Source organism: Cryptomeria japonica, chromosome 1 (genome assembly GCF_030272615.1).
Source record: "Cryptomeria japonica chromosome 1, Sugi_1.0, whole genome shotgun sequence".
Classification (NCBI taxonomy): Eukaryota; Viridiplantae; Streptophyta; class Pinopsida; order Cupressales; family Cupressaceae; genus Cryptomeria; species Cryptomeria japonica.
In genome coordinates, this window is record NC_081405.1 from 701,130,282 (window position 1) to 701,202,370 (window position 72,089).

Below are 72,089 nucleotides of genomic sequence, written 5' to 3' on the forward strand. Positions count from 1 at the left end.
CACGATTGAAAAGGACAACGATCAATGACAAATCAATCACAAAATTGACGAGATTGACAAGAGGACAAGGATCGATGACGAATCGATCGCAAAATGACGAGATTGACAAGAGGACAAAACCCTAATTCTATCATCGATTAGGATTGACGATGTCCAAAATGAAATCGAATTGACGATGTCAAAATATGCCAAATGAGCATGCACATTGATGCGCCAGGATAAGATCGACCAAAATCATGACTGAAGATTGTTATCGACCAGACCAAATTCGAAAGCGAGACAGATGAAGAATGTAGAAGAGAGACTCGATGCTTGCAAATGATAAAGATCAAGTGCGCAACATAGAAGAAATGTTAATGCGATGCAAAAAAACCCTAAAATAAGGTAATGTGCAAATGTTAAAATATGACTCCGCAAGCGTTGACCATTTTTAGACGTCTACACTATCATTCCTATCATGCTTATCAAACTTATCATGTATATCATACTTAGCCATTCTCTTCGGGCATCTAGAAGCAAAATGTCCTATCTTGTTACAAGAGAAACATTTCAAAGGCAAATTTTCATCATACTTACTGGCTCCTTTAGGCAATCAATGCTTCAAGTTCACCCAGCTCCCTTTCTTTCTATTCCATCTCTCTCCTTTCTCTTTCATATCTAGATATTTTGCACTCATCAAGATCATATTTTTGCTTACCGGATACAGATGCAGATGCTTTGAATGTTATCTCATACTTTCCATGTGATTCTCCAAATTCACTCAGCTCAAATGCATCAATCTTTCCAACCAACATATCTCTTGTCACAGTAGTCACACTCCAGATCTCATCAGTAGCAGCAACCTTATGTTTATAGGCAGAGGAAAAGATCTCAGCACCTTAGCAACAATTTCATCTTCCTCAATGGTTCCATTGGCACATATGATACCTAGGACAAGGTCATTCACCTTATCCATAAAAGAGTGTATGTTATCATTATCTCCCATCTTCAATGTCTCATACTTTCCTTTCAAACTCTGCAACTTAGCAACCTTCACTTGTTTATCACCTTCATACAACACCTCAAGCTTCACCTAGATCTCATGTGTAGTTTGAAGTCCCATTACCTTTGTCATCTTTCCTTCACTCTCATATTATGTTATGCTTCCTTAACCTCGTCAGGAGTAGGTCCATTCTGAGGAACAACATAGACATTCTTTGTAATCTTCCAATAATCTTCACCAAGACATTTCAAGTGCACTTCCATTTGGTCCTTCCAGATAGAATAGTTACTTCCATCAAATCTCAGACTATCCTTCTTAAAGATTACACCTTGAGTTGCCATCTTGGATCTTCTCAAGCGATTAAGCTTCTACTGGAGGATCTAGCTCTGATACCAATTGTTAGCAGCATCCAAGAAGGAAGACTGGGAGGGAGGGTGAATCAATCTTCATCGGAATAACAAACTTTATCACAAAACACAGATCTGACAAACTGCAGTAATAAAACATATTAGCAAATTAAAAGCACAACACACAACACCAAAACTTTTACGTGGAAAACCCGATTAAGGGAAAAACCATAGTGGGAACCTACCCACAGTAAGATGATACTCTACAGCAGTATATGAAAATGTTACAATGGGGAATGCACATGCATTCAGGGACACTGCCTAGAGCTCACTACTCAAATATAATGGCCTAGAAGGCTACAACCCTTAGGGAAGTCTCACTGACTTACAATAATATTTGGACTACAATTTGGAAGAAGTGAACTAAAAGAATAGCATCGCCAAATGCCTGATTACAGTTCTGGTTAAGCACAAATATTTGTCCTACAACACCAATCTCAACACCAAAGGATAAATCACTTGTTCGCACACAAACCTCTCTCTGACAATGCAGACACAACATCGACACCTAAATTACATGACTATATCACCTATCTATACAATTCATCAACCTTGATAACAAGGTCGACTAAACAATTGTTGATTTAAGTTTGAAATGGTCGCTCCCGCTCCTGCTCTCTCCAACGGTCGGGTTTCCACCGCTCCTCATGACCATCTTTGGCTCCCATCGATGCCTCCTGCCTCCCCTCCTGTTGACACACTTGCCGCTATTTCAGCTCCTTCCACTTCTCTGGTTGCCCCTACGCCTGGGCAATCTCTGATTGGTGGGGCTTTGGTTGGGTCCTCAGACTTGTTTCCTCCTATCGATGCCTTCAGCCTTCATGGCTTTGTTCTCCCTCCTCCTGTGCATTGTTTGGTTGCTGATGGAGGCTCTCTTTTGTCTTCACCCACGCCCTCTGCATGGTGGTTTTGTGTTGGGCCCCCCACAGCTGGTGTCTCTGACCCAGTTTTGGATTTGGATGCCTTTGCTGATGCTGGTGGTGATGCTCGGGGTGAAATTGCTCTACCCAGGCCCTTTGCTGGAATGCGTAGATTTGCCCATGTGGCTAAATATACTGCCCAGCCTTCTAGGGGGGTTCATCCTCTTCCTTATGCCAAGACCTCTCTTGTTGTGGTATGTGGCCATGAGGTTATGGAGAATGTTGACTTCTATCAATGCAGCGCTCTGGTCTACAGATTTACTGGGTTTTGGCCTTCCCTCCCGAACCTTCATCATTGGGTGAGTGATTCTTGGAAGCCCCATATTTCTTATGGCATTGAGCTTTTCCCTTGTGCTAAGGGGTTTTTTGTTGCTTCCTTTGCCTCTACTCATGGTCATGATTTGATTTTGGGTAAGCTATGGACTTGGGGGGATCACTCCCTCTCCATTAAGCCCTGGACTCCTTCCTTCAACCCCCTTACAGAATCTATCTCTGTTTGTCTGGTTTGGGTCTGCATCCTCAATCTCCCCCTCCATTTCTGGGAACCTTCTTGTTTTGAGGCCATCGATAACTCCATTGGCAACTTCTTGAAGGTTCATGATGCCACATTCTCCATGGGTCATTCTACCTTTGCTCGCCTATTGATTGATGTTAACATATTGTTGGCCCTCCCTAGGGATGTGGTTCTTATGGTTGGGGACAAACGTTGGACTCAACCGCTGGATTATGAGGGCCTCTCGTTTCATTGTCGATGGTGTTTCTCAATGGGTCACCTTACTTCTGACTATTCTCTCTCCCGTCGCAAAGGTGTTGCTACTTTGTGGAAGGATGCTACAGAAGACCACTTGACGATTAATTCTTCAGATTCTATTTCGGTGGATTCATTTCAAGATGAGGTGCCCCTTACTGCTGATGAAGCCTTGGTTGATGTTACTGTTGTTGCGGTCCCTTCTGCCCCCTTGGTTCCTACACCTTTTTCTCCTGCTTCTCACCTTCACTCTGCTCCTGATGATTCTTCTCTTGCTGCTGCTTCGCTGCAACAACCTGTTGCCGCTCTGCAACAATAGTCTGGTAGTGACTCTGCAGGGTCTTCCCCGCTTGTTTCTTCTTTGAAAGTTCCTAATGATAGTGTTTCCTTGATGGTTGTTTGTCGTAGGCAGAAAGGAAAATCTAACCCCCTTTCCCAAGCCCTCCTTTGTCAAGATTCGGGGTTTTCTCCCCCCTCTTGATTTGGGTTGGGTTGTTGATGGTTTGACAGGTTGGTTTGGCCTGTCCGACTTTGTCCCTTTGGGGTTTTCACCCTTGCTTGGTCTTTTAATTTGATAGCCTTTGGCTTTGTAAAGGGTCAGCGCTTTTCTTAATGTTGATTTTTAATCAAAAACAAGGTCGGCTAAACCCCCAACCCTCAATTACAAAATTACATCACACAATACAAAGATCGACCACCGAACCAATACAATGGTTTTCATAGCATAACATGGTCCTAATTCAAATTTCCAAATGCACAACTCCACCGAAAATCTTTCCAAGATCAACCGCAACACGCTACATCACCAGAAATACTACATAACACACAAATCATCACTAGTTGATGCAAACCACAAAAAACTTGCACAACGATCAATGTGGATCGCCAAAACAAATAGTACATGACTAGGAAACACTAGCAAGCACGTTAGAATCATCTGGAATAGTTGCACCAACACCACTTTTCAAATCTTCATCGGTCAACGTTTGAAAGCTCAAGAAAATAACCAATCAACAATTGTCATGAAGAAAGATAACTTGTGGAGCACCAAATCATGAACCATCTGAAATGAAGATACACAAGATCATCCAAAATAATATCCCAAAATCTCAACACAAGATCTGATCACACCGGAATATACCGGAGGATATATCGAACTTTGCAAAACATTGATCAGCAAACCAACACTACAAACTGGATCAGAAAATCTTTCCAAACTACAATCACCAGAGCAAATCACAAGAATATGTTGACATAAATGATAACAACATATCCTAGAAGTAGCAATGACCAACAATATCCAACAATAACAGTATTTCATTCATTGTTTTCCTTATTTAATCTCCATGCCACCTTAGTCGCTAGCACTATGTTAAACAATTTTAGTTTTTTGATGCCAAACCTACTCTATTGTTTTGGTAGGCAAACTTGATCCTATATAACCAAAATAATCCTTCTTTATGTATAAATATCATCCACGAGCATCTCTTTTCAATTCTTTCTAAAGTTGTATAAATTAGTGAACATATTCTAAAAAGATATTTTATATAAATTGGTACTCTACAAATTAAATTTTACTATCTACAACTTGCATTCTTTGCTGAGAAGGTGGCATTTCTAGCAATCAAGCTTTCTCTAAATTTTGTCAAATAATTGGGCATGACAGGTTTTTGGTATTCTTCTAAGGAACAAGGGCATGCTAAGATAGATCAAATATAGCTTGTATTTCTAACATTTAAAGAGATTGGTCATCTTGGTTTCCTAGCTAGGGAGTATTAACAAAGAATAAGTGGCTTTTGGCTAGATTCTTTTTTAAACAAAAAATTTCCATAGACTTGTAAAATAATTAACTTCCTTGATATTCACAACTAAAGCTTTAACCAGTAAGATAATATCATCAATCTTTTTTGATGAGTCATAGAAGACTCCAAGGAGGTCTTTAAACCCTTTAGTTCCCATAAAATAATATTCTACTCAAGGATTATATGAGAAGGATGAATAAAATTAGAGATAAGTGCTCTCGTTGCCTCAACCGATGGCTACACCTTGAAAACCTATTATGGAACACCAGTGATAATAATAGATATCGGGGAGAAGATATGCAATTTGATATTAAACTTCTTATTTTTATCAAAATATATATATTTAAAAATCTTAATTAATCTAGGATGGACCATGAGACCTAGCCATAAACCTTATGCATGTATAGCTTGATAATAAAACTTATCGTTCTACGTTTGTCCATAGAGTGGATGACCTCATGTATGGTGATGATAGACTTCAAAATTTATCTCCAATCAACAAAAACACTTGGCTACAAAGGAATGAACCTTAGGAGGATTGTTTCTAATCTAATTACAAGGATTTTAGAAAATATGTACATAAAATTACAAAGGTTTATAGGTACAAAGTCTCATGGTAAATAACACTAGAAATATGTTATTAAGCTCAATTAGATGTGACCTAAATGTATAAATTACTATATAGAATTCATACGGCCTTTGGCAATAATATCTTGGAAGACCTAAAAGTAAATAGGAAATGTCATTCACTCCTAGCACTTTACATCCTTCAAAAGAGTTTACCACAAAATTGATTTCTTCCTCAATTGCTAGGATAATCAACATTTCATTCTCTTTACTAACACTAAGTGGGAATCAATTCCACCAACTACTCGGCCAAACCCAAATCAATAGATTTGTCATTCATGGAGATATTTTAGAAGTAAGCAATTGTAAGATTTCCAAAATATTCCTCTTTAAAAGTTAAGTTGTCATTATTATCAAGTGTTTCCCTTATTTCATTGGCAAGCAGTGCTTCATAGTGATGAGTTGAAATAAATTTATATTCCTATCATCATCTTTTAACCATATAAAATGTGATTTCTACCACCAAAAATCTTCTTCTTTCATGATACTTGAATCCAGTACTTGCACAAAATATTTTTTCCTTCTAGAACGATTATTCATTTATTTCATTACTAAATATACATTAGGTGATTTTTCCTTTTATTAGATTAGGCTAATAATAGCTCAATTTGTCTCATTCATTATGATTGTGACATTTGGCATTGACTAATTTAATCTTTCTTTAAGGTTTGTGTCTCGGATTTCATTCATCCTTTTATAAGGATTCAATGTATTCATTTGTAACATAATCCTTTTGTACATCAATAAACAATTGTCATTTTGTTGCTAATCTTTATTGCTTGATCTTTCTTTGTGACAAGTTTTGTGCTTGCAAATGATTCTAGGGCTTGTTGGGTTGAATCCATAAATCCAACATGCTAGTTATTGTGCAAAGTAAAAGGATGTTATAGGTTTGTACAAGGAGATTTATCTTTTATTGAGTGATTATTCACTTTTTTAGCATGTGGTGTTTTACCTTTGGCCATGAATCAATTGATTTACACTAGTTGTGTTTTTCTACTTATAACAACCAATTTTGTTTGGTTTCCTAGGTGATTGTTTTTCCTTCATAGTAATTACTCATTTTTCTTCGTTGCATGTGTGTTGGACTCATTTCTTATTGATGCATATTTTTCATTCTTTGTAGGTAAATACAATAGTTCATATCTCTAGGCAAGTCAATTTCCTCAACCCTAACATGTGTGTGATCCTTCTTGCTAGGAAACAAATATCTATAGTTTACCATGACAGTAGTAGAGTTGAAATAATGATTGGAGAGGATAGGGTAATTTTAGACACATTGATAGGCCAATGTAGAGCTTTGATAAGAAATGTAGAGAAATTAAATCACTTGGAAAATAAGACCCTTTGATATATGATTTGTAAAACCATATGAGGAGGAGATGAGGTTGGTTAATTAATCTAACCATATTAGTGGTTTGCAAATTATTGGATCCATGTGAAGGAAACCTATTAGTATTAGCTAGGGCTAATATGTTTGCTATAGTAAGAGCTATCCATGGCTCTTTTTTGTTGAACCTAGCTAATAGATTGTTAAATATGTAGGGAAGGCCAAGGTGGGTGGGTAGTGTAATACCCTAAAATGGTCATCTAAACCATGAGCCCCTAATCTCGACAACGTCACCAAGGTCCTAACCAAAGGCAATTAAATCAATCTTGAGCACACAATTAATTTCTAAAATCATCAAATGTCACATGGTAAATTAATCAACCAATATTAATTAAATATTTATTTAATTAATTGATCATTCCAAGTAAATCATTTTAAATAATTATCTTATTTATTTTAATTAAATATCTTCTGCATATTTAATTAAATAAATCAATTTTCCATTAAATCATCAAAAAGAGGAATTAATTTGAAAAATAAATAAAAATTGCCATAAATCTTCAAAAAAGGAAACAAATCAAGAAAGAGGAATTAGAAATTATGAGCACAACTCTTCAAAAAAGGAAATAAATCAAGAAAGGAAGTAATTGACCAAAAAGAATTAAAAATTTGAGAAAAGAAATCAATTGGAGATAATCTTGAAAAAAACAAATTAAAAATTGATAAATAATCTCAAAGAAAGCAATTAAAACAATTAAATATTAAAATTGAATGAAATAGAGAAAAAATTAGTTTTTTCTTGATTTAATCTTAATTTTAGTTCAATTTCCTTTAAAACTGAGAAAAGCATCCAATCACATCAATTCACCTGGATTGTGCTTCCTCTTGGAAAATCTTGACCGCTCATCATCATTTGATCTTAGCCGTTGGTTTCTTTTTGAATTTTCTATAAATTCAGGCTCATCTCTCATTCAAAAAGATCCTGGAGAATATATTGTTATTATGCTGATTTTGCTCTAGGTTCATTGAGGATATTGCATACATATTTAGATCATTTATCTAATTATTGCTTAAATCTTGTTAGATTAAATCTTGCATCCATCTAGCATTAATATCATGCTCATATAGATTAAATCCTTTGTCTTGGTGTCGTCTAGTCACTGGTATTGCTTATAATCTGAGAGCAATCTTATACTCGCATCTTTTAGAAGGCAATGGGTCGATTTGTTATGGTTTTCATATTCATGCTTATATCTGTCTAATCATACATGTAATGACTTAATTGAAGTGTTGTGTATTTCAGATACAGATATAGGTCCACTTTTCACACACACAGGTAGAACTTAGAGCTTTATTAAAAGTAGGTAGAATAGATATAGTATGACTAGGTCCATACCACAAGTGGCAAAGTTGACAAAACTATGCAAATTTGATTAGTTGATAGAGAGTCAACAATATGATGCTAATTGGTTATCTAAGACTAGTCGGTAGAGTGAGTTCTAACAAAAGATAAAACATGTTGCAAGTGTGATAAAGCATCCCTTCAATCATCCTATGTCAACGCATGTTGTATGCTAAGTCATTGGGACTAACAATTAATTTTAAACTATTGCATCTGGATAGAAAATCATGTATTGGAGGTATTGTCCTTCATTTTCTACTACCACAAGTAGGATTGTAAATCATGAACCAGTTTAGAATAATTTGCAAATGTATGAATGACACATTGAGGCGTTATGAACATTGTGTATTGGAGGTATCAAGAGAATAGCTCACTCTTCATAGAGATACTTTTGTTTAGTTGAAGGTTTCTTCAAATTAAACATGTATTACACACTCTTGTATATATGATACAAATTATTAACCATACTTAAGATATTTTTGCTTATGTATTTTATGCATATATTATACATATATTAAATATATACAATGATAATCAAAAAAATCTTACTTTAAAATCCATAAATAATATACTAAAATGTAACATAAATACTTCACATTTTTAAATTACACATAAAAAACTAGTGCATCACTTAACCCAAAAATACTATTTTAATAAAATAAAGTCTCAATCCTTGAAAGTTTATGCGAAGCTTTCTATTGTTGGTTATGCCATCTCATTCATTGATATCTAATTGATATGCACTAAATATGTTTTAGATTTAATATCAAATGAAAGGGCATTTAAGGTTGATAAACAAGCCTTAATCTCAAGAGCTAAAAACTCCAATGTTTTACCAAGTCTTTTTAATGAGTACCATTATAATATATTCACAAACATGATGTGCACTTTTCCACATCACAATATTATTAAATATGAAGTATGAACCACATTTTTGGCTAAACTATTTTTAAAATATTATTCAACCACTTTGAAACCTAAAAGTGTTTTTGAACATTTTTTTAAATAAAAAAATGCCATGAAAATGAATTTCCTTACAATAAATCCATGTTTTCAACATGAATAGAGATTATTATTCACCTAGTTTGATTGACTTTAATATAATTCTCCCACTATTCTTGAGCAACCACAAATGTAGTCACACAATGATATCACTTACTTTTGGCAAAGATGTGCAACAAGCTAAAGAGCACCTTCATAAAGGTTAGAAGACTAAACTCTTCTACAATCACATAAACTTAGTCAAAAAAATAATTTAAAAATAGTTGCAATTTTTTAGAGAAGAATCATAAGTTTGTAGATTTGAAACTTTGTTATAGGCTCTTCATTATATTATATAATAAAGTTAATAAGATCAGTACGTTTGTAACATTTATCATATAATTTATTACTCATGGATAAGATGGATATTAAATTTAACATACTCATCATTAAGGAGTTCAAATTATCAATACATTTGTAGTTGTGCTTACCTCATCACACCTTGCCTATTATCAAGTTGTTTTGTACAAATTATCTCATGAACATCTTAGTATTGTATCTCATGTATCAATCATGTAGATCCCATTTTTATTATTGCTCATATTGGTGGAATAGTATCGTTGTGTTGCTTCTCTCTTGATTGTGAAGGTTATATGGTTTGCACATTGTTGTTCTTCGTCACTACACCAAAAAATTTAACATTAAAATGCTTTGATTTTCTTTATGGTGAAAATATACTTCTATCTACATTACTATATTTTCTTCAAAGGAAAAAAAGGCATGCAATAAAACACCTCATAAATTAATCTTAGAGGAGAGTATTGTGCAAAATTTATTGTGCAAAATTTAAGATCTTTAAATTTTGAATAAGATCACATAAAATATAAACAAATCATACCACAACAGAAGTGTATGTGGAGAAAAGCCCTTTTGGGAGGAAAATCTCACACTCCAAAGTGGCCCAATATATTATTCAATAAATTAAAAATAGTTACAAGATCCTTTATAGGAGTATCATCAATCAAAGATCTAGAGTAATTATGGTTGTATAACAATAGTTACAAACTCGCTACTAAATACCTCTATCTTAATAATCATATAATTAGGAGTAGTGCATGAAATTATTAAAATGGTAATTAAAAAATCATAAGCTAAAACCACCCAAAAAAGTGGTGCCCATATTACCTAGGTAAAAAACCAACTCTCAAATCCCTGGATGAGTTCACAAGATAAAATAGCATATTCATTCCTCTCATAAGCACATCATAAAGCACTCACCAAATTAGGTGTTCCATTTGGATTCATTTTCTCCACTCAAAGATGTCTTATGATGTGTTATAAAATGCACCATAAATTGGTCAAAAAGTGTAATTGCCTCTTATAGCTCTATTCTATGCACTATATGTTTTTACATTTTCATTACAAGAGGCCATAAATTTTCATCCATAGATCATTGGGGCCCTTTTTAAAGTGTAGAGAGTCCTAAACCAAGCATAGAGGATATTATTGTGAAAATTTAAATATATTTACAATTACATAAAGGAGAAACACATATAAAGCATAAACAAAATCATGCCACAACATAGGTGTACATGGTAAAAACCCTTTCAAGATGAAGAAAAAAAACCTCCAAAATAGTCAAAGGCATTATGCAATAAACTAAATATAACTACAATACTCTTGAAGAGTAATATTTTACAAGAGTATCACCAACTATAGATCTAGAGGAGTTTCAGTAGTATAACAATATCTACAAACTCACTACTCAATGCCTTCATATTAAGCATCCTATAAATAGAAAATGTAGATCATGAAAAATCAAATAGTAATTACAAAATCATGATTTAAATTCACCCAAAAAAGTGGTGCATAAATAACTAGTTAGAAAATCAACACCCAAATTTTAGGATGAGTTCACAAGCAAAAAATAACATATATTCCTTCCACCTATCATAACTACATAATAAACCACTCCTCAAATCATAGATTCTATTTTGTGTTCATTATATCCACTTAGAAATGCATTATGATGTGTCTTAACACACATTATAAGTTGGTCAACAAGTGTAACTCCCTCTTACAACTCTTTTCTATATCCTATGTTGCTTTACATTTTTTATGTAGGAGGTCATAACTTTTGATCCAAGAGGTCATTGAGGCTCTTTTTTAAAATTTGAGAAGTTGAAATATCTATGTAATGGGCATCCCTAGAATTGATGTTAAGCAACTCAAAATATATAAAAAAAAAATTAATTTTATAGCCTAAAATTTGAGTTTTAATGTTTCATAGTCTAAAAATTACATTCTAGCAAAGGTTGAGACACCTTTCCTAACATTTCCTACATGGAAAATATGTCCATACTAAAAATCTGTGAAAGAAAATAAATAAGGATATATCCAAACTCTAGTCAAGGTAAACCATATTTGACATGATAAATCAAAAATATTGGATCTACTGTAAGCAAAAAATAGAGGGATAAACCAATAGGGGTGTAGGGTTTGTTGATACATATAGAGGATAAAACACACCCTACATTAGGTTGACAATTTAATTACTTCAATCAATTTTGTAGTTAATCTAGATATAGAAACTAAGTTTAGAAAAGTGCTGAAATAAGTACTAAAATCAACAACAAATGATAAGTACTAAATGTATTAGCTTTATGTGTGATGTGTACATGCATTGTATAGCTCCTCTTAGAATTATGCTATCAAATATGTAAGGCTTTCACATATGGGAATGTGGATTGGCTTTCACAACAAATGATAAGTACTACATGAGTGACTCTAAACCTTTATAGGGCTCTAAAAAATTTGTTCGTTTTCTTCGAAAATTTGTTCATCTATATGTATCTAGACTACACAGTGCTTAAAAGCACCAACAAGACATACTATTAATTAGGGGAACACATGACTTGTCTCAATCGCAAGTCATATATAGTGATTTGTGGGTGTTAGAACAATATTGAATATTGGTATAGATGCTTGATTATATGTGTTTTGGTTATTATAAATACTTGATTGTATGAGTTCTAATGATGTGATGTCATGAACATGTTTTGTGTAATGGTCTAAGAATCTGTCATTTTATTCAACACAATAGCTTTCAAATTTGAATATTCCTTAAGTTGGATGTTGATTTCTAGATGAATTCAAGTTCACTTGGATGCATGATTAAATTTAATAGAAAAGAGGGGTCAAGTTTTTCCTGCCAACTTGACTTAAGATTATAATAAAAAAATATTTCATATAGTAATTTTCAACTGTTGTAATTATTTTTTTCGACAAATATGGTCTACATAGAACCTACATCTATATTGTCTTAAAATAACACCTAAAAAGTCTAATCACTTGAAAAAAATTTGGTGATTTTCAAATTATCTTTATATATATATTTTTTTATTTTTAAAAAATTGACATATAATTTCATATAGACTTGCTCTTTATCATTGATTATTTGAAAAAAAAAAATCTATATGAATTACTTTTATAACCAACTACTTACAAATTCATTTCACCTACCCACCCACCAAAATTTATGTATACCCAACTTAAATACAATAATAAAATATGCTTTACTTGTGAAAATGGAGACTCTACATCAAATTAAAATATTATGTTCATCTTATTAAACAACACAATGGCATCATATTCTTATAATTTCTTTTGTATAAAAGTAATATTATATCAAATGAGCCTTGACCATGAATATCTAACACAAGGTCATCCACATATTTGCACTTAATGAAAGAAACCTCAAAGAAAAAAACCACCTAGTAAGTTTACTTTTTTACTTTGCATTGTGTATAAAGAGAAGTTAGATTTTTAGTATAAATATTATAATTTGAAATCCATCAAAGTGGCTTTAAAAGTATACCCCTCAATCTAGAAATGCAAACTATCTTTCACAATCAAGGCATAAAATATTGTGTCTTAGTTTTCTACTTTTACAAGTGATAGTGAAACATTTTGCTTTGGCTTAAATTTTATGCATATTTTACATCACAAATCCAAAATGATTACATTGAAGTCATCATCAAAGCCCCTAGAAGATTACTTGATAGAAAAGACAAAGATCTAGTCACAAGCCTTGGCCCAAAACGAGTTTAAACCCAACTTGTAGAAAAAGTAGTAATTAAGCTTAAACTTAAAAAAAAATAATGCTATTCTTTTTGGTAATGAGATCCAATCATGCAACCATGCCGGCAAAAAATATTAAGAAATTAGGTCACTCATTAACCTAATTTTCTAAAAGCAGGTGATGGGTGTCATATTGGAGATAATATCTAATAAAAAAATCATTCTTGTGAAGGCTATGCATGTGAAGGCTATGCATGTGGGATGAAGATTATAAGGTCTACTGTAATTATTAAAGAATTTATCCTATGACCCATTTGTTTTGATTTAGCTCTTACCTATTGCATGCTTTAATAAACTATTTTATTTTATTTTGTATTGATTAAGTCAGCATTATAGATTATATGCAGCAGTTCAAAACAGTAAGTTCATAGATTTGAGATAAGGAGAAAATCTGAGGAGGATCTAGAGAAGGGAGACAATGAATTAATAGATTAAAATAAGTTTAATAAAATTGTAAAATATTAGTTATTTTAAATCTGTTTTAGATATTTTTTTAAATATTAGAATTATTTATTTGAAGAAGTTTTTGATTGCATAAATATAATTTATAAAAAAGTGTTGAAAAGTAAAAAGTAAAGTAATTTATTAGAATATAGAATAACTAAACATTTGGTGTATTTATAAGAATTTTTGTAAGATTAATGTGATTCAATATTTGTCTACATAAATCATGTTTCTTTTTCTTTTGGATCTATTGAATTACAGCTTTATAATACATTCTTATTATCAATATAACTTCTTCTATTTAAACATTTTTTTATGATTTTTTTTTCAAATTTGATAAAAATAGCATTTAGAAAACTTTACTAATATATTGTATAATAAATTCAAAGGACATTAAATTATATGGTTTGAACAATAGAGTAATAAGTTTTATTAGTGAATTTGATTCATAAGACTTTTAAAGTTGTCACCATCAAATTACTTAGAACATATAAATTCTTCAACTTTAATCTCTCTTTTCTTACATATGAAATGATATTGACAAGGTAGACAATGAAAAAAGTTGATAAAAAAAAGTTGTCAATTAACTTGATAGTATTATCCATTAACTTGATAAAAAAAAGTTGTCAATGTCAATGTACTTAGAAGTTAAAAAAAAAAAACAATGAAAAAAGAGATTGGTAGTATTATCCATTAACTTGATAAAAAAAAGTTGTCAATGTCAATTTACTTAGAAGTAAAATAAAAATAAAAAAATAAAAAAAGTTATCAATATCAATTTACTTTGAATAAATATCAAAATAAATTCACTTGATAAAAAAAAATTGTCTATATCCATTTACTTAGAAAATATAAATACTTTTTTAACATCAATTTCTCTCTCATATACATGAAATGATATTGACAAGATAGACAATGCAAAAAGATATTGATACTATTGTCCATTAACAATAAACATCGAATATAATATATAGATGCAAAAAGATATTGATACTATTGTCCATTAACAATAAACATCGAATATAATATATATCTGCTATGGATTCCTTTCTTCTCTATTATGCTAGATTAAGAATATGATTTTACAATATATTAATAAATACCAGTGTTATTTAAAGATGCAAGGAAGGGGATTAAGAAAAGAAGCTATTTTGAAATATAGTTTTAAAATCAGTATATGATATCATATTGAACTTGAGGTAAAATAGGAGAGGGGGCCAAGCAAGCAATACACTCATCTCCAATCAATCATTTATAATGTTAGTACATTATGTCATACTTCCATTAACATAAAAATTATAGTATATTAAACTCTATAAATTATTAGAACAAAACCTTCCAACCAATATAAAAAAATTAAAAAACTCTTTTTTAAAAGATGTCAAGATTCAAATAAATAAATATATATAGGGGTATGAATGCAAAGTCCCCTTTCATAAGCCACAGTTGCACTTGGTCCCTCTATGTGAACCCCAAAATATTTTTAAAAAGCCTGAGCCAATTAAATCAGCCATGCTTACAAGCGCACCACCTTAATGCTAGACCACAGTCTACAAACTGTGTTGTTTTTTAAAATGCTAAGAATTCCATTAGCCAAATATCTGGATTCTTTCACCTTGTGAAAGATAAAAGCCCGTCGGTAATGTGTCTCCTATAAAAAAATAGAATCCGCTCGTCAAACCTATGCTGAGGGGTAGGCCATGTTTAAATCCTTGAAAAGATATTTCCAAATGCCATATATGCAGAATGGTCAGCTGCTTCTCCTCCAATATATCTCTATTACTCACACTAACAAGATCTATAGAAACCCATAAATGGCTTCTTGGTTGGTCCTAATGAGAGCCTGGAATCTAGGCCCTCTGTCATCTCCTCCAATATATCTCTTTTACTCACACTAACAGATATGTAGAAACCCATCTATGGCTTCCTATTTAGTTTTATATGAAAGCCTGGAATCTAGACTCTCTGTCATTAATTTGTATTGTACATAGTCCATTGATTTCCTGCAGTGATTAAGTGGGTAGTATAGAGAGAATACAGTGTCTGGCTTATCAAGAAGCCAGGTATTTCAGGATTGAATGAAGTTGGTCTTACATGGTAGAAGAGGATGCAGGTTTCCATGGTTTATTCTGCAGTCACTAAACCAGGGGATCGGGAGAAGGAAGATAATAATATAGAATGCCATGACAAAGATGGAAATCGAATGGGATGTATACCAACAAGCTCTTTGGAACTTGAAGGCCCATTCACCTATGATTCCATAATGGTCTCCCATGAAACAAAAAAATCTGTATATAGTGTTCTATCATCAAATGCTTCATGTGACTGGAGAAGCCATTCAATGTCAAGCTTTCCGTCAGAATTGAGCTTATGCTCAACTCCCTCCCTCAGATTCCTAGACACGGGATCACAAAATTATGAAAGGAATACTCATGGATGCATTTCAGCTATCAAGGGCTATGGTGGTGGTGTGGGCATATTTTCCTTGGCTTTAAAATGTTGTAATGTTCTCTATAGTGGATCCTATGGCATTCAAGCGTGGCATCATGATGCACAGAACCCTGCAAAACAAAGATGCACCTTCGGTTCTGGAGCTGTGAAGGCCATCAGTTTTGCTGGTGATAAACTATTGAGTGCACATGAGGACCATAAAATCAGAATCTGGAAATTGTCTGAGGATCGCCATCCTAAACTTATCTGTTCGCTGCCCACAGTGAAAGACTACCTGAGGAACTGCATAAAGCCTGGGAGTTATGTTAAAGTCAGGAGGCATAAAACATGTTTGTGGATACAACACATTGATACAATATCTTCTCTTGCTACAACAAAAGATGGCCTATTGTATTCTGCTTCATGGGATAAAACAGTGAAGGTGTGGAGGCTATCAGATTCAGTCTGCATAGAATCATTCCCAGCCCATGTAGATGCCATAAATTCAATTGTGACCTCAGATGATGGCATCCTCTACACTGCTTCTGCTGATTCCAAGATTAAAGTATGGAAAAAATGCTGCAGTGGACTAAGGACCAAACATACCATGATCAGAGTATTGGAGAAACACAAGTCTGCAATTAATGCTCTTGCACTTAGCTCTGATGGTTCAGTTCTGTATTCAGGAGGTTGTGATAGAGATATCATTGTTTGGGAGAAGCGAAGGATAGATGTAAATGGATATGCAGATGATGACGAGCATATTATGCATGCTGTTAGTTTGCTCAGTGGTCACATGCAGGCCATCTTGTGCCTGGCTACTGTTAAATCGGATTTGGTTTGTAGTGGGTCTGCTGATAAGACCGTCAGAATCTGGAGGAGGGGAGTAGGTGAGTGTCAGAGCTGTTGCATAGCCGTTTTGAAAGGCCATAACAGTCCTGTCAAGTCTATTACTGCATGTTATGATGATTTCGTAGGCTGTGTTACATTTAGTGGAAGCCTAGATGGAGAAATAAGGGTATGGTTAGGGCATGGTCATCTTAGGCTGCTTAATTTGGAGGGCTTGTGACTTTTATCCACCATTATGCTGAGGTAAGTGCTGTAAAGCGTGTGTGATCCAGCTTTGAAAGGAGTCCGAGTACAAAATTATGAATTCCATACTGGACTGGAAGCAAATCTTATTGTACCTTTTTTTGGATTTCCTTGATTTGTGATTGTTACCTTTGTAATGTGTTTCTTAATCATATAGGATTTGGCTTACTGTGTGGTTATATTTCTTGGGTACTAAGATCACTCACCGGCATTCCCAACAGTAAGCGATGCCCGGTGCCTTAAAGTTGTAATCAATAGCTATTGACACACTAATGAGCTTGTCTATATGGATTTTTTTCCACGTTATTAACTCCACTGTTCCTCTCTTAAGCAATTTTTTCTGATTTTTTGTAGAATCGAGATTTTAGGTCAGTGCTTATTTCTATTAAGTAATAGTTGGATAATAAAACTTTCCCTCCCACTCGGAGCTAGCATGGTGTCTGAAAAAAGTATGCTACTCTTCGTTTGTCCAGAATGAACAAATTTTCTTCTTGAAGCATTATGATTTTCTTCTTGAATGGTGTTATTTCATTATTTAGAACATAATAGTACACTGAAAGGAAACCGTTTGGTGTAAAAAACGTGTGTATAGTTTTTTTCGCTTTGATGAAATAAAATACATTCTTTGTTTAGAAGCTCTTTTTTTAAATGTAATGGATTATCATGTGTATTATAATTGTATATGTTACAGAAACTACTTTTCCATTTAACAAATTTATGTTAAATGAACAAGGAAATCACTCACAATCTTTCATTATTTCCTTCTAAGTTCGGAGTTTTTAGGAGTTTTCCCTGTAATTGACACATTCATTAATTCATCCATCAGCATCTTGCCATAACAAGTTTCTGGTTCTGATTAGCAGCTAGAATAAACCTGCTTTTATCAATGAAATCCAAAGCAAGTGAAAGAGACCCCTAAGAAAGCAGGATTCAATCCGTCGACCTTTAACTGACAAACACCCCATAGCTGCCACACCAAAAACCTATACTATAAAATGGAATACCGTTTACCTGGAACTACTTTGCCAGCTATTGGCTAAAGGCTTTCGTTTTCAAACAAAGACTGGAAAGGGTGAGAACCCACGAAGAAAACATTGTTTCATTATCATCGTATAGTTCTTTTTCCATTACCAAATGAATACCTACTCCATGAGTAATAAGCTTGCAACCAACCCCCTCCCTACCTAATGTGACCCTTGAGTACGAGAAGAGTTTGCATCCATTAATTGTCAAAGATTAATAATTTATTTGGTTAATCATGATATTTGTAATTCATTTGTAGATACTGTTAGTTCGTCACAAGACACATCTTGGTGCTGCTCATCATTGAGTAGGATGTAGCAAAGGATTCTAAGGATAATTGTTGTATTTTTACCGATGAGGATGGAAAGCACTACGAATTCTACAATTATATGCTGAGACCGATTTTCCTTGCACAAATTGAACTAATAGAATTTTCTCGACATAGAGAAGGTTATTCGTTAATTAACAAATTTAATTTTTTTGTCAAACTCGAAGGTGATTTATCAACCATAGTCGAATGATATTGCATGTTCACCAATAAAACCATACCAAATTGTAAGTAAATGACATAATAAGAGTTTTATTGACAGTTTATAGATAAGTACAATATATATTGAAATTGATGAAAACTGTACAAACTGTTTTGGCTAGATTCAACATAAGCAAAGCTATAATAAACACAGCAAAAAAATTAGTAAGTAAAGAGGTATAAATAGAAAAGAAATTATATGCTTGTGCCAATGTTGATCACCATTTGTATCGTGCAACCTTGTTTTTAATCCATAATAAGTATACGATACAATTACTCTCCACACATTCATCGCCATCTTGTTTTTGGCTATCCCAATCTTACTTTAAACCAGAAGTTCACACCATTATACCTTCGAACATTGCTTGCTACAAGAATGCAGATAACCATAGCATGTATCTATGAAGTCGCTCTTACCAACAACAAGGACATTCAGGATACGTTATTTCAACTCCAAGTAACTCCTCGAAACAGAAAGCCAAGAAATAGTCATAGTGTTCGCTAATAGCAGCTACATCATTCTATGTCCTACGGAAGGCAGTTAATGTCATCTTAATTTTAGCACAAGTTACTTTACCCACATGATCCAGCCCCCGGTTATGATCCTCCACAAAATTTACAGATAAATTTTTTTAAATTATAGCCTCCTTCCTCACAACACAAGGAATCGTCTATAGAATTGATAAATATATATAGGCCAACTTCTTCCACACAATTTGTTTAAGTTGCATATCCCAATAGGCCAGAGATTTTGTGCCTCTATACTAACATCAAATATTTCTATTTCCCTGTTTAGCTCCCAAGACTCTGAAAACGTTCTCAAATTCTCTGGAATCTATGATTCCTTACATGAGATATCTCTGGATCCAAAAGCAGGGCGAACCTACTGAACTCATGAATGATCCTAGTGGTTGGCATATTTATCATTCTTAATATCCCAAAATAGGCTTCATTGAATGAAATCTTTTAAATACACCAAGTACTTTCTATATATACCTTATACCATTTACAGAACAATGTAGCCACTAAAGCAAGGTCATTATTCTCACTCATCCCCATGGCCCCAAAGCTCACCAAGTATAATTTCATTCACTCTGCAACCCCTTCCGATAGAAATGTACATCTGAAAGGTTTTTAGTTTTTTCAGGACTACTTTGGAAGACTCCAACACTGCAAAAGCTTGCATTGGAAACATTTGTAACTCTAACTTGTTCAGAGTAATTATACTTCCAAACATCAACTTCTTGCTTCTTGATATAAGCAGGCAACCTCTCATTCAGAGAAAATCTTTCCCTAATACTTTAAAGGGTTGCTCAGAATTTAGGCCATGCATCTACTCTCATGTTGGCTTCTTAAACATCAATATTAAAGAAAAGATCTTTGATCTTTGATCTTTAATTCCTTATTCCCTGACTTGATGCCACCAGGTAGCATCTTATGTAATTTTTAAAACCATTTTTCTCGATTTTATGTTTTCCTCTGTTATCATTATTGCCTACAAATTGAAGATGGATGTGCAGATGATTTTCTAATTTCCTCTATTATCAGTATAACCTATAAATTATAGATGGATGTGCAGACATTCTTGAGTACATTAAAAAATTGGGTCATTCTACTTAAAAGTCTCCTTTTTGTTCTTAGACGTCCATATTAATGAAAAAGTCTTTACCCTGTGATCCTTTATTTCCAAAATTGATACCAACAAAGTACAATCTTAAAGTATATTTCCAAGCACATTACTTATTTTAATTTGCTCTACTAACATAGTGTCAACTATAAATTGATGTGCAAACTATATTAAAGTTTTAATGTTTTGACGTGCAAAATTGCAGCATACATTAAACTCTCTTCTAAGATTATACACGTGGTGCAAGAGAGGGTCACCCTGGAGTAATCCTACCCTCCTCCTACACTTAAACTCTTTGATGAGAACCAATTCTAGATTAGAGAACATGAAAACAGAAACTAATTTTCACCCAATTTGTACACTTTTAATTAAACAAGCATATGAATGCCATGCATTAAACTGGACCCATTTCAAAAGGCAAATGCTTATGATCTTATTGACAGCAAAACGAATTGCCTCTTGGAAATTAAGACCCCCTCCAGCATTTGTCTCCCCTTAATAACCCTCCCTGATCTAGCGATATGACTGATCAGGTACCTTCTTAAGTCTGTTTAACATATAAGACATCTGAGCATATATTCATAAACTACTTGCTTCAGCCCTGTGAAGAGATAAAGCTAAAAAAGTGTAACTGAGACTTCCAGTTGTCTTTTGGAAAAAATTATTTCCTCCGCCAGCTTCAGAAAAAACATCTTTTTTAATGAACCAAAATTCCTCATAAGGTTCTATCAGGAAATGGTCAAGATGGTATTTTTTTCTTTTATCATTTGCAAAACCGCATACTTCAATTATTCCTCTAGTATTCCCCATTAGAGACTCCTGTCCTGACAAATCAGGCCTGTATATAGATTGTGCCATCTAGATTCCTCCTAGCTCCTCATTCAGAAGGTAAATTGCTAAAATATCTAAACGCTTCTTATTGTAGACCTCTGCTGAACTCAAGCATTACTTGACACTTCTATTCAGACTCAATTTATTCCATTCTACAGTTACAGAGACATTTTCTTTAATGTAGACTTTCTGGTAGACCTCTTCCTTTAGAATGATCTGCATATTTCTTCAAAGATTGTGTTGACTTCCAACTTCAGCTTATGGATATTTCTGAACTCCTTACCCCCACTCTTCGAGTTTCTGCTTAACAAACCTCAGCAAACTGACGAAATTCTACATCTGTCTAACATGCTAAGTTTACCGCCTGTCCACAAGCTTTTCATAAAATAACTAAGCCCATCATCCTAACACCACATAAATTCCAAGCAAAATGGAACATTTGCAAGTCTATCCAGAATAATCGGCCAACTCTCTTAGTCTTCACTATTACATGTGGGATTCTATCCACCAGTTGGCAGCAAACCAAGAATCACTTAACGGAATCTGTCAAAAGTCTCTCAATTTCGAAAACTGTTCAAAATCTTCTATTATGAGAAGTATATTTCCACTCTCTTAGGAGAACATTCACTATAATTCTAAATTTCCATCATTAGCTTAATCACTTGAGATTTCGGTACCTCTTCTCCTCTTCTGAACTGTGTTCAAGACAACACCCAGCTAGAGATCAACTCTATTAAAATTCTCTTTGTCAGCAGTTCATCCCATTTGATCTTCTTTCCATTCATCCAGTTACAGCCATCAATACCTCCTTGAACTTTCCATAAACACCACTCCAAATGCTGACTGTAGAAGTGAAGGATACCCATCTTTTCCCTTTACAACCTCTTTAACCTATTTGGGTCTCAACGAGATGCAGTCCCTTGGGTGTAAACTGTAAACAATGCCACAGTTTCCAGTGCATCCATAATTCTACCAAATAAAATCAGCTAGTTAATCTATTTCTAAGGTCTTAGCTTTGTGCCTGGTGGAGAAACCATCACCAATTCTTCTTTACTAGTTTTCTTTTAACATTTTTCATGGTGTTGCTACCTATATAGTATATACACATTACATCCCATGACATATCTTCATTTCCATTGTGGGAAGAACTTTTCCAATGCCTTAAATTGTTTTGAATCCATTAATTGTTGCCCAGTTAACAGTTGTCTGATCCTTTGTGGGTTTGTTAATTGAGGGCTTTAGTTACCAAACTTACATACATCACTCGCACTCAACAATAGTTGTTCTTGATCAGACTTCCTCTCGGAATCTAATCTTGCATGTTGTGTGATATTAATTGAGAGCTATAATTTTTAGCGTGATATTAATTGAGGGCTCTAGTTACCCAACACATATCACTCCCAATTAACAATAGGTTTTCTTGATCTGATTCTGTCTGGATTTATGAAGGGTTTTCATTATCAAATTTATACCTCCTACTTGCTACCACTTTCTCAATATCCATTGCAATTGAACTTATTTGAACCAGATGATTTTCCAACAGACCCTTGCTTTAATTCTCACCAACCTACTTTTTTACCATGAATTTCATAATTTACCGTCATCAAATTTCCAGGATTGCAGAACCTCAAACGACTCTTTAAGAAATCTTCTCTGAAATTCTCTGTCTACTTGTAACTGTAAAAAGCATTCTTTCCTCTATCTAACCCTTCCCAAACTGGCAAGAGGGCAACATCCTGTTTCCTTTTATTGTTCTTATCTAGTTGTATGAGCCATCGCTTCTCCTTTGCCTTACCTGGTTTAAGGAAACTTCTCCTAACGTTTAACACACAGCCCTAAAACAGAATTGCCAGAGTACACTACCAAAACCCATTTCTGATGATCCCAATGAATTTCATAGCCATGCACAATAAATTCATACCCTAAAGCTGAATTGCCTCATGGTACACTACCAAACCCATTTCTGATGATCCAATGAATTCTATAGCCATGCATAAATTCATACATATGTAGTTACTGTTCTTTTTTCCATTGCCTCAAAAACTTACTACACATTTCCCTGGACTGTTACTGATTGCTATAAATAGTTCCTTCCTCTCCAGCACTCACAAACAATAAACTGTCAAGTGTGCATTGCGGAAGACCATTATCACTCAAATTAAAATTGCTATACGAAGTCTTATATTTTGAAATTAGTGTAGCTGCCTACAAATTCCTCCATATGATCTTTAATATGACTAGAGATTGCTTCCATTCATGCACTGAACGAGCTCAATATCCCCTCCAGTTTTCATACAACCACATACCCAAGTATCTGCATATGAGAGTATGGTTTCAATAAATAGCATCTCCTGAAACTAATGCGAAATATATAATAAATTTTGGTTTCCTATCCAGATTTGATTGGAAACTTTTGCCATCTTGACAGCATTCAGATTTAGCAGTTGCAGGATTGAAAGTTACTCCAAAATTTGAGCAGGATTGAAAGTTACTCCAAAATTTGTTGTCTGTCTTCATCCATCATTTCTGGCAATACAGCTGGTTACATGGAAGTAGATTGGACCTGATCCCTTTAATCTTCTCTAAACCCTCAGGAATTGTTTGCATCAAAAATTTCTATCTAATAACGAAACTTATTATCACCTCTTATACTGATTAAAACAGAAAATATAACAAATCAAAACTCAATAGTTTCGTCTGGTAAATTTGAATGTCTAAGCATCTTCTGCCAACACTCAACAGAAGATTTAGTTCCACATCTAAAAAATTTCTGATAAAAATCTTTTCAATGTTTTGTAATACAATTTTGCAAAAAATGTTTAATAGCATTTTCCAACATTTGTCATCTAGCTCTTTCCACAATTTGCATCCTCTAGTTATTTTATTGAGATGTAAATGTTAAGGTGTAACAATCAGAACAAGAACAAGAGTAGTATTTACCAAACATATACTTTTTTCCTCGATCTTCAAATTGAGACTTTATCTTCTTTGTCAATTTTGCTTGCAATCAAATGCATCACCAAACATCATTTATTGTTTAATTATTTGTACTTAAAGTTATTTTCATTATTCACTTTGATAACATAAAAAACAAAGAAATCAAGATTTGTTTCTAATATAATCTGACGTTTATTTTCAATTATATGGTGAAATATTTTATTAATAGTCTGCGTAATTACCTAAGAACATAAGTCATTCTCTACTTACTAAAACTCCCAAAACTTTGAAAAAATGGTATATTCCTTGAATGAGAAACCTGCATTCTTGGTCACACTACAAGCCCCCCTTTGATAAGAACTTGCAATCTAATGGTGTTACCTTTTTTATCCTGAACCAGAATGGAAAAGAGAAGAATTTGAAAACAACAGTTTACCTAGTACAATGAATTCGGACCATTACACACCATCAGCACTCTGATATAATGGGGAAAATTAAAAACAAGGTTAAAGATGCAGAGAGTAAAATCGAAGCAGATAATTAAGGCCAACAATTTCATCCCTGCATTAGTAGAGATACAAGTAAATAGAATATATGATTAAGATGAAATATGCTGCTTTGTCCAGAAAAGTTTCAACTTTGTACATAAACAATAACAGCACATAAAAGAACCAATTAAACAGCTGTAGGAATAGCTTTGCAGTTGAAGGCTTGAAGCAATCAAATGATGGGAGCATACAGACTTTGCCAATGACAGAATATTCTAACTGCAGATGCTGCACTGTACAGTTGGGACATGAATGTTATAAAGCAAAACCAGCAGATGCAAACTCTGCGATCAAATAAAGTGATTCAACCAATATCTGGAATGATTCAAACACAAATATCCAAGTCAACTACAACAACTTCCTCCTTGGGCAGCATTAACACTTCCTGTGCCAGCGCCGGCACCAGAAACACCTCCATATCCAACTTTGATACCACATGACTGAAACATATAACATGCAAAATTTCAGTCAAGCTCCTAGAAACTACATTTGAGAATCATGCTATAAAATGTCCAAAATGGGAGAAGCAATATACTCCATGCATCCTAGATATATGGAAAAATCAGGGCTCATTTATTTAAAATTTCAATCCACCATGATTAGATAGAATTTAAAATGAACAAATGAATAAGTAATTCTGTTTATGCGGGAGGGCTCATGTGGGTATAATATTATTGCTCACCTCATTTGACACATCAAAGACACCTTCCTGAATTTTATGATAAATTTGTGATGCAGTGCTTATAAATGCCTGAAAAATTAAAGCAAACGATTCAGCTTTAGAAACTAGTACACATAAACTGATCTAAAACTAGCACAAGAATATGAAAATGCAGTACCTCCTCTACATTTTGAGCAGTTTTTGCTGATGCCTCCATAAATATCAAACCATTTTCTTTTGCAAACTTTTCACCTTCTTCAGTGCTCACAGCTCTCCTGTGAGCAAGGTCACACTTGTTCCCTATAAGCATTATAGTCATGTTTGCATTTGCATGTTGGCGTGCGTCCTCAAGCCAGCTTGCAAGATGATTAAAAGTTTCTCTCCTGAATACGAGTTCCAAGATAGTTAAGATTGAAATTTATGAGATAAGGCCAGCCATTTAAATTGTATGAGAACTGCATATAATACAATACAAAGGTTGTGAAAATATACAAAAATCTGAGGCCTAGTTCTCTTCTTAATTATACCTTATTACAGTCAAATACTAATTTACCAAATTCAACCTATGGTAATCGGCAAGCATATGGTAAAGGTACTGTCCTAAATGTCATTCTTGCTAGAGGACCCTACAAATTACTTAAGATGTAAATTTAACCCTAACTGGTGAATAAGCAATAAAATATCCAAAGACATCTGGTACAACATAGCTCTTCTCACTACAGGGAATCATATTATGCTTTAAGGCACTATAAGCAATAAAATATCCAAACACATACTGGTAAAACATAGCTCTTCTAATCCCAGGGAATCAAATCATGTTTTAAGGCACTATGATTTCAAAATACTTCTAGATACTTTGTTCTACAATAAGTCAGGTCGCCTTAAACTTGAAAGAATTAAAGTACCTGGTAATATCATAAACTAGTAATGCTCCAGCAGCTCCTCTATAATAAGATCTTGTTATAGACCGAAAAGACTCTTGTCCAGCCTACAAGATCCAAGAATAATAATTCAGATATTTGATATTTCATGACTTCATGTAAAATACTTACAACCCGTTTTGTGTTTGAGCTGCTTGTTAGAAACAGGTAGAGAATATTCTTAAGTGGGGAAAAAATTCCATGCATTTAACTTGAATGTTGCTGGTAACTATCAATTGAAGAGTTAATGCAACTATTAAAAAAAAAAGCAAACATGGAGAAAGGCTACAATATAGCAGAGACATGGAGAATGAGCAACATCATTGTTGAGCAGAAATAAAAACAAAAAGATGTGATCTTGATAATTCACTATAAATTTTACAGTATAAAAATAACGTTACTAGTTTATTACACACAAAATGCATATTCAACACTTTATCAGGTATAGAATAATGATGCTTTCCCCATTCCAGTTGAGTGACTAGCTTGCCAGTAGTTTTTAAAGTAATAATCTAATATTCTGAACCATGATATCCTTTATTTTGTTCGCTACCTGGCTGATGCGGAATAAAATTACCTGTTTTCAAATTTACAAAAGGCACCTATTGGTTGCCGAGTTGATCAGCTCATCAAGATCAACAAATGAAATTGGCCATGGAACAGATTTCGCGTTACATTACAAGAAGCACCATTAAAAGACATGAGTTTCCTCTGAAGAAGAGCTAAATAGGAAAAAAAAAATCAAAAGCAGCTTTGAGGAAGCACACCCATGGACAGCATCTTAGTATCCATTCCTTTGAAGATCCAAAAAGCCTGCTTTCTAATGTGCATACAAAAAAAATTGGCCCCCTATTATTGTTTCCTTCTCCCAATTTTCATGAAAATGTTTATCCACATGACAAACTAATTTTCAGAAATTGAAATCTAAAATTTGTTCTAGTCTTTCAAACTCTGCCGAATAATGATGGGCTTGACTTTACATGATATAAAGATCTCATAACCACTGATTATCTGTAAAATACGTTGTGATGTCATATAGACAAGCATTTAAAGTATTTATTGAGTGTTAGATAACAATCATAAGCATCTTTTAAGTTTTCCATAGGAAGTGATTGTTGCCGCTCTCTATAACACTCGTACTGCTGCCATTACCAATAGTTCTCAATCTGAACATGTTGCCCTTCTTGCAGGATTCGCTTCTGCTCACATCTCTGCATGGGTCGAAGGTAGAAAGGATTTTGTGCCTGGTTCCTCCATAGCAGCTGCATCAGCTAGGGTTTCAGCAGGAACTGCCTCATCTAATCTGGACTCATTGCTGAATACTATTAAAAAACTTATTTCCACTTGTTATTTGCCAGATTCTCTCTTTTTGGAGTTGCTCATACATATGTTTTTCTGGTGTTATTTTTACCTTTTTTAGTTGTAGTTCTTGGGATGGGACCCCATTATAGTTCTCCAGAATTGCATCTTACAAAAAAACAATTTCATACTTAAATCTTCCTCAAGAATAAACAGCTGTGAATTGACCAACAGAACTAACCAATAATTTTGAAGTCTGCTGGCTTTGCACTTGTGATTGTTATTAACATCAATACTCCTTTGAGTAAGTTACATGTAAGGCTTGCAAACGTTCAGAATGAATCCTTCTCAAGTCCAGTTACATGTAAGGCTTGCAAACGTTCAGAATGAATCCTTCTCAAGTCCTGTGATGTTCAATTAAAGAGGCAGGAATGTAATACATCCTGCTCTCTAAAGCACAAGTTCTGTATATCATGCTTAACATAAAACAAGATGGAGAAAAAAGGCCTCCAAACATTTTGTATCTCAACCAGTTTACATCTTCTTGAAAACACTTATGTTATGGATAGGGCATCCATCTGACATTCAAGGTACCAAAGACAGCATATAAAAATACATTATACCAAACACAGACAAATAAATTTCAAGTCCACTTACAATTCCAGCAAATGAAAACATAGAAAGCTTTATCTATGAAAAAGGAAATAATTCCTTGAGTTATACTATTATTAATTTTGAATTAGAGAAGGCTTCTGCTATTGATTTGTCAATATTCCTAAGAGGACTCATATGACCCCATAAATTTCTTGTGCAAAGCATTCCAACCTAAGCTGGCCTTGTATAAGTGTTGCCTTGAAAAGTGACAACTATCAAATTATTTTCATGTGCAATCCTCACAGAATAAGTTTGACATAATAAGATCATCCCACCAATCGAAATTTCATTTAAGTAGATTTTCAATGAGCCATTTTACAAACTCTCTTAACATGCCATTTTTTAACATTCCTGCATGGCCTTGCATCCCCTCATCCATTTTTCATGCTAGATAGAAACAAGATGTTGCATGCAAAAGTGCTTCAAAAGTATCAACTATCAAATCCTTTACAAGCCATCTTTACTAAATAATTCTGATGCAATAAGATCAACAGAACAGTTCATCCACCTTAACAGCCCTACCCCCTATGATCCAAACAAAGCAGCAATAGTCCAGACTATCATTTTGGCTGAGCGGCCATCCTGCACGGCCTGAAGCCATACTGAACAGTGTCAACATCAAATCAAGTAGTGCCAACACAAAAGCCCATTTGCACCCCTCCATTTAGCACCTGCACTATTCTTTTGGTCTTCCCCAGGTTAATGCATGGAGACGAGGGCTTCCACACAGGTCAAGTTAAAGGTCAAGTTAAGCACCAAGCATTTGTGCTATATGTTGGCACTCCATATATGCACTTCCATTGTTCACGCCATGTCAGAAAAACAGCCGGCACAATGCCCATGTGAAGACAAACTAATATGTCAACAGGAAGGAAAACCTTCCATGGCCAAACCCTGATTCTATTTCTGATTTATTGATGAAGCTAGAATGCAACAGCCAACGTGATTTTCTTAAAGGTAAACCCTAACTACTGCAAAGACCAGAATTTATTATAATAAACCCTAGCTAGATAGAATTGACACCAAACTCTTCAAAAGTATTAATGACAAACAATACCGAGCCCTTAGATACTCATCATATGACCACAATACACTCAGATTTGAAAATATAAATGGTATAACAGCCAATTGGAATCCCCAAATAATTTCTGAAATTTGATTTCAGCTGCTGGAAATGTATAACCCTAGATTTGTAGTTGTTTGGCCTGTCAAAGGGCTGGAAATCAGCATAAAAGCTCTCCAATGAGATTTGCCCTTGCTCAGAAGTTAATGGCAGCAGTTGATAAAGGGTGTGGCCACTCTAAACGGCAGAAATATCCTCCAAAAAAACCCTCAGATCTGCATCTCGCCTGCTGTTGGAAATGCTGGTGATGACTAGAAATGCTGGCATCACTGCTGATCCGTGTCATCAATCACCCAAAACAAACCCTGGAACAGTACGGCAGCCTAATGGGATGGTACAGCAAGCTGAAAACTCAAACATTTCTTGGTCAAGGCCCAACCTGCCTTGGAAATACCTATGGCATGTAGATGATTCTGAATTCTCCCTCTTGCAAGGTGCCACCTCACTTAAAGACTTTTCTTTTCAATGATCCCTGAATAAGTACAAAGCAGAAGCTGGATAACTGAGTTTCTACCCTCAATGACAAATTCCCTCCTTCCAATGATGGCGCCCAGCTATGATAATGGATATAACTCAAATATGTCCTAGTTGATATTGGAATATTCACAAAAATTCTAGAAATCCACCTAGTAACCCTCAATCATGCTTTGACAACCAAAGATGGCATTTACTTGTAAAAAACACTGTAGCGCCACTGTAGCAAGCTGGAAATATCACAAAATACTCCACAAATCAGTACAATTGTGATTCCTAAGCAGAATCACCCAATATTGGAAGCAAAGGTTTCCATCCTTGGGGTCCCAAATGTAGAATTTATGAGGCTTTTTGTCCTCCCAAACCCCAAACAAATCAATAGTTTTTGTCCTTGGAAGCCCTAGATTGAAGAAACTGCCCAAATCTGAAAATTAGATGTGAAGGATAACTTGAATGATTCTCAAATGAAGACGGGCACCTACGTGATATACCTTATCAAATTGGGCCCCTCAGTCCGGAATTTCCCTCCAAGTATTTATAAATATTTTTTTATTTTAAGTATCTTAAAAATACTTTTATTTTAATTATAATAATATTATTAAGTTGCCCTTAAAATTAAAGATTATTAATTTAATTCAAACCAAAAAAGGGGATGTGACATCCAAGCCAATCTAGACATTCTAGTGTTCTAAGACAAGATTTATGCTACAATGCTAGAACACTACCTTGAACATGCAGTTGGCTTATCATCCTCAAACTAATCGTCAAGCTGAGATTGTCAACAAGTACCTTGAGACTTACTTGTGTTGTTTTTTGTCTGAGCAATAGGACAATGGGCCAACTGGCTACCTCTAGGTAAGTGGTGTTACAATAGCACTTATCATAGTTGTTCCAAAACGGCCCTCTATGGCAGTCCTCACCCTCCTTGTGTACTTATGTTTCAAGATCTTCTAAGGTTGCAACAGTTGGCAGCACTTTGGCCAAGCATGAAGACATCTCTCAAATACTTAAGGCCAGTCTGACATAGGCACAAAACCGCATAAAATAGTAGGTGGATCAACACAAGACAAAGCATACTTTGAGATTGGTGATTGGGTTTTTTATGTATCCAGCCCTCCAAGCAGCTTTCATTATATGACAAGCATAGTCATAAGTTAAGACCCAAATGATATGGTCCAAATCAAATGATCCAATACATTGGTGAGCTGGCATACAAGTTGGCACTCACACCACCTTCGATCCATCAAATTTTTCATGTCTCTTGTCTCAAGAAAGTGATTGGCCTGTTGCTCACATTCCAACAGAGTTACTTACTAGCATGGGATAAGGAGTTTTCCATAATTTTAGAACTTATGGTTATTTTGGGCAAATGCACCAACAACCTTCCCAATCCTTCTATTGAGGATTTCTTAGTCTAATAGAAGGCCTACAACCTGAAGATGCCACATGGAAACCCGCCAAGATTCTCTCTAGGTTTCTTCATCCAAGCTTTGAGGACAGAGCTTTTTAAAGGGGAAAACAATATTATGAACCCCATTCTACTATATTTTAGCTAGTATTAGTTGGGCAAATATGCTTTGTAAGTCGCCCCTAAGCTAATATTAGTTGGGCAAATATGCTTTGTAAGTTGCTCTTAGGTAGCATTAATAAAGGGATGCATATGCTTTGTAAGCCATCCCATTGGTTGATAGAATAAAGTATATTTATGCGACAGCATAGGATGGTAGTATTTGCCTTGTATTTGCCTTTGGCAAAACTCTCTATATTGTAATGACTTCCCAAATGGAAGATACATTGGATACTTGTAATTAGAGTATATGCTCTATTTGGAGGTTAACCCCTTGAAGCAGCACAAGAAGATAATAAAAACATTTTGTTTATCTCATTTCTGCATATTTTATTTTGTAGGTTCATCAAAATATAAGGATATGTTTAGTATAAAAATGGAATCGGGTAGTTTTAGGACCTAATTCCACTTTCATCCAAACATTGGAATACAAAAGCACCTAAAAGAGTGATCCGCTTTGACTAACTCTCGTGAAAGAGAGTCAAGGCTAGGGTTTCTATTCCTTTGTTGATATGAAAGGAAAAGTGTTGAATGAAGGAGAATGTGAAACTATGTAAAGAAGATGAATACAAGTGACTAAAATAGTAAAACAGCAGACTGATGATCAACAGAACTTAGATAAGAAGTACAGATTGAGAATGAAATTCTGATGTGCACCTATGACCAAAATTGAGCTTGAATTGGCAGGACCAGGGTGTTTTACACCCTTGTCTCAGTGACTATGAAAAGCTGCAAATTGGAAATCAAAATTCTGAGACTGTCTGGGAACTGTTCTAAGAATCTGGATCAAACTGAGGAGGACCAGGGCGTGGAGCACCCTGGTCCTGGAGGACCGGGGTGTGGGGCGCCCTAGTCCTAAAAAAAAAGATCCAATTTCTAGTAATGGATATGTGCCTATTCGCAAAGATCTCCCGAAAATTGTTCGCTCCAACAAAAACCTGTAACTGCACCTGCAAGTTGGAAAATGGTGTGTTTGTGGCTATATAGGGTTCTACCTTAGTCAAACCCCTTGTTTTGGTGACTTCCACCTCCACAAATAGTCGATATTGTATTGAAAAGTGTGTGCCCTAGAACCTCATGTGTTTGTAAGATTCCTATGAGTTGAATGCGAACAAGAGTTATACCCTCTGTTTTGAGTAAAAACCCTAAAATGAGTGTAATGTAAATGCTTCAAATCACAAATGCAATATAGATCTAAAACAATAATGCAAATCTGAAAATCAATTATGTGTAGATTTGAAACTCAAATTGAGATATGAAAATAACATGAAACCATACCAAATCCTAAGGAAGATGTACAAGCCAATTATCAACCAATGATCTTATTATTCTTCAATATCTCCTAAAGCTTCCATGGTTGATGAAAATGTTGATGAAGACTTGATTGGTGAATGAATTTGTTGATGTAGACTTCACACAAAAGCTGCCCTTTCACCTCACAAGGATCTCCTTTCGAATTGCCTCATTAGGATCCTCAAATGAGGGAAAGAAAGGCTTTATATATAAAACCTTCATTTTAAATTTGATAATAGGCCAACTTAGAATTGATAAAAAATTGACACAAAGCAGGATTTTAAGATTATTATACCGCCAAATTAAACTCCCGAAATTCAGAGAAAAAGTTTGGGACCAAGTAGTATACTACCTGATCCAACCAACTTTTTTCTGCTTTTCTAGGGATGTGAGATATCGTGATTCTAATGCTAAATCCAGCATGGTAGGTCAATCCAAGATGTGTAGATATGCAAAAATGTGCCTTGAAGATTGAAATAAGGACATTATTACAAAAAATAAAAAGGGGCGCACCTAGGGTTAAGGGCCCAATTTTATGATATGTGAAATGATGTGAGAGAACTTTAGATTTAATTAAATTAATAATTAAATACCTAAAAAAACCCTATAAATGCAAGATGCAATGGGACACATTAAGGCGGGTGCTAAACTAAGCATGGAATTGGACAACCTTAATTAAGGGTGTACAATTTACGATGCTACAAGATATTAATTCGATATTATATTGATGAATTTTGATTCCACTTTAAATATGTGTGTGTGTGATATTATGACATTTTTACATTATATATGATGATCAAATGTTATACATGTTTTCAGGTTCATTGTTTCTATTATCTATATAATGCTATAAAGCGTTAGATATAGATGTATGATGTTAGATCCTAATTTATAAACGTTATGATGTGTCATACTATCATTCAAATTATTTATGAGTTTATTTCAATGCATGTTATCGAGTATATTGGGTTTGCAGATTTGAACATCTATTTCATGACGTAAATGTCAGATGCATACTCCTAAAGTAGATTCCACACATATTTAGAACACTAGAGATGTGATGTGTATTGCATGTGCATGTGCATCATCCCTTGGCTTTAATTAGTTGTTTCGATTATTATTATTTGATGTGGCTTTAGGCATACAATGTGTATAGGTCACATGTATAAGCATTTCAATTTGCAAAGTGGTAACATTGATGTTTGTTCGTCACATGGGATGATTAAGATGTGTCGATGTGCATACCAATATTGCCAGATACCTTATGGTTGATTCTTGTGTGACCCTCTCACCCTATGATTACCCCATCAATGTTATTTAATGATGTCTAAACGCTTATATTTTACATCTAACTAGTGAAGTATTAAGAAATGATTTTTACTGAATATTTTAGGAAAATCCTTGGATGAATTTGTATGAAAATGGCATCTTTAAGGCATCTTACAAGGTAATTCATACGTCCCCATTTTAAAATAGGATTTAATAATAAATACTAATAATAAAATTAAAATATAAAAGAATAAAATCTAGATATCCTTAGTGATACACACCATTTTACCTTGCTTACCTATGATTCTCCTATTAGATAAAAAATGATCTACTATGTGCATTTAAGAAACCCATGTATTTATGATGTGTTTTTCAATGTTGTCATAAAACATACTTGAGTGTGTACATGCTTTGATCCATGTTTCTCTCTTAGTAAAGAGGGATGGTACTTGAGAGCAGTAAATGCACTTCCCTTGGTTTGGAGCTTGGTAGCTAGAGAAGATTGGAGACTCTTAACATTCACCCCTATGACACTACAATCAAGGTCAAAAGGGCCTTTCCACAAACGAACTTCATGTATACTAAATAGTGGAAAAGAATAATACATTGGGGCCATGGGATTTAAGGCTAATTTTTATGCCCCCAAAACGAGCCCATTGCAGAGGTAGGGTTCTGCTGATGTGTTTTTCATGCACATGCGAACACAGAATAAAATACCAGGGTATCTTATCCTCTCTTGAACAAAGTTTCCCCAAATGCTGAAGATTTCGCCTAAGGATCACTCAAGGCAACTCCAAGGTTCTTATATGTAGGTTCTCTACGTGTGGATAAGCTCTTATGGTGTGATGTGATTATGTTGGAATCACAAGAGGACTTACATTTGAATGCCTGAGCGTCTGATGTGCTGGAACGTGAATCCTATCTACTGGTTGGAAGATAAAGAAATATCAAAAGATGAAAGGTCCAAAAAATCTACTCTAAGACCTAGAATGTGAGAAGATGGATGAACGACTAGGTGGAGTCCTACTGGGTTGGGTCTCACCATCAGATTGAACAATCCGACATCAACTGAGTGCGATCTTCTAAGGGATGCTTCAAATATATTCAAATCATACACCATCAGACACTGATCACCATTCAAGATAATGCATGAACAATAGACGTGTAACGACTTGAAATTAAGCTCATTCTATGCCAGTTGACCACGCAAGGCGCACTTACAGTCAGCAAGAGGCTAGTGGTTTGGACTAGGCGGATTCCACGCGAGTGCATTCAATAACTTCCTTCATTCAATCTAATTATTTACCATCTAAAATGAAGATTCAACAAGAGACCATGCATATTGCAAAGAAACAACACACTTCACCATAACTTCAATGAAAATGGAGTTCATTTACAATCAGGGCAACAATTTCTTGCCTTCTCTTCCTAATCTACTCTAATTGCTATGCTATTTGCTATTATATTTGTTGACTATTCACTATTGACTACTCTCTAACTATTCACTATTCTCTATTAGCTAACTATTAACCTTTGCAAATGAAGAGCCAGAGCTTTATATAAGGAGCTCTTTACAATTCGATGGCTCTGATTGATTTACAATCAATGGCTAGGATTTCAAGATGAAAACCTTAATTAGGGTTTGTTACAACAAACTCCCTTAGTCAATGAGAAAATTACATTCAATGAGTGTGGACCAATAGGAGGCAGGGGTAGGTACACCGAAGTTTGTGCCATCACTAGTGAGTCAGGTACATTGAATCTGGACCTGCTGAGGTGGACCTATCTGGTTAGGGGAACAGTGACTGGGATGCCACCTTGTCTGCCATTTGTGTCCTGGTTGATCCTCCTCTATCTTTGATGCGCTTGATGAATGATGCACCTCTCCTTGACTCCCATGTGTTTGATGAGGCCACCTCACAATCAAGTCACTCCTTCTCTGGCAACCTATTTCTCCTTGAAGTGCTTGTAAGATCCCTCTTCTATGTCATCATGTGGTTCCTTTGTGTGGTAGAATGGAGTCTTTGAGGATAGCTTGGAAATCCTTGAACACTTGAAATATCCCAATGCTTTTGGAGTGTCCTTGATGATGATGGGATTGGAATAGGTCGCCCTTATCTTGGCCTCATCCTCCATCTGCAAAACAAACCAAAAGATGATTTAAGTACACATGATATATTTATCCCAACATAGCATTTCTTACCTTAAATCATTAACATAAAGGCATCAAAATGGAACTCGCTTAGGATCCTCTCTAGGGACAGGCCCTATAGGAATTTCACCCTGACCCTTTGGAAGGGTCAGGAGCGATTTTTGCTATTTTGCTCAATTAGACCTCATTTTCAACATTTCACAATCTTGGACTTAACCTTCAAACCTCCTCCCATCATGATCTCACAACTAGCCCTTTGCCCGGCTCAAACAAGGTGAAAAATAGGGATTTCAAAGGATTTCACTTTGGACCCTTAGGAAGGGTCAAGAGCGAAATTCATGATTAGGTCTAAATTCCATCATTTCCTTACTCCAAATTGCTTCTCAAGGCAAGAATATATTAGTCTTCTCTCCACCAAGGCCTAGGAATCCATATCTTTATCTCATACATGAGCAAATTAGAGGATTTTGAGAATTTCGCTCTGGACCCTTTAGAAGGGTCAAGAGCGAAATTCATACTTTGCTTGTTTTCCTTCACTTAGCTCTGTTCTTCATCCTTTAAGTCATTAAGAACAAGTCTTTGGGCTTCAAAATTATTTGTGAATGAGCTAGCTTGTAAGTTGGAGCAAGGTATAGTACTTCATGAAGAAATTCGCTTTGGACACTTTGGAAGGGTCAGGAACGAAATTCTTCTCTTAGGTTGAATTCCTCCTTCCTCTTACTTAGAATTTCGCTCAAGACCATGGCCAAGGACAGGACCTATTTAGAATTTCGCTCTGGACCCTTTGGAAGGGTCAAGAGCGAAATTCACATTTTAGCTTAAAATCTTCACTTTTTGTGATCACAACTCATTCAAAGGCATGCCTAGGGGTATCTTCAAGCTCAGTTCACCTTGATCAATGCTTGGCTCAACACAAAATTGAAAAAAAAGGAGGTTTTGAGAATTTCACTCTGGACCCTTTGGAAGGGTCAGGAGCGAAATTCAAGTTTTGGCTTGATCCCATCACTTCCTTAACTTCAATCCATCTTGCAAGGCAAATATACATCACTCCACTTCCATCTACGCCATAGTAAACAAGGTTTTGACCTCATCCAAGGAGAACATAGGTGCTTCGAGGAATTTCACTATGGACCCTTTGGAAGGGTCAGGAGCGAAATTCATGCTTTTGCACAAAATCCTTCATCTCCTTCACTTTCAATCACTTCCTAAGGCAAGAGTATACCAATCCACTTCCAACTATGTCCAAGGAAGAAAGATTTTGGTTTGAACAAGGAAGAAAAAGGTCTTATGGGAAATTTCGCTCTGGACCCTTTGGAAGGGTCAGGAGCGAAATTCATCCTTTGGGTTGATTTCACACTTCTTCCTCTCAACTCACCTGCAAACTTGACCTATCCAATCCCCTCTCACCATAATCAAGTCAATTTGCCATCTATCCAACTCAAAACAAGGTCTTTTCAAAGCATTAGGCAAAATAGAGAGTCAAGCTGAGGATTTCACTCTGAACCCTTTGGAAGGGTCAGGAGCGAAATTCTTGTTTTAGGTTGATTTTCACCACTTCATTGTCTTAGACTACCTTTCAAAGGCAAGTAGGCATCAAAGCCTTCCCAACCATGCCTTAGAAGTCAAAGTCTTGGTCATAACAAGGGGCAAATAGGGGTTCATAAGAAATTTCGCTCTGAACCCTTTGGAAGGGTCAGGAGCGAAACTCCTCCTTGAGCTTATTTCACACCTCCTTTCTCCTTTTCTTGCCTTGGATATAACTTCTCAAGCCGCCTCCTATCATCATCATGTCAATTTGCCCTCAAGGTAGTGTTTACTTAAAGATTTTGTGAGGAAATAAGGTCCTTCAAGAATTTTGCTCTGGACCCTTTGGAAGGGTCAGGAGCGAAATTCACACTTAGGCTCAAATCTTGACTTCATCTCCCACATTTCCTTATCCAAACAAGTGCTTTTCCTTCAATGATGCCTGGGAATGAGTTAGTTCTTAGTTTTGGGCAAGGTAGAATGTCTTCTGGAGGAATTCGCTCTGGACCCTTTGGAAGGGTCAGGAGCGAAATTCACACTTCTAGGCTTAATTCACCTTCAAATTTGACTTGGCTTTGCCTTAGACTTGATCCTAGATCCATCTTTCTGCCATGCATGACCACCATTCAACGTCCCTAGTGAAGAAATAAGTCTTTTGGAGAATTTCGCTCTGGACCCTTTGGAAGGGTCAGGAGCTTGGAAAAATTTCGCTCTGGACCCTTTGGAAGGGTCAGGAGCGAAAATTGATATGTTAGTCTCTCTGTCAGGATTCATATATGGAATATAACATTTAAGTATAAGAAAGAAGTAACTTATACTTTAAGTTATATTCCATATATATTGTCAAGATGTTTGAGAGTGGTTTCAAACCTCCAAGAGTTATAATGCAAAATCTAGTTTTTAGAGGATTCTTCAATTTTCCAAACTTAGTCAAATTTCAGGATCAGGATGACATTCCAGACTTAGCCAAATTTCAGGACATTTGAGGATCAGGATGACATTCTAGACTTCTTAAGGCAAATTCGCTTTGTCCTTGATGTAAGGGATGGGACCTAGGAGGACATTATGCATTCAACCAAGGTTTGATTTAGCAACTTGAAGTGCGATCGGATAGTACACCAAAAAAAAACAACCTAGGAATGATCTAAATAACCCCTAATCACTCAATTGACCTGACCTCTTGAGGAGATCCACCTGACTCAAGCAAAGCCTGCTATCCTAATGAGCCCCCTGGCGACCCTTCAATGCAAAGACCAATAGCCAAGACCAGGCAACCAAGCAAACTAAACTAACCCTAGAAAGCAAAAAGGTAGGGGTCCCCATTTGCAATGGGGCGATTTGTGAATACGTCACAACAGGTTCCAGCAAGCCAACTAGTCAAATCAATATTTTATCTCAATGATTTGCAAAAACAAATATGTATATCAAGTTGCAATGGATATTTCTTCATTTGTTTAAACATATTGTATCAAATGTCAATTTGTTGAATCCCATGTGTCGGAATGAATATTCAAATCTTATGCGTGTACTTTCAATTTAAGAAAATGATGTAAAAGGACATTTATGAATATTGAATATCTATGAGATAGAGGGTTTTCAACCTTGCATCTTTGGAATGTATGTTTTCATATTTTGAAGTCGGATCTTCCTACTGGGCAAATTTGTGACCTGATTTTTCGAATTGCATGTTTCAAGATTTTGAAGTTAGATCCTCTTGTTGGGTGAATTTGTGACACAATGGACTATAGTGTAGGTCCATGGTCCCTTTTCTGTGTGTACTTTCAATTTAAGAAATGATGTAAAAGGACTTTTATGAACATTGAATATCTATGAGATAGAGGGTTTTCGACCTTGCATCTTTGGATTATATGTTTTCAAATTTTGAAGTTGGATCCTCTTGTTGGGTGAATTTGTGACACAAAGGACTTAGTACAGGTCCGTAGTCATCTCTCTCTCTCTCTCTCTCTCTCTCTCTCTCTCTCTCTCTGTATCTTTTGAAGTTGGATCCTCTTGTTGGGTAAATTTGTGACACAATGGTGATGTCCCCAATTTGTGGCTGGGTCGGCCAGCCCAGAACTAAATAGATAATTAATAAATCAAAATTATAAATAAATCAAGTCATTTTGAGGCCAACCGGTTCCTCTATGTCAATTTTTCTTGGAATGTTAATTATTAATAATTTTATTATTGTTTTGGGCCGACTTGGTTTATTAAAAAAGTTTTGCTGCTAATCCTTGTTGGGCTGACATAAGAAGTAATGTGTATATATTCAGGTCAGAGTTTTGAGGACATCATATGATTTGCAATCTGGAAATAGCATATAGCGAGTACTGTCTTCTGGAATGAAAACTCCAGGAAGACTGCGACTGGTAGGGCGATACCCATACCCAGTGCTTTGTTCTTGCATCACATATTCAGTCCATAGTCTTGACTCTTATTCAATTACATGTAGGTTTGCCACGAGTGATGACAGGGAGGCCACGAGGTTGTGAGAGACTCTCAGATTCAGCGAGTCTTGATCTTCCATTGACTCTGTCCACAGAGTACTAACCACCTTTAGATCTTCCGCCAGATGCTCAGACACCTTTGTGATTATTAGGTCCCCGACTCTTACTATAATCACATATGTGCGATTCATCAGGTCTGAGCCATTTCATTGTTCCTGAGTTCAATAATATCATATGCCAAGCAAATAACACCCAGTATGGATTTGTTTCTCTGAAATTGTATGATAAAGTCAGATTGTTTGTATATCAGATTTCTATTTATCAGAGGCTTGTCTATGGTCATGTTTATGTGTGAATGTTTGACCGAATAGATAATTACAGGATGATGTTTAAATCATAGCAGCAAAAACCTTTTGGGGAAAAAATTGGCAAAATAAAAGTATAAGATATTTTTAAATAATTGGGATTTAAACTCCATAGCATAGAGATATAGAGATAAAATAATATAGAGAGTTTAGCCCGTGAATTGTCTAAAATAGAGAGTTTAACCCATGAATTGTCCAAATGAAAAGTTTGACTAAAATAGTAGAATACAATGTAGCATGTAAACTTTGCTACTAAATGAAGCTTTGGTAAATTCTATATGAAGTTGATAAAGTTATTGCTAAGTTAACAATAAAAAAGTTGAATGATATGCAAGTAGATCTCTAGTCTTGTTGTATGATGTGAGTGGATGATAAGTTACTAACAAGATTGCATTCCAGGTTACTATTAATATCAAAAGAATGTTTAATCACAGAGACTACACTATCATAACAAACTCTAAAACCTTTGAACACTTAGTAAGACCTCAAAACAACTACAATAAACATGTTTGCATTCAAGTAGGATAAACAAAAAAAAAAACATTTTATCACAATGAAATTGTGAAGTAGGAAACTTCAAAGAATATATCATCCAAATAAAGATATAATCAATTGATAAAAAAGAAACAATTAATCATATGAAGTAGCAGTATAAGATAGACACAAAATGCATTTTAGTATAGATATGCATAATATCAAAATAAGCATACAAAATCACAATACCAAGATTTTAATGTCACAAAGATTGGACATCTTGGTGCAATATTAGGTTACATATAAACATCAGGCTGATATTTTTATGCAGCTAAGGGTTTTTGTACTACAACTTGAGAATGACAAAATGTTATGAAGACAAAAGATGACCTACACATAACATTACCTCTTCACTGCTAGTAATAAGACTGTAAAAAAGTGAAACTATAACATTGCCATATTCATCAAGCAAAGCAATTGTATGATAGAGAGTCTAAATTAGCATTAAATTCAAACCATTTAGCAAAGAATACGGATTATTTCTTTCATGAGAACTAATTTACAAGGCTATCACTGTAGAAAAAGATAGACCATAAAATTTTGTTTGGACCAAATAACCAACCAATCTTCAAAATAACAATTTAGCTGTGCAGAAAATCAAGATAAGAAGTAGACACAAATTTAAACCATGATAAAGTAGACATAAAATATGAAGTAGACACTGAGCTAAAATATAACATAAAAATATAGACCATTCAACTGTCATAATAATAAAATACTTTGGATGGAAGCCTCAAAAAATTAAAATAGATTTAACACTTTTAATCTTGTTAGTTTAAATTGAAAGATCCTTCTAATGTGCACGTTGAATATTTTTTTAAACAGTAGATAAGTAGACACAAAATTAAACCATGTGTGACTATGTATTGACGACATTAACAGAAATCCTAGCATCTGAATATAGATAAAATAAAACCATGATAGAGTAGACACAAAATATGAAGAGTGAACAACGAGTGAAGATATAACCTCGGAATATAGACCATTAACTTGTTGTAACATTAAAATACTCTCTTTGGATGGAGACCTGTTGTGACGTTTTCACACATCGCCCCATTGCAAATGGGGACCCTTGCTTTTTTGCTTTTTAGGGTTTGTTCTTTAGGTTTTTTAGGGTTTTGTTAGTTGGCCTTTGCATTTTGAGTGCTGTCGGGGAGATCAATAGGGTAGCAAGTCCGGCTTGAGTTATGTCCTGATCCTGAAATTTGGCTAAGTCTGGAATGCCCTGATCCTGAAATTTGACTAAGTCTGGAAACTGAAAAACCTCAAAAAACTAGATTTTGCAATATAACTCCTGGAGGTCTGAAACCACTCTCAAACATCCTGAAAGTATATATGGAATATAACTTAAAGTATAAGTTCTTATACTTAAATGTTATATTCCATAAAAATTATCCTGATAGAGAGTTCGAAAAGTCAAATTTCGCTCCTGTCCTTCTCCAAGGGTCCAGAGCGAAAAGCGCTCCTGTCCCTCTTCAAGGGTCCAGAGCGAAAATGCTTAGTTAAGTCATTCCTGACCGTGTTTGGACGAATTGAGACATCAAAAGCATGGTGAAGGGCAAAATGAGCATAATAGAGCATCCAGACTTGATCAAAAACAATGAAATGATGAAGTTTTGCCTAGAAGGTCAAATTCGCTCCTGTCCCTCACTGAAGGACCAGAGCGATTTTCTTTATATGCATAGTTTTAGACCTTTTTTGGACATTAACTTTTATTCATAGCATTAAGTAAGATGATATCTTCCTTAGCCAAGACTTTTTTTGATGAAAATTGTAACGATTTGGCCTAGAGAGCAAATTTCGCTCCTGTCCCTCAGTGAAGGACCGGAGCTTAAAGTCTAACATTGCTTTGTCCTCGCAGGATTTTAACGACTTGATGATTTGAAGAGGTCCAAAGAGATGCATTTTACCAAATGAATATAACTTGAAGTGCCGTCATGAAGAAAAATGAACCAAAATGCAAAAATCGCTCCTGTCCCTCAGTCAGGGACCAGGGCGAAGTCTATTGTAGCTCCCGTCCCTCTCCCAGGGACCAGAGCGAAATTCTTCATAGGGTATGCACTGGGCAAAGATCAAGCAAGTTTTATGTTCGAAGGCAAGAAAGGAGGTGAATTGAACCCGTTGAAGATAAATTGAAGATTATAAAACGTCAACAAGGGACCCAAATGCCCAAGTTCGCTCCTGTCCCTCAGTCAGGGACCAGAGCGATTTTTACCTTAGACAAATTTCTTGCCAAGTTACAGTGAATTCCAAGGCATGGATGAGTGGAAGGAGGCACAACAAGACCATTGAAGATAATTTTTGAAGGTGACAAAGTGTAGTTGAGCTTGAAAGTACAAATTCGCTCCTGTCCCTCAGCCAGGGACCAGGGCGATATCTTAGTTATGTTGCCTTTTCGCTAAGTTCAAGCCTCTCCAAGACAAAGAACAAGGTGGCAAGGACGTTTCGAAGCATCTTCATCAAGCACAAAACATCAAAGGTCGCCAACATTGAAAGATTTGCACTATAATATCCCAGTTCGCTCCTGTCCCTCAGGAAGGGACCAGAGCGAAATTTGCATAAAGGCTCTAAATTTTGAAAATTGATCACGTTCCAAATGTCCAAAGGGATCGAGGGACTTTATTTTACACGATAAAAGTAATTGCAAGTTGGTCGAAACAAGGACAAGCTCAAAATGTTGAAGTTCGCTCCTGTCCCTCAGGAAGGGACCAGAGCGATATTGATTATATTGGCCGATTCATGCAAAAATCACGTTAAGTCAATGATTTGCAAGGTCATACAAGGTCTAAGGTGTCATTTGAAGATGATACACAAGAGTTTTGAACGTCAAAAGTCTATCAAATGAGCTAAGGGAGCTATATCGCTCCTGTCCTTTGGACAAGGACCAAAGCGATTTTCATCAAAACACTCATGTCCCGTCAAAATCATGACAAGGCAAGGATAGGCAACGTCAAAGATGCTATTTGGAAGGTGATGAACGAAGAACAAAGATCAAAAGTTTGCCAATTTGAGCCAGGACATAAGGATCGCTCCTGTCCCTCTCCAAGGGACCAGGGCGATATTTGCTAAGTTACTAGTTATCCTTCGAAGATCACGTTAATGTAAAGTTGCACAAGGTTTAAAACATCATTTGGAAGGCGATACAAAGGAGGTGAACGTTAAAATGTTACTAATTCGAGTTTGAAATGGAGAAAACATCAAGATCGCTCCTGTCCCTCTCCAAGGGACCAGGGCGATGTCACATCAAAGAGCACTCATTCACACAAGCAGGACACTCAAGTTCGAAAATCCTAGCGAAAATGGCAAATTCAACGTGGAGATGAAGATTTTGGACGTAAAAAATGCAAGGATCAAGACAAAGTTGATGGATCGCTCCTGTCCCTCAGTCAGGGACCAGGGCGATGAGGTACGTATCTTTCATCTTCAAAATTTGGCGCTCAAACAAATATTTTTAAATTTATTTTAAATGCTAAAATCGATAATTTTTGAAAATTCAATTAAATGGCATTTAAATATTGCGCTTGGTATTAATTAATTATTTTGCCTTGTAAAAAAAAAATCGAAGTTTATTAATTAAAAATGAAGGCATTTAATAATTAATTATTAATTTAATAAAAAATCAAAGGGAGCGCTTGGTATTTTATTGTTTTATGAAGGTCGGCCCTTGTTATTTATTAAAAAATCGTTTAAATTGCTTTATTTTTTACAAAAGTCGGCCTATATGGAGGTGAGAGGTAAGTGCTTATAAAGGGAGGTGAAAACCTTCATTTTTACATCATCGTTTTACCATTCAAGTGCGAGCTTTCATTTCAAGCAAAGGGGGTGCGAACCTTATTTTCATTGTGCAAACTTGTCAAGCATTGGAAGACTACGTCAAAGAACATATCAAAGGTGGCGATATTGATAAGAAGGACATTTATTTGAAGATCACGTTGAAATATCAATTTTGCCTAGGCGATTGTATCCATTTTGCATTCTAGAGTTTGCTCTCAAGTGAGGTATGGCGATATGGATTTATTGTTTTGATTTTGATTGTTGATCGTCATAGCCTTCAAATTTTGAATTTTGAATTTTGAATTGTAATAGCTCAATCCTTATTTAGGAAATAATAACTCAAGGATTTATTATGAAGTTTCCTAAAAATTAATCTAATCTATGTTATATATTGCAAAATCATGTTACTAATTTTGAAATGTTGTGTAGGCATCAAATGGAGATCTCATCAAGGAAAATCAAGCCGGATCAAGGACGGTCTTCGCCGGGACGATCAAGCCAGGACAGGGGCGACCTCTTTCAATCCAGCGTTCCAAGGCGAGGTACATCATCATCTTGCACATCAAGGACAAAAGGAGTTAGAACAAGAGTTAATTAAAGATAGCCTCTCAACGACATCAAATTGAATATCTACCAAGTTGCAAGTGTCAAATGAGGTGGCGTCCTAGTCATCATTTCTTTAATCAGTGAGGTCCACCTCAGCATGTCCAGATTCAATGTACTTAATTCATGGAAGGTGGCACAAACTCCGATGTACCTACCCCGGTTATCCATTGGTCGATTTTTCTAGAAGGGACATGTGTCCAAGCAATACAATTTTATCATTGGTCAAGCATTAAATGTTATGTAATGGTTGTAACAAACCCTAATTAGGGTTTTCATTGTTGAATCTTGGCCATTGATCTTGAATTGATCTAAGCCATCAAATTGTATTGTGGGCACTATATAAGCCCAGGCATTTTCATTTGTAAAGGCTAATTAGCAATAATTGGAGAGAGTTGTAAATAATAGAAAGCAGTTAGTAGATAGAGAGTAGTTAGAAATTGATAGAATAGTAATTAGAGTAGAATAGGAGGACAAGGCAAGAAATTGTTGCCATTGATTGTAAACAAACTCCATTTTCATTGAAGTAATGGTGAAGTGTGTCGTTTCTTGCAATTTGCATGGTTTCTTGTTGAGTCTTCAATCATAGATGGTAGATGATTAGATGAATGGAGGAAATGCGATTGATTAATGGTGGAATTCGTATATCCATACTACTAGCAGTTTGTTGATTGCAGACTTGCCTTGTGTAGTCAACTGGAATCATTCAGTTTAAGCTCAATTTCAATTTGTCGCTTCTTCATTGATATGCATCAACTTGATGGTGTCTATGCCTGCGGTGATGATTTGAACATCATAAAGCTTCCCTTAGAAGATCGCACTAGCCTTGTGGAGATGGTCCATTGATGTCAAAACAAGACCTAGTTAGAGTTTCATCAAAAATCAAATCATTGCTCCTACATTCTTAGTATTAGGATTAGATCTTCTCTTCGCCCTCATCCTTTTTCCATTTTTTCAAATCTAAGCCAGTAAGAGCCTGTGTTCCAGCAAAGCAGATCGGAAGTTCAATCATCAGATGTAAGTCCCCTTGTGATTCCAGCAAATCACATCATACCACTGGAGTTTATCCACACATAGAGACCCTACTAACCAGAACATTGGAGTCATCCTAACTGATCCTTCATGCGAATCTTCAGCAGTTAGAGACTTTATTCAAGAGAGGATAAGATGCCTTTAGGTATTTTATTTTGTGTATGATGGTGTACAAAATACACGTCAACAAAACCCAACCAAAATAAAATAGATTTAACATTTTTTACCTTGTTAGTTTAAATTGAAAGATCCCTGCAATGTGAACATTGAAAATTTTATTTAACAATTTATTCATCTACTTGTATATGATGGTTGAATTTTGTGTACATACTATTTATATGGCGTGAAATTATGGAATGTATTTGTGCTGGTTGAATTTTGTTGGTTGAATTTTGCATAGATACTATTTATATGGCGTGAAATTATAGAATGTATTTGTAGTAGTGTTACAGCAAGAAATTGCCTGACTTTGACTCAAATGCACCACTTCCCAACTCCCTGCAAATTTGCAACAAGTTGTGCCTTCTATGCATGTCCCAACAAGTTCCCGTTTGTAGTGCCCCAAACATATCACACAACTACACTATTCATAAAATATTTCACCATTTTGCAGGTTCGAGGGTTTCACAAATTGGCAGGATATTGATTAAGGTTTCAAATGCAGTTTAAATGTGATTTAAATGCAAAAAAAATGTTGAAAATTGCAGTCGGATTTGGGGGGGGGGGGGGGTGAATCGTCTGCAAGGCAGATTTGCAAAAATTCAGGTATAATCAGGATTTTTTGAAGATTTTTGCTTCTCTGGTTTAAATTCTGTTTATTTAGACTTGAGTATGAACAGCACAGAAGCTTTATGTATGACCTGGTGAAATAAAACCTGAGTTCGTAAAGTGAATTTCCACTTCTATGAATATTGTTGTTTATCCTTGCACTGAGTTTGTAAATTCAGTTTTTAATATACCCGAGTATAATCTGGAAGTTTTTTCATTGTTGAGTTTTTTACACCAGTATATTTCACACAATGGACTACAGTGTGGGTCCATAGTCATTTTTCTGTGTGTGTGAATGTCCATAGTCATCTCTCTCTCTCTCTCTCTCTCTCTCTCTCTCTCTCTCTCTGTGGTGTGTGTGTGCGCGCACGTGTGTCCATGTGTGTGTGTGTGGCTGTGTGTGTTTTTACACTTTGAGAGTTGCTTTAAAACCATAGGATGATCATAAAGGTAATTTATCAATATGAGAGACTAGATAAACATGTCATGGAACATTTGTGAAATTTTCACTTCAAATGTGTAAATAAGTCATCCTCATATTATGGTTGATAAAAAGCTTGACAAAGAATGACTTGATTAGTTTGTCAATGAATGAACAAAGATATTATTTTATGATTCTAGGAATGTATCAAAAGAATCCCTGCTTTTTTTAACATCGCCTGTTCATTTAATTAAAATAAAGGGCAATAAATGATGCATTATTTTTTTGGGAAACAATCTTTATGTTTTAGAAAGAGAAATGCTTGTATTATTGAAACTACATCTAATTAATGCTTGAAGGAATTGAAAAGATTAAGTTATACTCTTTTCTCTACTAGCTTACTAATGTGGTTAAGCCACATCAAGATACATACCACCCTTTGTAATTCAAGATGTCATCTCTCTACTTGTGCATTTTCTATACATATCTTCCATGTGTATAAATGTTTGCGTGCGGTGTTGTCATGTGTGATGACAACAGTAGGAGGTTGAAGTATGTTGCTTCACTGTTTAGTGTTGCAACTGTTAATGCAAAAAAATTGTAGGGCTTGTTTTGCACACCAACAACAAAACTACAAAAATGCACTATGACTCACATTGCATGACTTGTGAGTTCAAGTTTAGTTATATGATTTAGTGCATCTTCAAAAAGAACACTTCAAATGTCTATACCATAAGATCAAGCCTGTAATGGTTCATACAACATACTGTTCTCAACTAGTGAGAATATTTTTTGTTTTTTATCTACCACCAAACTTGATCCTTCATCTAGCATTCACTATAAAACTCCTTAAGCCATCCTTCTCACCATTGCTTGAACAAGAAACTTCACAGCACCCTACAGAATTTGTGATGTCCCCATCCTAGTCAGGGACAATGGTTTGAGGAGTTAGCCTATTTTTGGACCCTTGTAGGCTAACAAGGTATGGATAAGGGGATCAGTGATGCAGTATATTGAGAAGTGGTCTCTCTATTTGTTCTAGTTTAGTGTTGAGTTCAGTTCTGGACTTCGTTTCATCAGTTTCTGACATTATATGAGGATTTCCTAATTTTCAGGGAAAAACTGCTAAAAATAGACATGGGCCTATTTTCATTGTCCTGGCAAACTGTGGCCCCAGCTTCTGACAGATTCAGTTTTTGAGCAATAATAAGGGAGATATGAATTTTTAAGTGATCCCCACAGGCAATTAATGTTTTAATTAAATATTAAAATAAAACCACAAAATGCATCACTTAAATTTATTTAAGTGAAAATTTAATATCTCGTAAGTTGGGTGTTGCTTTTAGGGTTAAGTTGGGAACCCTAAAAGCAAGTTATGATTTTTAAAAACCTAATTGCCAAAAATCGTACTTATTGGGTATTTAGGCAGCCAAGAGGAAATTAAACCTCATTCATTGATATTGAGCATTTGACATTTCTTCTGAGCACTTGGCTAGGGCAGCTAGGGTTTAAACCTGTTTTGGAGAGCGTGCATTCTTCGGAATTCAGTAGCTTTGAGATTGTGAAAGATCAATCGAATTGTTGCAGCTTGGTTGGCTTCATTTAGAAGTCAAATTGAATTAAATTGGGGCAGATTTGGCTTCTTACAAGGCAAATTTGGCTTCTTACAAGGTAGATTTGTTGTAGGTTTCCTATTTACTGTTTTGTTGTTAATTCTTCTGTGGTTTGGAAGCTTCGTTTCCCAAACACACAGCTTGCTCATTTATTTGCGCCATCTTCCATTGTTTGGGTGTCTTAGTATTAAATAAGAGCAGATCTGAATTGTTTTAGAATAAAAAATCAGAAATTGGTAAGTTGCTGATTGAATTCTTTTAATTCAATAAATTGGCTAAGGACCTACAGGTATGCTTCTAAATTCTCCAGTCTATTGTTTCAGTTGATTAATTTCATGTATTATTTCAATATGTGTTGCAAATTAAAGAAACCCCCTTCTGCAACTTCTGTCTATTTCTGAAAGACCATCTTAATAATCAAAATTACAAAGAAAATCTACAAATTACAGCAGGTTGAAGAGTTGAACCAGCAAGGGTTCATCACAGAATTAGATCCTGATCAATTCTAGATTACACCAAGAGATCAAATTGTTGAGACCACAAGTGTGCAACTGTCAAGACACAAAGCAGTTATTCAGGGCATTCAAGGCAGGTCTATGTTGATCAGTCTTGAGTGCAAAAAAATTTCGAAACTTCAGCTTTAATTTCCACAACTGGTTGGAGACACCATGGGAGCCATTGCATCTAAAAATGGATGAATAATACAAACCAACCCACAACAGTCCACACACTTACTTTGCCCGCATTGGTTGCCCCGGACAACTCGATGCTTCACTGCATAGCACAACTACTAAATCACATACTACTAATACTGCAGCCTATTGACACTCAGTTCAGTGCCTCAGTGCACTACTTGAATGGTGCCTACCAAGTTGGCACAGGGAGCAGAGGACAAATTGTACATATCAAGCTTGATGCCAAAAGTTAAAACTGCATGCTGCATCTCACCAATCCATATCACACTTTAAAAGCCCACATCATGACAGCAAGCCAGGCTGCTTAGCACACACAAAAGACAAACCTCTACATCAAGCAGTCAGGTAAACCATTCAGTGTTACAGCATCAGAATTGTTCTGCAAATGTCTCTGATTGTAACAGGCTTTCTTGCTTTTGGGTATATACTTGTAGTTGACTGTTCTGTAACTGTCTCTGATTAGTATAAGAGTGATTTTGCTATCTCTTGTTTTCTAAATATGTAATAGTTTACTGTGTTATTTCCTATTGCCATTCCATAACTCGGAAAAATTAACTAATCTACCAGAGAGGCTTAGTAGTGTCCTGTGTACTACCATCCTTGGTATTGTGGTAGGATCACCAAATTTCTAATGAGATGTTAGATAAATTAGAATTAAATTTAAAAACAACGGGAACCAACTCCTCGAAGCTCTAGTCAAATAACTGCAAGGCATATTTGATGAAAATGTTTTGAAAGAAGAACCTGCCGGGACCTCTTACCTCACAGAATGCTGACTTTTATTCTTGATAATTAAAACATGGGTAAATAAATTTCCACACAAATAATTGCTACTCATCAATGACTTGTGTTACACCAGCTTGGTTTTTCAAAAATACTAATGAAATTTAATATATCTAATGATGAATTACTGGTGAGATGCTTTTATGAAGAAAAATTTACTGCCTCAGCCAGAAGATTTCAATTCTTTCTACAGACCCCATACTAAAAAGCTAAGATACCTTGTTTCAGTTTTGCTTTTTAAAGAATTTGCACTGGAGAAACACATATTAACTGCAAATGAATAGTGTGTAAAAGGGATATCTGGATACTAATAACAATTGATGTATTTTCCATGCAAAAAATATGTAAACCAAACCAAACCAGTATTTCTAGACGGATTCACCCCACACCCATCATTTTAATCTCGAAACACCTCATGAAAAAGTGAAAAACTAAAGCAAGCAACTAGACTATTCTGGCTATGGCAACAATTTTCTAAATTTCTTCAGTATGAAAACTAGTTTAAGTTTAATTGAGTTAATATTTATGTTTGAAGAATCACATCAATAATGTCAATCAGACTAGGTCTCTGTGTACAAACTTGCAACACCATATAGGCAAACACATAATCTGAAGATCAGTGGATACTAATTTAAATTAGGTCAAATTGTGATTTTTTTTCTTAAAGAACTGCACTACCATACATGTTGATCGTGGCAAGATTTTTATATATGAATCATACCACCATATGGGCACAAACATAATCTAACACCTTTCCTCACATTCTTGAAACCGAAGATTATCATGACCCAGAAGGAGTAAATTTTGGAGGAAATGAAATCACACTAGCAAGACCTAATTTTCACATTAACATGTTGCATTTTAATCATAAAAAAATCATTTATTAAATTTCCAACCTTTGAAAGCAACTAAGGCATATACTACATACCGTGTCCCAGATCTGAAGTTTTATTGGCCTGTTATCAATGGTAATCATACGAGCACCAAACTCCACACCAATTGTCAGGTCATGAACTGGCTGGAATCGCTTATCAGTAAACTGGAGTAGAAGACATGATTTACCCACCCCTGCATCAATACAGGAAATCATTCACAATAAAAAATGTAATCTTCAATTGGGTACGGCAATCCATATTCAAACGTGCGAATTGTTAAACGCAACTGATTTCTGTATATATATCAAATTCAGATTTCAATCATATTATTTATTTGAAAAAAAAAACTTGAATTTTCGTTTCGGTTAGAAAGAAAAAAAATCTCTCTTAAAATATTAGGAAAAATCAAAATTTCATGTAGGTAAACAAATCCTTATTCAATCATACATATTATTAAAAAACGACATGCAAATTGCAAATTCTATTTCATTGGGCATTTTATAAACTCAATAGTAACTTACAGAGAAACAGGGTATGTTAAATTCATATTCAATCGCATGAATTATTTGATAAACAATTTTTTTTCTAAAGCGAAAAAACGAGTAATTTCCATTCGAATATGTCAAACCTACTTTCAATCGCATGAATTCCTTGCAAAATAGATAAGTTGCCCATTAGGGTATTACCAATACCTCATTTACCAACGTGAATTTCGAAAAAAGTTACAGAAATTCATTTGGGTATATCAAAACCTGACCTGTATCACCAATTATAATGTACTTGAAAAGATAGGCGTAAGACATCTTCAAGATCTGTTAAAAGTATTGGAATGATCGCTGCTGCAGATCTGTTCACTGTAGTATATAACCCCAAATTCCAGTACCGTACTAGAAATTAATTAGGGCTTCGATATCAATACACCAACAAAAAAAACAAGAGAACATTATAACAAATAAAGGGCTGATCAATGCAGTTGTTAAAGAGCTTGCCGTTGTCTAAAAGATCTGTCAATTATATACACCGATCTATTGCGGGTTTCTTTTCATGCAAATGGTGAAAGGAATGGATGACTCGCAGAGCCAGAACTAAAGAAAGCTTTTGACGAAATTTTCCGTTTCTTTTGTTGGCAATTATGATTTCCAAACCCCACACGTATGCGTGAATTTTGAAATAATATTTATCGATGTCCTGCTATGGGTGGTACATTTGCTTTTAAGGAAAAAAGTTTATTCGATAAGTTTAGGCAATTTATGTGAGAATTGCCTAAAGTGGCTGAGACAACTGTTAATACTTACCTACAAGGACAGGGATCCATTCACTCCAAGCTGGAATGAATCTACACCTTTCATGGGTGTTTGCTTATGTGATAAGAAATGAAAAGGAAAGAAAGATTTGAGGTTAAGGTATCCCTTTCTTCTTTTCTGTTTTTTTTTTCCTTGTTAGGGAAGAGAAAAGTTCTTTTAAGAATTAGTTTAGTCTAAATTTTTATTTTTTTTAAGGTTTTAATTGGTTCATTGTTATGTATTTAAGATATTAAAAAGATATTGTTTGTATTTAATTTGTTTGACAATTAATCAATTAAATGTCATTTAACCAAAAAAAAACTCTTTGTGATGTTTGTATGTATGTATATATTGCATACAAACAAAAAACTATTATGTTTTTTAATGTTTGTATGTACATATAATCTGTCGTGCCAATTCAACAAAATAATGCTGCATGGGACATCATGAAAATAAATTTTTTTTTCAGATTTTATTCATAAGTTATATGTCAATTAATGTTGCATAGGACATCATGAAAATAATGGTTTTTTTTTAGATTTTGTTCACGAGTTATATGTCATTTGTGATTTGTGGAGGCACGCAAGAGGTTGAGATTTCAAGCAAAAGATGGATATTATTCAAGCTCTATAATTGTACCAATAGGTATTTGTGTTTAATTTTCATTAAAGTGTGTGTTCTTTAGCTATATATGGGTGAAGTTTCCTTATGTTTTTTATTTTGTGGAGGGTGTGTGATTGATATGTAGCACAAATCTTATTTTTTATGTTGTAGTGGTAGTGGTTGGTCTAGAGAACACATTTGTGACTTCGTGTTTGGTGTGGAGCTTGATCAATATCCAAGCAGGAGATTGTTGGTATGTGGTGATTGATCAAGTTGTCAAGCTTAAATTTTGGTCACTTTGTTGGTTGTGTTTCACCCCGAATCAATTAATGGGGGAGTGCATGGAAGCCCCTCTTGCCCCAAGTGAGGGCTCAAGGACAGTGCCCTCAAAGCAAAAATTGTCCATAATTTAATAAAAGAGTACACAATTATTTTGGTATGTAAATTGACCTTTGTAAACTTTTGAAAAGGCTTGATAAATAAGTGGTTATGGAATGTGGAAAACCATTAGACTGTAATTTGCTATTCGCTAGATAATAAAAGGAAACGTGGACAATTGTTTCTCTGTGAATGTAATCTGCATTGGTTAATCCACATTAAATTTGTGTGTTATTATGAATTATTATTTTGTCTCTTTTATTTTGCATTATAATTAATATTGTTTATTGTTCTACTTTGTCTAAACCCTAACACTTTGCAGAGTGAAGGTTTGAAGGTTTTATCATTTCTATAATTATTCTTTTCATTATTTTTTAATGGATCTCTATACTCTTTACTTTTAGTGCTAAGGGATGTAGAAAAATTAGAGGATTTTTCACAAATGTTAATTAGGGTTCAATGAGTGTTGAATAATAACACACTCAAAATAATGTCCCTAACTTCATAAGCCTATTCGTACCAACTTCTACTAAAGTAATCGATGTTATTTACATGTCATTGTCATAAATATTGTGTTTAGGTGTGTGCATTTTAATGGCTCTATGTTCCTTTTTCTTTTGGTATCAAGCATTACAAGAAAATTAGAAGGTTCTTCTAGGAGTTGAGCAATAAGGTCAATGGGTGTTAAAGAGTAGGGTCGATGAGATATGACCTTGTCCCTCTCCAAAAATAAATGCTTTGTCTTAACTTTTATTGTTGTGTTTCTTATTTGTGCAATAAGTGTGGCTAGTTTGGAGTGCAAATTATATTTCTTACAACACAGTGATTGTGATTGGTCTAAAGGTTGAATTTGTCCTTTGCACAATAAGGGTTTGAAAATTTATTGTCATTTTATACAATTATTATTTCTATGTCGTTGTTGAAAAAACTTTTTCACATCCCATAAAGCAACCCATTTCAAATCATTAAGGATAGGTGCATTTGATTTGTTAATGACATGGTACCAAGTTGTTGGTATAATTAAGGCATTTTACCTTAGTTTATTCTCCACCTAGGTCTTAATTACACGTCACTTAAGCCTACTTAGGGAATTACATAGGAGTTTGTTGGAGCATCTCTACTTTAGGTGTTATTATCTGTGTGTGTGAAAAGTGGACTTGTATCTATATCTGAAATACACAACACTTCAATTAAGTCATTACATGCATGGTTAGACAGATATAATCAATGAATAATAAAACCATAACAAATCTACCCATTGCCTTCTAGTAGATGCGAGTTTAGATTTCTCTCAGATTGCTAAGCTATCCAGTACCCAGACAACACCTAAACGAAGGATTTTTAATCTATATGAACATGGATATGAGCTAAATGAATGCAAGATTAATCTAACAAGATTTAAGCAATAAATGAGATAAATGATCTAAATATGTATGTAATAACTAATATGTGAATATCTAAATGCACAAATATTATTGAACCTAGAGCAAAAACAGCATAATAACAATATATTCTCCAAGATTTTTGAATGAGAGATGAGAGCCTAAATTTATAGAAAATTCTGAAAGAAACCAACGGCTGAGATCAAATGATGATGAGTGGTCAAGATTTTCCAAGAGGAAGCACAATCCAGGTGAATTGATGTGATTGCATGCTTTTCTCAATTTTAAAGGAAATTGAACTAAAATTAAGATAAAATCAAGAAAAAATTGATTTATTCTCTATTTCATTCAATTTTAATATCTAATTGTTTTAATTGTTTTCTTTGAGATTATCTATCAATTTTTAATTTGTTTGTTTTCAAGATTATCTCCAATTGATTTCTTTTCTCAATTTTTAATTCTTTTTGGATCAATTAATTCATTTTTTGATTTATTTCCATTTTTGAAGATTTGTGCTCATAATTTCCAATTTCTCTTTCTTGATTTGTTTCCTTTTTTGAAGATTTATGGCAATTTTTATTTATTTTTCAAATTAATTCCTCTTTTTGATGATTTAATGGTAAATTGATTTATTTAATTAAATATGCTAGGATATTTAATAAAATAAATAAGATAATTGTTTTAAATGATTTACTTGGAATGATCAATTAATTAAATAAATATTTAATTAATATTGGTTGATTAATTTTGCCATGTGACATTGATGATTAAAGAATTAATTGTGTGCTCAAGATTTATTTATTTGCCTTTGGTTAGGACCTTGGTGAAGTTGTCGAGATTAGGGGCCCATGGTTTAGATGACCATTTTTAGGGTATTACATTTGCCCCTCTTTGAATTAATGTGCGAGCAATGCGTTGGTTCAAAGAAAATTTGATGTCTAGGAGATACCAGTTTTGAACTTGATTGATCACGAACTAGATGAAAAGCAAGGTGTTTAGCTTGATTCGAAGCGACAAAGCTGAATGAAGTCTGATTAAAGCGATACCAATCCCGAACTTGATTGAACTTAGGAACGATAGAAAACAAAAGATACTGAACTTGAACTTGATTGATCAAGAAGCGGATCTTACTGATCTAGAACTTGATTGATCTAGACACGGTGAGTGAAGATAAAAATCGAACTTGAACTTGATTGATCAAGACACGATGAGCGAAGATAAACTATCCAGCTTGATCCAAAGCGACGAATACTAAACACCTGCTTAGATTGAGTGTGATCAAAGAAACTCTTTAAACCCTTGATTGAGTTTAAACGAATAATCAGCTTGATGAAAAGTGATGAAACTGATTAACATTAAGAGATTGATTCAGATGAAGATAAATATCAACTTGATTTGAAGCAATGAAACTGATATGCCCCTAGCGATTGATTCGATTCAGATGATTGAGAAATCTCAACTTGATATAAAGCGATGAAGTTGAGATGCCCCTAGCGATGAGGTCTTATTTGATTGATTTTCTTTAGTTGAAAAAGATTTTTTGCTCGACTTTCGATGAAGATTTGAAAATTTTCTCGACATTGAAGAATGTGAGGTCATAAGGTCACGAGTATGCCCCCTCAGAAGCGAAATCGAAAAATAGTGAGGGTACATGATGATAGGCAATTTCTTTAGTGATGATAAGTTGTTTGAGCATAAATTGATCCAGAGGGATTTTTGAAAATTTTGCGTTGATTGATAAGAAATTGAGTACAAAGTTGATTTGTAGAAATTAAATTGAGATTTAGCATTGAAATTGAGCGCAAAGTTAAAGAAAGAGCATTTGATGAAAAGTGCTAAGTGGTCCAAATTTTGTGAAATTTTGATGAGAGAGTTGACATCAAATTTCGATTTCGATCCCGAAAATGGGCTCAGGACAACCGATTTACAAGCTCATGATTTGATTTCATCGTACTTGTGTTGATGGATTATGAGATGTTGTTCTATATGCTTTATTCTATATGTATGCATTTCTTTTCAGTATAGATGAATGAATGCAAATGGAGTATGGGTGTTTATTTTTGTTTCTTTTTATGAAAATAAATGAGGAGAATGAGTAACTAGTAATGCAAATGTTTATTTTTCTTCATGCAATAATATGAATGCAAATAAGTATAAAATGAAATGTATGGATCTATATAAGATGCTCATGTATGCAGCTAACATCTCAATACACAAGTACTCGATCGGAGAAACGATGATGAAAAAAGAGACCACTTAGCTAAGAAATGATGAAGCTTCCAACTCTCATCCAGAAGATACATAGATTAGTGTTACCATACCGAAATTACTCTACATTCACGAGATGCAGAATGAAATGCAAGATGAGATGCAAAATGCAACCTAAACCTAGTCACTGGATTGTGAAAAGCTTAGTTTTCATCATTGAGCGTTTTACAATTATAGCAGGCAGATTATAGTTCCTTGTTTTTCATGTGCAATATTAATTATCTTGTTCGCAATGACCCTTTTTTCGTTCATATCCTTGGACAGAATTCGCAGGGACCTAGATTGCACAATAAAGAAATTCCCTCAAAACAGACAAAGAAATGATGGGAACCTCCCTGTAGCATTCAAATAAGCGGAGTCGAGGTATGTGAGGCGATTTCACCTTGATGTGAAGGCTCTTATCACAGACACACATCGAACCCACAACTACAAGATTTCAAATGTTTCTTGAACAAATTTAATGTTTGGTTTTTATAACTAATAAACATTGTGTTAAATTTACAAATAAAAATCTCTTTTTGCTTGTTCTTTTGTGACAGTAAAAAATGGTCTCAGTTGGGAAGGCATAACTTTTGATTGAACCATTGGATCTAATCTAATGTTTTATATGTTGTTTAAAACCAAGTTTTCTACAGTTTCACCGAAGAGATTGTCCTAAATATTTCGGGTTTGAAATTATTTGTGACAGAGTGCAGTACTATCATTTTATTTATCCTTCCGTGACAGTCAAAGATGCTCTCGGTTTGGAAAGCATAACTTTTTATTGAACCATTGGATCTAATCTAATCTAATTTTTTATATGTTGTTTAAAACCAAATGTTCTAGATTTTCACCGAAGAGATTGTCCTAAATATTTTGGGTTTGACAATTATTATTCACAGAGTGCAATACTATTATTTTACTTATTCTTCTGTGACAATCAAAAATGGTCTCTGTTTGGAGGGCATAACATTTTATTTAACCGTTGGATCTAAACAAAATTTTAATATGTTCTGTAAACCCAAGTTTTTCACATTTTCACCAGAGTGACTTTCTAAATTATCTCTGGTTCAAAAGTTATAAATGACAAAGTGCAGTACTATCAAAACTGTCATAACTAGAATAGTCATAAAAAATGGAAATTCTTGTTAGATTAGTATAATTTACAGTTTGCATGATAGAATTTTATTTTGATCATTTTTTTTTAAACGTTATTTTGGCAACTAATTTTGGGTTTTTAATGTTTGCAGGACACTTGTCAAAGAATCTATCAATCAAACATACGCCTGCCAAAGAATCAAGAAGAAAATGACTACTGACATAATGGTTTTGCAGGTTGCCTAAGGAGAATCGACTAAACATTGTGTATTCATTTAGTATTTTCTTAGGCACTTAAATTGCTATCTGGTTAAAGAACAAATCTGTCTTTCGTGTTTTCAGAAAAATCTAAGAGGTAGGAGAGTATGCTCTTGTCTTTTATAGACAATCAGAAATCTAGACCCTCGAAGCTTTTTTCTAAGTTTTAAGATTTGTGTACCTTTAGCAAGCCTATCACAGTGGGAAAAAGTAATCACCCTGTGAGAACGACCCAAGTGAGTACAGCTGGACCTAAGCAGTCCAACTCACTATAATAAATAGGCCTCTGGTGATTAAAGTCTCAGAGGATGGGATTATTTGCGTTTTCTCTTTAAGATCTCTCATATCGAGCATTTTGTAGGGCCTCGCAGTCTCAATCACGTTTACGTGACTACAACTTGTTTCGGTGCCTTGTCGGGCTATAGGCCTCAATCATGCTTGCGTGACTTCAAGGGGTATGTAGTCACATAAATCTGTCCACTTAATTAAATGAATACTTAGTATTTATTTGATTATTTAACCATCAATTAATAATTAATTCATCTTAACCCTCTTCTCCTATTAATTAAATAAATTATTCAATTTATTTGATTTAATTCACTTAACCAAATTCAGACCATTAATTAAATAAATAAATCATATTTATTTAATTAAATATTCTCTCACATTTAAATAAATTAATATTTATTTAAATCCCCCAAAATCTCATCTCTCACATTTAAATAAATTAACATTTATTTAAATCACCTTTATCCTCTACCCACTTGTATTTTCCTACAAAAGCAAGTTGCACAATTATTTTAAATAAACAATTTATTTAAATCACCTTTATCCTCCACCCACTTGTATTTTCCTACAAAAGCAAGTTGCACAATTATTTTAAATAAATTATTTATTTAAAATCTTATTTATCCTCACCCACTTGAAACCTTTAATGGTTTCCCTTAAAGTCTTCAAACTTGATGGCTTTAAAGTCTTCAAACTTGATGGCTTCCTTCTGTAGTCTTCTTAAGCCTTTAATGGTTTCCCTTAAAATCTTCAAACTTGATGGCTTTAAAGTCTTCAAACTTAATGGCTTCCCTTAAAGTCTTCTTAAGACTTTAATGGTTTTCCTTAAAGTCTTCAAGCCTTTAATGGTTTCCCTTAGAGTCTTCAAGCATTTTAATGCTTTATCTTCATTTTTCTCATTTAATGGTTTCCCTCAGAGTCTTCAAGCATTTTAATGTGTTTTCTCTTTGAGATCTCTCATATCGAGCATTTTGTAGGGCCTCGCAGTCTCAATCACGTTTATGTGACTACAACTTGTTTCGATGCTTTGTCGGGCTATAGGCCTCAATCATGCTTGCGTGACTTCAAGGGGTATGTAGTCACATAAATTTGTCCACTTAATTAAATGAATACTTAGTATTTATTTGATTATTTAACCATCAATTAATAATTAATTAAATTAATATTTAATTAATTCATCTTAACCCTCTTCTCCTATTAATTAAATAAATTATTCAATTTATTTGATTTAATTCACTTAGCCAAATTCAGACCATTAATTAAATAAATAAATCATATTTATTTAATTAAATATTCTCACATTTAAATAAATTAATATTTATTTAAATCCCCCAAAATCCCACCTCTCACGTTTAAATAAATTAACATTTATTTAAATCACCTTTATCCTCTACCCACTTGTATTTTCCTACAAATGCAAGTTGCATAACTATTTTAAATAAATCATTTATTTAAATCACCTTTATCCTCTACCCACTTGTATTTTCCTACAAAAGCAAGTTGCACAACTATTTTAAATAAATTATTTATTTAAAATCCTATTTATCCTCACCCACTTGAAACCTTTAATGGTTTCCCTTAAAGTCTTCAAACTTAATAGCTTCCTTCTAGAGTCTTCTCAAACCTTTAATGGTTTCCCTTAAAGTCTTCAAAACTTAATGGCTTTAAAGTCTTCAAACTTGATGGCTTCCTTCTATAGTCTTCTTAAGCCTTTAATGGTTTCCCTTAAAATCTTCAAACTTGATGGCTTTAAAGTCTTCAAACTTAATGGCTTCCCTTAAAGTCTTCTTAAGACTTTAATGGTTTTCCTTAAAGTCTTCAAGCCTTTAATGGTTTCCCTCAGAGTCTTCAAGCATTTTAATGCTTTATCTTCCTTTTTTTCATTTAAATAAATTAATATTTATTTGAATATTTATCCAAATGCAAATTACACCATTTAATTGAAATAAATGATTTTATTTTAATTGAAAATACCAAAATTTCTCTGACTTGCATTTTCCTACAAAATCCACTTGCATGCCTAAACCCCTTCTAGATTCTTCTAAACCCTTCCTAATTAACCTAATCCATCCCCTAAATATTGTCACATTCCTAAGCAAATTGGAGTCACTTCTCAAAGACTCCAAAGTCTTTGAAAAGCAATTAATGCTTTGTGTGTTCAACAAATTAACCTCTAAAGTCTTCCAAACCACTTATGGCTCTTACATGACCATTAATGGTTAATTCCACTTGCACCCATGGTTAATGACTTTGACCCCTAACTTAACCCTCATGTAACCCATGTGTCTCTTCAAAGCATTTATTTCTTTGACTAGGGTAACCATCATGTCCCCTCAAGCATTTAATGTTCCTTATCACTCCTCTCAAGCCTCCTCATGGTGACACTTGTCAACATGGGATTGGGTTGAAAGTCTCACATGGATTGAATATCTTTCAATCCTAACCCTTGTTAAGATTACTCAATCTTAACCTTTCATTTCCCCATTTCTTCTATAAATAGAACCCTTCTCCTCAAGCAAAAAGGGAGCATTAGAGTATTGTTGTTATACTGGCATTAGCATAGAGCTTTCTCATAGCATCATTATCTACACTTGCATAGCATTTGCTTATCATATTCAACTATCTTGAATCTTCATATGGCATCCATGGCTAGTGCTAAAAGCTAAGAGCTACACTCATTTGGGACTTGGAGAGGAGAGGAACAAGGGAGGAGCAACTATGAGCATCTTGATTAGCTATTTTATTCTATGTTTATATGCTTTCTATTTCATGCTTAATATCTCTCTTGATATGCCTGTTTAGAATAATCTTTTGTTGCTAACACTAACGTTTGTTTCTTGTGCTCTTGTATGTGTTGCCATCAAACAGATTTTCTAATCCTTTTTGCAGAGCATCATTTGGTGAACCTGACGTGAATCAAAGAACAATCTTTTTGAAGACTACTAACTTTTGAATGTTTTAATTGACACACAGGTCATTCTCTTGCATTTTTGTTCTTTATTTAGCACCTTCACAAATTGATACTTTAGCGCTATTGTCTATATTGTTGCTCTTTCGTGTTAAATAGCACTTTTGTTTTCACACAGAGTAGAGCTATTGTAACAGAGAGTTGTAAGAAAATTCCTTGTAACCAAAAACCAAAAATTTTAAGCTTGTAGAAGCCCACCAAAACATGCGGATTTTTCTAACTAATTATCTTTTGTGCAGGTTTTAACTAACCCCTACAGTAGGATTTTTTAGCAATTTTAGCTTAGGAAATAAATTTGTTCATATTTCTAACTTCGTCTTTCAAGTTAGGATAAAATAAATTCATTTTCCTTTGGGGTTAAAATCAACTACACATTCATTTAGAGTTTTAAAAAGAATCACATCTTTTGTTTAGAGCTCTAAAAAGAATCACATTTGTTCAAAGTTAAAAAGAATCACAAAAACAAACATGCAAATTTATTTTTTTGCAAAGTTAGGAACAAATTCTTTTGGTGCTTAAAATCAACAAGGCAAATTTTATTTCTTGCATCAAGCTAAAACTCACAATCCACACTTCCATTTTTGGTGCAAATAAAATTCACAATCAACTTGTCTCATTTTTACAGCAATTTTACTTCATGCAAACGTGTTTTTCATTAAGTTAACCAGGATTTTCAAATTCTAGTTTACTCAAACAATTGCCTTTGAAAATTAAAAAGAACACCATGATTGTTGGAGCAACATCTCCAAATAGATAGAAAATCATTGCGATGACAAGTTAAAAGGAACGAGTGAATTTTGTGTTTGGCACACTTGTGCAAAAGAGTTGGTCGAGTGGTCCTACTTCTAACACACACTATCCTCTCCCTTGGCTCTCGTGGTCCTAGGTGCAAGAGAAAAGTGTTAGTAACACTCAAATTTTATCTTTTTAAAAGAGGCCTGCCAAGGGATCGATACTCTTGGGAACGACTTCGAGCGGTAAATCCTTCGAGCCGCTATAGAAATCAGGTGTGAGCAAAAGCTATAGCCTTGGGTATAATTGTTCCTACAGTGTAACTGGCTGAAAGAACAAATGGGCCCCACCACTGGTTACAAGGCTCTTAAGTGAGTCACTGCAGAATGAACTTATGTCCAAAAACATCGAACATGACTAAACACCTTTAAGTAGTAGCCCACCCATTCTATCGATTGAGGATATTTGCGATATAATTTAGTGCAAGAGCATAGATGGTTTTGCTCCCAAGATACTCACCATACATATTTCCTTGAGTAGAAACATAGCTTTTTGAAAAGTCACTTGTGGCTTGATAAAAGTGGTGACTCCCCCATCATAGGGATCATCTATTTGTTATGCTCGTGCAAGACTTAGTATATCACATCCTTACCTGCCAAGGCGGGATTCATAAGGTATGTAGTACCAAAGTCGAAGAAATATCAAGATGTGGGCTAAATTTATCACAACTGGCCATTTGACCTTAGGGATAAAAAGTGTTTGAAGTGTGTTCGTTTTAGTCAAGACCAAGTGCAAATTGAGCCGACTTCAAGCTTTGGAAATACACCTTAAAATACATTTAAAGGAAGGGTTATATAAAAGTCCAAGGATTGGGTTGATCTAGACCCATACTCATTTGTGCCTTTGGGGCAACATTCTTATGTTTGTGTGCTTGCTTTGTTTTCTTGTCAAAGAAAAATCAGAAAATCACTTCCCAAAAACAAAGTATTCATCCAACCAAACATCTATCAAAACAACCAAAAACATCAAAAATAAGTTACAAACAACAAAGAGTCAAATTTTATGACCATTCTTCACATCTTGTGAAAGAAGAAGCGTCATCAGAATATTAACTTGAAAAGAAGACCATTGAGCTCAAAGGCTTTGATCAAAAGGAGGAAATTCTTCTATATAAATAGACAAATCTTTGTCTCACATAGAGTCTTTCTGCGTCACATGCGTCTCTACCTTCAAGGAAAAACAAACAAATTTGATTCTGAATCATTGAACCGCAGAGCTTTTATGCAATATAGAGCTCTGAGTTATCACAAAAACCAAGGAGGAAAGATTAATCCCAACTTCTTCCCAAACGTCTATATCACATACAACACGGCTCGAGAAATACCACCAACACCCGAAAGGGAAGAGATAGAGTTTGTCCCATTTGTAACACAAAGTTTTTATTGAAGTTGAAAACATTTTCATCCATCATCTCACTCATACATCATCACTTCATCATCAATCCGTCCCAACTCTCAAAACATTAAGAGGTTCTTGTCCCAAGTTCTCTTTTAGATATTGCTTGAAATCAAACACATCACATCACTTTTTAGATTGTTTCTACATCTAGGACAAGCTTATCCTAAGAGACACATCTACGTAGGTTAAAACTAATTCATGAGTGAATCCTCTCATTACTAGGTAGTTAAATATGTAACACATCTCAGATTTCTCTACACCTTATCACATCCAACCTTATCAAAACAAACAAGCAATTCAAAGAAGGAATTTTGGTTACATCTACCTTAAAAGTGCTAGAGATCCACATGCAACACAATTCACCAACCACCAATCTCTCATTTCATCAAAAACTCATCATCATTTTCACACAACTTCAATAAAAGCTTGTAAACAAAATGGCCCAAACCCAATCACAATCAAGGCGACGAGAAATAGAAATGGAAGAAAAAGAAGAGGAAAATCTCAATGAATTTCAAGAAGCACTTGGAGGAAATGTAAATGACGAAAACCCAAGTACTCCCACTCTTGCAATAATAGAAAGGGCCCAGCATAACCCTCTCTTTAACAGACTTTTTGATGAAATACTCAGGAGCAATGCGGATGCTCACTTTTTAAAGCTCGCTCAAGAAGGAGCAAAACTCCCCTCTGACTTTGATCTTGCCCAATTAAGACAAGCATCAGAAAGACAAAGTCGCTATGAAGAGGAAAGAGGTAGAGATCCCATCAGATAGAACATTCCTCGAGGTAACCCACCACCTCCTCCTCCAAATGAAATGCAGATGTTGCGGCAACAAGTCGAGAATCTCGCCCAACAACTTCATAATAGTGTCAAAACTAACCAATTCTCACTCAATGACATCTGTCCCTGTCCTTTTGATAGGAATCTTTATATGCCACCCTTTCCATGAGGATTCGAAACACCCAAATTTAAAAAATATAGAGGAAAGGGAGATCTCCGTGATCATGTCAGAGAATTTCATTTCGCTTGTCTCGAAGTGGCATATGAAGACACATACCTAATGCGCCTTTTTCCCTAGAGCTTGAGAGGAACAACCACATCATGGTTTTCCCGACTACCAGGTGGCATTAGAACATTTGAGGAACTCAGCCAGAAGTTTCTAGCCCATTACTCTCATAACATTGAACGTGACATTACCATGGTTGATGTGTGCAACACTAAACAAAAACCAGGTGAACTATTCTCAGTATTCCTGCAACGATGGCGCCAAATGTCTAGCAGACGTTCTCTTCAGTTACCTGAACGAGAACTAGTGGAAATATTCATTTCCAACTTAAATGAAGAAATGAAATTTCACCTGGATGTCAAAGACACAGACTCTTTTAATGATATGATCACCAAGGGTTTGAAATGTGAAAAGGCACTTATCAAGAAAGGACTCATCAAAATCTTTAACGAACCAAAAGATGGTCCTCGCTGGCGCTTCAATAGTGATAAACCAAGCTTCTGGAATAAAAACAAGAATATCGTCAATGATGGGGTGGTGGATGCCAGGACTATCCAAAATGCACAACCTGTGGTTCAGTTTGCAGGACAAAATCCTCCACCTCAGAATAACACAAATGTTCCTTCCAATCAAGGTCGCATCACATCTCATGATGAACCAAGACCTCGTCAGCAAAAACAGAAACGCACATACACTCCCTTAGGGGAACCCATTGAAACAGTGTTGCGACAACTCATTTCTCAAAATTTGGTCACTCTATCTAAGCTATCAAACTATGAGCCTCAGGTCAAACCGGCATGGTGGAGAGATACTGAACACTGTGAATTCCATCAAGGAAGAGGACACAAGACAAGTAATTGTCACCGATTAAAAGATCTTATTCAAGATCTTATTGACCGAGGAGAAATTGAAATTGAAGGACATGACCCCAAAACAACAAATAATGATCATCTGATGTTCAAAAACCCACTTCCATCACAAGATCAAAGAGTTCCTTCCACTTCCAGGTGAGGCATTGATACCACTGATTATACACAGGCCGCGTATAATTACACTGTAAATCGTCTGTATGATGTCAGTGAACAAGTTGCAACTATAACCTTCAAAAATCCCAACTCAAATTGCAATGTTGTTACGCGTCGCGGCAAAGTTACCATCAAGGCAGCTCCACAAGGCACCACCTCCATCCCAAAGCAGTACAATCTTGTGGAACAATTAGATAAAACGCCTGCGCTTATATCCATTTTAGAGCTATTGCGCCTATCGCCCTCTCATAAAACTATCTTGGATCAAGCACTCCAAGAGGCGTCAGTCCCTGCAAATCTGAATACAGACCAATTTCAAGCCATGGTTGGAAGTCTAAAGTCATCACCTTGTCTCACTTTTTTCGAAAGTGACAACTCTTCCTTCCAGCAACCTCATAACACCTCGCTCCACATCGAAGGATTTATCAACCAGCATAGGATCAAGCGAGTCTTGATTGATAATGGAGCGGGCCTGAATATTTGTACACTACAGTTGGTCACATCATTGGGATATGCAGTAGAATCAGTGGATCCTCGTAAGAAGATCACAATCAAAGCCTATGACGATGCAAAGCGTTCATCCAAAGGAGCTGTGGTACTACTAATCCGAGTGGGCCCTGTGGTAAAGCACATCATCTGTCAGGTTTTGGACCTTCCTCTACCATATAATCTATTGTTAGGGAGACCCTGGATACATGTCATGCAAGTCGTTCCATCTACCTACCATCAATGTATCAAGTTCCCACATAACGGTGTAGAGATCACAATCTTGGGCGATGCAAATCCCTTTGCATTTTGCCATAATATCAGCCATCAACCAGAGATTACTGTTCCTAATAATAGAGAAGCCATTTCCTCCACATCATATATAAGTCCAACCTCTCTTGCCAGTTCGAACACCACTATACCAAAGCAAGAAAAGCTTAAGATGAAAATAGCAGAGGAAGGTCTCGGGGAATACAACTTGAGTCAACTCTTTTGTGTGGGACAGATGCCCACTTCTCCTAGAACACATGGTAAACCACAGCAGTTACTCCAGCAACCACTAATCACGCCCGCATGTACTTTGACGCCTTTCATCCTTGGAAAGAGTCAAGAAGAAGAAACCCAAGATGAGGACTTAGCAAAATGGATCTATAAAGATCCCATCACCACTAATCTACCACAAGTTAAACTTCCTACGGATCAGTATGGCAAAGGTCTCCTCATTATGCAACAAATGGGATATGATGGTCAGAGTGCTTTGGGATATTGCAAACAAGGACGACATGAACCTCTACTGCCAGAATTAAAGCCCAAAGGTAATACAGGCCTAGGCTTTGAGAAAGAAATCTTTCCTAAACTCAGATTCAAAGGAAAACCCAGCAAACCATTATGTCAACCTACTGCAAAAATGACACCTTTCATCATTAAAGCAGCCTCAAGCACCATCCCGACTGCCCCATCGAGGCTCACAACCCCAACACAACCATCTACAATACCAATCATCCCACCAATCAAACCAGTAATCCCATTCGCAGCAGCCATTACATCCATAGTACCATTAGCAGCAGCAACTGTATCAGAACCCACAACAGCATCTATGGTACCAGCAGTTCCTGCAGAAGTCACTGAGTCAACACTGTCGATACTTCCTGTGCCAGATTCTTTTATCCCCATCAAACTTCCTATAGCACCGATCACTACAAAGGTACATCAACCAATCACACATGCAGTGTTTAACTCAAAAGACATCCTAGTATGGTATAGCAATCGGATGCTAGAAAGTGATTCAGAGACCGACTCACATGAATGGGAATTTGATTTGATACAACTTAACACTTCAGATGAGGAAGATGCATCACTACCTCCGCCACGCAAAGATATCCTTGTTTATGGAGAAGCACAAATAAAGACCACTTGGGTTCCTGAACTAGAAACATCTTCCACAGACCCTACGTCTCATCCTACACCTGATTCTGACAGGGAGAGTACCATTAACGACCTTCACCATAACGTCTTAACCCTCACTGATACATCTAACACACTTAACCTAATCGATGAAGTAATGCCCATTATCCACCCTGAACTCATCGAATGGAACCAACCAAATCCCCCATGTCTTGACTTCTTCCAAAATGATGAGGCCATCATTGACTTTTTGGAATTAAGGGATAACTTACCAAGCGGGGATCACAAAGCTGGATTCGCCATAGAACTTAATAGCGCAACATACTTTGGGGCGGATGCCAAACCTTTCAGCTGCAAAAATATAACAATAAAACATGGATCTTCCAGTGAAAACCACACTGTGGCACTATTTGATCCAACAAAAGTAAAAAGAAAGAGCGTATCCAATGGTGAAAACCTCTCTGAGGCACCTGAGGATGAAGGGTTTGACATTCTCCTTGCTAATGTACAACAGGAACGATCAACGATTCTCATCGAGGAAACCAAAGAATACAATGTGGGGACTCCTGAAAATCCTCATCTCATACATCTAGCATCTCTTCTCACTATAGAGGAACAACCTAAATTTATAGAGTTCTTCCAGAAGCGTCAGATCAACTTTGCATGGTCATATGCAGACATGCCTGGGCTTGATCTTGATTTAGTCATGCATCACCTCACAGTAGCAGAAGGAGCCAAACCTGTCAAGCAGAAGCTTCACAAGATGCATCCCCAGATTGCAATGCTAGTCAAAATAGAACTCAAGAAACTCCTAGATGTTGGTTTCATTAGACCCATTGATTATGCGGATTGGATATCCAACATTGTTCCTGTCGGCAAACCAAAAGGGGGCATCCGCATTTGTACTGACTTCAGAGATCTAAATAAGGCATGTCCTAAGGATGACTTCTCCCTACCAAATATCGACATCATAGTGGACCTAACAGCAGGACATGCCATGCTTTCACTCATGGATGGCTTTTCAGGATACAATCAAATAAAGATCGCACCAGAGGACCAACATAAGACAACCTTCACATGTCTATGGGGCACATATTGCTGGAATGTAATGCCCTTAGGTCTAAAGAATGCAGGAGCAACCTATCAAAGAGCAATGACCATCATCTTCCATGACATGATGCATACCATGATGGAAGATTATGTTGATGACTTACTAGCAAAATCACTCACCAGAGAAGGGCATCTCCACATCTTAGATAAAATCTTTGATAGACTAGAACAATACCATGTTCGACTCAACTCAAAGAAATGTGTCTTTGGAGTGACCTCCGAGAAGCTTTTAGGATACATTGTCTCAAGCAAAGGTATTGAGGTCGACCCAGCAAAGGTAAAAGCAATCATGGACATGCCACCTCCAAAGAATATCAGTCAGCTAAGGACATTACAAGGACGGCTTCAATCCATCCGAAGATTCATTGCACAATTGGCTGATAAGTGTCACTCATTCACACACCTGCTACACAAGAACATCCGCTTTCAGTGGGATGCCCGATGCCAACAAGCATTTCAAACACTTAAAGACTATCTCATGAAACCACCATTGCTGATCCCACCAGATCCAAGTAGACCGTTGTTACTCTATATCTCAGCAACCAGTACAGCATTGGGTGTACTACTGGCACAACATAATGCAGAAAGAAAAGAGTGTGTTGTTTACTACATCTCTCGCACACTGGTGGGCTATGAACTTAATTACACACCTATTGAGCGAGCTTGCCTAGCAGTAATCTTAGCAGATACTAAACTAAGGCACTATCTATTAACACACAAAGTACAACTCATTGCAAAGATTGATCCACTCAAGTATTTACTTAACAAAGCAGCATTGACAGGCCGCTTGGCCAAATGGGTGATGATTCTAAGTGAATTTGACATTGAGTACGTGGACCGTAAAGCTATCAAAGGTCAAGTTATTGCAGATCAGTTGGCCGATGCACCACTCATAGGCGATCATCCTCTCATTTCCAATTTTCCAGATGAGGAGATATTCATGATCACAACAACACAACCATGGAAACTATATTTTGATGGTTCATACACTAGGCACGGCTCGGGGGCAGGCATTCTGTTTATCACACCTCAGGGTGATAGCATCCCGAAGTCTTATAGGCTCACATTTCCATGCACAAACAACATAGCAGAGTATGAGGCCTTAATCACAGGACTCAGGTTAGCCGTACAATGGAAATTACAAGAACTGCAAGTATATGGCGATTCCCAACTAGTCATTCGACAAGCAACCGATGAATATCAGACCAAAGATGATAAACTCATGCCATATAAGCAAATAGTGGACACTCTAAAGACATCATTTACTAATATCACTTTTGAGCAGATACCAAGAGATCAGAATCGAGTTGCTAATGCTATGGCTACCATCGCATCTCTCCTAGATCTTCCACAAAATTCAAAACGCTACGAGTTCTTGGTAGAACAACTTTGGATCCCCACTTATGATATCCCTGAATCCGAGATGACATGTTGCCTTGTCAGTTCTGAATCCCCATGGTACGATGAGTTCTACACCTATCTCCGCGATCACACCCTTCCTCCCAACCAATAAAATAACCAACGTAAAACCTTCATTCGCTAAACTGCTCGATATACCATTATTGTCGAGACCCTATACCGACGCAGTCTTGATGGTACTCTCCTTCGATGTCTGGAACAGGATGAGATAACAAAGGCCTTGGAAGAGGTACATGAAGGAATTTGTGGAACCCATGCAAGTGGTCCATCACTAGCCAAGAAACTCCTGCGCAATGGATACTATTGGCCATCTATGGAAAAAGACTCTTACTACTTTGTCAGGAAGTGCAAGAAATGCCAAGTTCATGGCGACCTGATACATGCACCAGCACAGGAATTGCAACCAATCACAACACCATGGCCTTTTTGTCAATGGGGTCTTGACCTTGTGGGTAAAATCCATCCATCTTCATCCAATGGCCATAAATTCATTATTACCGCCACCAAATATTTCACAAAGTGGATCGAAGTTGTTCCACTTACCCAAGTCACCGGCAAGCAAATCGCCCCATTCATCCTCAACTACATCATCTGCCGGTATGGTGTACCCATGTCCATCATCACAGATAACGGTCTTCCTTTCAAAAATCAGGATGTTCGTGAACTTTGTGAGAAATTTTACATCCAACACCGCTTTTCCACCCCCTATTACCCACAAGACAATGGTCAGGCCGAAGCATCAAATAAGAACATATTAAGAATCCTCAAGAAGACAGTCAATGATGTCGGTCGTGATTGGCATGTTCAACTAAATCCAGCGCTATGGGCATATCGAACTAGCATTCGAACCCCTACAAGTGCAACTCCTTATTCATTAGTCTATGGTGCAGAAGCTATCTTACCTATTGAGGTTGAGATACCATCATTACGGGTTTCCTTGCATGATCTGATAGATGACGAAGCATATAGAGTATCCCGTCTTCAGGACTTAGAGTTACTTGATGAGAAGCGACAAGCTGCATACAATCATCTCAAAGCCTATCAGCAACGCATGAGAAGAAGCTATAATCACCGAGTTAGACCTCGTACATTTGAGGTAGGTGATCTTGTTCTTCGAGAGAATCCTCGCAACCAACCAAACAGAGAACATCAGGGCAAGTTTGAATCAAACTGGCTGGGCCCATATGTTGTCACTGTTGTATTCGGGTCCAGGGCATATCAGTTGGCTACATCAGAAGGAGAACTGCTCACAGATCCAATCAATAGCATGCACCTCAAACGGTTTTATACCTAAGCT

At 35.4% G+C, this 72,089-nt stretch overlaps 2 protein-coding genes across 2 annotated transcripts; one reads left to right on the forward strand and one right to left on the reverse strand.

Annotated features, from left to right (window-relative positions):
• The first annotated feature begins 15,270 nt into the window (after nucleotides 1-15,270).
• Nucleotides 15,271-17,639, forward strand: LOC131044612 (protein JINGUBANG). Its single transcript, XM_057977967.2, has one exon. The coding sequence runs from the start codon at nucleotides 15,891-15,893 to the stop codon at nucleotides 17,280-17,282; it is 1,392 nt and encodes a 463-aa protein (XP_057833950.2). The 5' UTR covers nucleotides 15,271-15,890; the 3' UTR covers nucleotides 17,283-17,639.
• A 7,189-nt stretch (nucleotides 17,640-24,828) lies between these two features.
• On the reverse strand, nucleotides 24,829-52,847 carry LOC131044636 (ras-related protein RABB1c). Its single transcript, XM_059221552.1, has 7 exons — nucleotides 52,636-52,847; nucleotides 52,404-52,500; nucleotides 51,700-51,839; nucleotides 26,367-26,449; nucleotides 25,640-25,844; nucleotides 25,483-25,551; nucleotides 24,829-25,240 (listed from the first exon to the last, which is right to left on the reverse strand). Exons 2-7 carry the CDS (start codon nucleotides 52,447-52,449, stop codon nucleotides 25,145-25,147), a joined length of 639 nt encoding a protein of 212 aa, XP_059077535.1. The 5' UTR covers nucleotides 52,450-52,500; nucleotides 52,636-52,847; the 3' UTR covers nucleotides 24,829-25,144.
• Between the last annotated feature and the right edge of the window lie 19,242 nt (nucleotides 52,848-72,089).

Excerpts from the sequence above, each read along its gene's own strand:
- LOC131044612 (XM_057977967.2), top strand. The coding sequence starts at position 15,891 with ATGCAGGTTTCCATGGTTTATTCTGCAGTCACTAAACCAGGGGATCGG.
- LOC131044636 (XM_059221552.1), bottom strand. The coding sequence starts at position 52,449 with ATGTCTTACGCCTATCTTTTCAAGTACATTATAATTGGTGATACAG. Across the intron at positions 25,552-25,639 it reads CTGCTCAAAATGTAGAGGAG|GCATTTATAAGCACTGCATC; the intron begins GTACTGCATTTT and ends TTAATTTTTCAG. Across the intron at positions 25,241-25,482 it reads TCTTTGATGTGTCAAATGAG|TCATGTGGTATCAAAGTTGG; the intron begins GTGAGCAATAAT and ends TATATGTTTCAG.